Source organism: Furipterus horrens, unplaced genomic scaffold, assembly GCF_987537825.1.
Source record: "Furipterus horrens unplaced genomic scaffold, mFurHor1.1.pri manual_scaffold_9, whole genome shotgun sequence".
NCBI lineage: Eukaryota > Metazoa > Chordata > Mammalia > Chiroptera > Furipteridae > Furipterus > Furipterus horrens.
The window spans coordinates 90,776,245-90,828,677 of NW_028327179.1; the positions used below are offsets into that span (position 1 = coordinate 90,776,245).

Sequence of the window (52,433 nt, forward strand, 5' to 3'; positions counted from 1 at the left end):
AAACTCTACCCTCTGTCTACCTTTGATACATCGTGTTTAAAGGTAGAAAAAAAGAATAAATCAAGAAAAGTCTTTGACGCTGGAAATAGGAGATCCCTCACAGGATACGGGCAAAGGGGGTCCCAGGACGGTGGCAGTGATGTGAGATTCCCGGGGGGCAGCTGTGTGTCAGGCGGCACGGCCCTCAGCCCAGACCGGAGCAACCTTTCTCAGGAAGAGGTCAGAAACTATGCATACAAATTTCTTGAAAAAAAGATTTGATAAAGATTTGAGGTTTGGACTCGTGTTAAATACATTGAAAAGTCAAACAAACAAACAAATTAAGGCGCTTATCTCCAAGGAAGACAAAAAGTCATGCAGGAAAGAAAAAAGAAATCACACTTTTTTACATGGCTCAGGCCCTGTCCGTGGCATTTACATGGTTGCAGTATTGTAGACACTGAGCATTGATTTACGCAAAATTGTAACCAGTTTGGAAGGAGGAGGGAGATAGGACTAACGTGGAGGGAGGAAGAAGAAAGCTAAATCTTCGTCTTCTATAGTTGAGACTCAATGGATTATCTGAAACTTGAAAAATCAAGAAGTACCAATATAAGCACGTTATGTAGAGAATTAAGGTGAATACCTAAAGAATCCGCTAAAACGGGTGGAAGTGCTTGCCCCTGGAGACGCAGGGAGGCAGAGTGTGAGATGGCTTTTTTTCGTAACAAGTTTTGAAGACTGCTTGACTCTTGGAAAACTAATATGCGTAATAACTTGGAATAGTTTTAAAATAGACATTTCTATCTCTTCCGTTTTGTGTCTCTTCACTCAGCAGTATTCTGTTTGCAGAGTAACTAGTTTATATCAATGCCAGAATGTTCATGTTGTCTCTGCCTTGAAGACACAATTATTATGGAGGCTAACCTGGATATTTAGGAATTTTGCTTTTAATCATGACAGCTACCACTTCTATTGAAACCGGAAAAGCCGGTGCTCCTGCTGCCTGTCACCTACCAGACCCAATAAGCCAAGACAGATTGAATCTTTATGGGTGTTTTATTCAGAAGGTCATCGATCTGAGAAGACAGCAGGTTTGTGCCCTAATAGACTCTTAAATTCCAGTATAAAATGGGCCCTTTTATAAGAAGAAGAGTAGGTAAGGGGGTTGGAATTCAGGGAAAAGGTTAATTAGATAAAAGCTGCAGTGTTCTTTCATCTGTCCCCTGGGCAGTGGTCCCTGTGCCCTGGGCTATGATCTTTGTGCCCTGGGCAGTGGTCACCTTGCAGTCCTCCTGCGGCTCAAAGGTGGAACTGCTTATGGTCTCTCCTGGAGTCAGGTGGGTCCTACCTCCAGTTCCTGAAACCATGGCTTTTTACATACATTGATTACTAAGCTCATCAGCTGTTACTGGAAACTAAAATTTTCCATTTGAGCCCCCCATCAGTATGTGCCCAGTACTGGACTAAGCAGGCTCATTAGCTCCCATTTCCACAACAGCCACGCCAGGTATAGGTTTTGCTTTCACTTATCAGATGAGAAACTGTTGCTCAGAGAGGGTAATAATTTGCTGATCTCAGATGCCTTTCTCTTTGGTCGCAACACCTGTTTCTAGGGTTTGAGTTTAAAAGAACTGCAATGGGGGAATATGTAGCAGATTAGTGAACTCATCTGGGGAGAGGGGAAGAGAAACCCTGAAGGATTGAGCCACTTTCTCTGTAGCTGTCTACTGACGTACGCAAGCTTAACCGCAGCTCAGAATTTCCAGTTGGTCATGTGAGCAAAGTAAGCAGTTTTAAACTGTGGCGAGGAGACTCCGTGGTTACAAAAATAAAGCCTCGTTCGCTCATTTTGAAATGAGAGATGTTCCAGCTGCTCCGGATTGCGCCTAAACAACCTCATGAGAATGCAGCGTTCAGAGGGGTCGTTATCCTACAAAGCTGGTTTTTGAAAAGTAGGGAACACCCTGGCCCTGGAGCTTGGACCAAATAAACTGAAAGTTTCTTTCTGAGTAGAATTCTAGGTTGTGTTTACCTTGCAGTTTAAATCACAGGCAGGTTTGGGAGCCTCTTGGCCACCTTTTTGCCCGGCAATGTAGTGTTGTATAATCAAGACGCCTGGTTTTTCAACCGGTTGGCTGGTACGTGATCGGGTGCAGAACAACAATGTTTATAAGCCTGCTTTATCAGAAGTCTCCCCAGCACCAGGAAGAAACGAAAGTGAAATCAGCTGACCGGTGACCTCAGCAATAAATGCTGCAGAGTTCTGAGAGTTCTTTACTTTCACAGTAAGGCACATGCAGGCAGGTCGCACACGGCCTGGGTCTGCCATTCGCTTCTCCACCACCGTGTTTCTGCCACCTGACATCAGCCAGCCAGCGAGAAAGAACAATCAACCGGACCTGAGCTCCTGCTCCTCCTTTCTGTGAGTGTTTCTGTAGATTCTGCATCTTCCTTCTCCAGTAAGTAACCTGCTACACTGTTGCCCAAAGCCAGCCACTCCCTAAGAAGAGTTTGTTTTCTTTGGAGACCTTTGGCATTCCAGCAGTGAGCATGGGAAAATGATCAGTGGTTGGGGTCTGTGACCTTCCTCCCACTGTATCATCTCCACCCAACTCTCTGTCCTCCTTCCCTCCCCTCAGTTCCAAAGTGGTAAGAAGCGTCCAGGGTTAACGGTGGGCAGCAGGGTCTTGCAGAAGGTCTGCATGAACCTCAGTGGCTTGTGAGGTGGCTTGTTCATCACAAATAGACCAAAGCAGATCACCGACTCGCAGTCCTGTACCTCACAGGTAGCTACAGTAACACTGGAGATCCTAAAAATGCTCGCTGTGGACTCAGAGGGTCAGAAAGACCTGTGTTCTTGACTCAGAAAGAATATCAGAGGGGCTAAGAGATTTTCAGTGCAAATGTTATTAGACTTTATTGCTTCTCACACCCCGATAGAAATTCATGACAGGGTATCAGGTGTCGGTGCATATCTATAAAGGTTTTCTTTTTTCTAATACGGGCTGTCGCCCTGATAATTTTCAGTACGCTTCTTCACCTGTCAGAGCAAAGGCTTCTTTGAGAACGGAAGAAAAGTACACGCATATACGTGGCCCCTTCTTTCCTTCTTCCCTCATGACAACTGATGGCATTTGTTAGTCTTTTCTCCCTGTACCCCACCCCTCCTGAAGTCCTGGGTCTCAGGCATGCGTTGATGTGACATCCTCCTCTCAGTTTGCACGTATTCCCCTTTCTCAGCGTTCTTCCCAGCTTACTCCCTGCTTGATCTAATTGCTAAGGTTGTTTTATCACTTCACTTTTTCATAACTAGAACACATAATTTTGGAAATATTTGTAATGCAAAAAGTGGAGAACAATTGCCCATAATGATGCTATCCAGAGATACGAAGGCTGACATTAACGTTTTAGACTATTTCCTTAGCGTCTGTCTTGCAGTCCGTACGGGGCAGAGTGACTTCAGACCTGGTTTTGCTAAGGGCTGCATAGAGTTTCATCATCTCCATATGTCTTAATTTAATTCTGATGCAGGGCATTCAAGTTGCTTTCCATTTTTTTGTCAGAGAAATACCGTGTTGAACCTTCCCTGTATAGGAGTCATTGATCTCATTTCTGATTGCTGCCTTAAGATAAAATTACTTGGCCAAAAGATGTGACTGTTTTTAGGATTTTTAATGCATATTGCCACATTGCTTTCCAGAAAGTTTGTAAGAATTTTCACATCCACTGTTGGGAGTTTTGATGAAGCTCATAGGTTATTTTCTCTGGCGTATCTTTGATTTCATTACCTGAAGTATTAACTTTTTAATGTTAGTTAATGGGATACAGTGATTTCTAATAAATACATATTTGTTCTTTGTCCCCATTTCTGGTATAGAATTCCTAAAAACCTTTGGAATTTCCCAAGTGATAATGCAGACAAAAGTGTCTGGCTTACCCACAGCAAGCCCTTTTAAGCACATTTGAGTAAATGCAGAGACTTCGGGAAAGTCCCTAAGGTTGCCATGGAAAACACACACATGATTAGAAGGTTAGACCTTGGAGCCCCGCCCCCAACCTCTAGGGAGCTGCGAGTGACTGGAGATTGAGACCATCACCAATGGCCAATGATGTGACCAATCATACCTATGGAATGAAACCCTCATAAAAATCCCTGAAGTACAGGCGTCAAGAGCTCCTGGCTGGTGAACGCGTGGAGGTGCTGGGAGGGTGGGAAGCCATTGAGGCACGGAAGCTCTGTTCCCCTTTCGCCCCCTACTTCACCCTAGGCATCTTCTGCATGGGCTGGTCCTGAGTTGTGTCCTTATATAATAAACCAGTAATCTACTAAGTAATCTGTTTTCTGGAGTTCTCTGAGTCACTCAGCAAACTCATCAAACCCAAGGTGGGGGTCATGGGAGCCTCCAAATTAAAGTACAGGGGACGATCTAGACTTGAGCGTAACATCTGAAGTGGAAAATGGTTCTTGTGGAACTGAGTCCATAACTTGTGGGGTCTGCTACTATCGCCAGGTAGGTAGTGTCAGAATTAAGTTAAATTGTGGGACATCCAGAGAATTGCCCCCCGCTTTGGGTGGAGAGGACAGGGAAGGGAAAAGAGTTTTCTACAGTGAACTACTATTTCACATTCCTTCTGTTATGAAATATCTCTTCGTATCCCTTGTCTACTTTGATGGGGGCAAACGTCTTTATCTGTTTGCATGAACATTTTATATATTAGGTATATTAATCATTTCATATTTGTTGCAGATATTTTTCATGCTCATTGACTTTTACTTTTATTTATGTTGTTCTGTTGTATAGAAGTGTACTTTTTAAGTAGTTAAATCCATACAATTTTTCTTTGTGCTTTCAATTTGCTTTTAAGCTCAGAGTGTTCTTTCTCACTCATAAATCACATATTTACCTGTTTCTAGATTTTTTTTTGTCTGTTCACTACATTTTATTATTGGATCCATGTACAATTATTTTGGCATGTGGAGTGAGTGAGGCAAAGACCTAGAATAGTTTTGTTTCCAGTCAACTAATTGCTCCAGCAGTAATTAAAAAAAACAACAACAACCATTCTTCCACTAAATTATAATGCCATTTTTATCATGTATTAACTTCATATATATGGCTTTCTGAGACACTTGCTCTCTCGAGCAGTCTGCCCAGTACTCGTATCATTTGGTTTTATTTAACCCCAATTTCCCCTCCAGTTATTTAGAAATCCACCTGGGAGCTGGAGTCTGCCATTCAGTGACTCTAGCCTGCCATTGGCCTCCAGGTAATACATCTTCAAGTGAATTAATAAATACAGCAAGTGTTTTGGAAGCTTAGTCTTCAGATACATGGATAGTATGTTCTCATTAGCAAGCAAGCTTTTGCAGGGCTTGTACCCCTGGGCTCCCGCTGCCTTGGCTTTCCTCAGCCCTGTCAAATGACAAAACTAGAACAGTTTAGTAACCAGGTTACTCATCGCTTTATTCAAGGGAAAACAATGCATGAGTTGGGGGTACCCAGCGCCTCACAAGCAGCAGAGCGCCTCCCGGAGGTACTGTAGGCAGGAGCGAGCTTCATGGCATTAGAAGAGGTAACACAGAAGGAGCGCAGGATTGGCTGAGAGGTGGGGATTTTCTTACAAGGTCAGAGGACCTGTTTCCTAGGGTCAGGTAAGCGAGCTAAAGCTGGGTGGGAGGACTGTGATTTTGGTGTATGTGAGGTTTCTGTGACGGGTTTCCCATTCACGCAGGCTGGCCTCGGTTTAGGTTTGTGACACGGCCAGGCCACTGGGGCAGTCTCCCCTTTGTGGGTCCTGATAGATGAATTAACTCCATCAGCCCGAACCCAGACCTCAAAGGACTTTGGGAGGTGACCCCCAGGTTCCCAGCGCTTCTGTGGGGACAGATATGTTTTGTCCACTTGGCAGCAGTAGGGAGGCGGGGTACTAACAGCAAAGTCCTGGCACGGCAGAGGATAAGGAGGAACAGCCATCCTGCCCACCACAAAGCCAGTCCGGGGAGTAACCAGGGAAAGGAGCTTTCTGAGGTTCCCCAATGCTGGCATGTGGGATAGAGGGGGGATACTCCTTAGCACCTGCTACTGATGTGTCTGTGATTTTCTCACTTTGAGTTATTTTGCCATGTTTAAAAGTCATGTCACATGCATTAGAAGCTTGCACGTAAGAACCACACAACATTCTCTTTGGGGGTGGGGGTGGAGGTGACCTTCATGAAAAACTTAGCCTTCCTTCCAGCCAACTCTCACAAGGACCTTCTGCAAAACTTAAGGTGGAGATCTCAGTAACAGTCTATTCTTCTTTGCCTTTGTCTCTACTTTTCTTTGACTGATAGGTACAAAGTGCACGAACAGGCGTTGGGCTTCACCACAGGGCTGGTGGGCAGCCTGGTCCTGAATAATACCTGGCGTTGCTTCATGCCTCTCCCACTCGTCTGCCTCTGCACTTTCGGCTCCACCACCTGGGGACCTATCCCCTTATGCTGGATGATGGAGCATGCAGTTAGAAGGACACCCCCAAACCTCTCACCTTGGCCTACAGTGCCCTTGGGGATCTGGGTCCCAACTCACCTGTCCAGCTTCATCTCGTCCCCTCTTCTTAGTCACCAAGTTGCAGCCACTCTAGTCTTCCTCTCCCAATGGCTTGTTATAACCATTGTGTTCTCCTTCCAGAAGGCTCTTCCCTGGGCCCAGCCCAGAGATGGCCTTGCACACCCCTCGGGCCCCAAACCAAATGGCTCCTTCGCAGACAGGCCTTCCCTGACCCCCTGAACTAGACTCCCCACTGCCTCCTGCCAGCTTCTCTCCTCCACTTCATCCTGTTCATTTCCTTCTCAAGCTCTTTCCAAAGTTATAATTATCTTTTTACAAAATATATGTGTTCGGTGTTTGTCTCCCCAACTAGAGTACAAGCCCAATGAAGGCAGGTACCCGATTTGCTCAGGGTATTACTGATTTCCCCGGCCTGTGACTCAGGGAATCATCCAAAATGCGTCACTGATGGAGCCACCAGATGAAATCCTGGATCATCAGTAGAAGGGGGAATGGGAGTCTCCGTCGGGCTTGTAGGAGAGAGGGCTGGGGCAGCAGAACCGGGTTCACAGCCCAAGGGAATCCCTCGTTCCGAGGACCGTTTGTTTTCAACTCTGCTTTGCACCCTGTGAATCTTGGCCTCCCATAAACGTGACTGTGGAGTCCCACCAATAAGGACAAATGAGGATAATTTCAAGATACAGGCATTGTCTAATGTTTTAAGGATTTCTTTTTTTTGGTCCCTCTAAATTCTTTTTTATCTTTGTTGCTAGCTGGATCATGTGCTAGCCAAATGCTAATAAATAACAAACAAGTGAACAAAGAGCAAGTTAACATTAGTGGAATCATTGGAACAGCCTATGTTAGTAGCTTGTTGTATGTGTGTGTGGGCGGGGACCCATGCTGTAGTCTCATGGTGCCATGTTTCAGCTGGTAAAGCTGTTTTTATTTACATGGGAGAATGAAGTCAGTCCACACATCACAGCGTTTCATAAAGAGCTGGTGGAAGGCCTGGCCACTCAGTGCATTCTGGGAAACCCGGGGTGCTCTTCCCCCGAACACATTCGGGAAACTCTGCTGCGGCCCAGTTTTGCAAAAAGAATCCAGGCTCATATTTCTGCCAAAGGAAATAAGACACAGTTGTCTTTCTTCTTGCCTTCTTGCTTTTGTCAGAGCCACACACAGAGCACGAACACACTGCTCCTAAAGAGCCAGAGAGCCCCGAGTCAGAGCTGGTGGCCGCCTCTGACAAGTAAGCAGCGGGCCTTCAACTGAAGCGGGCCACCCCTAATGCCCCCGGCTCGGTGGAAACTCACTGTCCAGCTGTGGTCTCAGGATCGCAGATGAGAGACAATAAGTAACCCAAACACTGTATTTTGTCTGGGAGGAGGAAAGGTGGCTGATCTCTCTAGGGGAGAAGAGCCCTGATCATGCCTTCTAAGGGCCTTTTATTGAGGAGGGTACCAGGGGATACAGAGTCAGGATACACAAGTTATCAATCAATTTCAAATGCTTAACAATCACTGATTACCAATAACAATGTAAGAAACACAGGGAGCATTCTGGGTCACGGCCTGTTAAACAATCTGGCACTATGGGGACATCAGGTGCAAACCTTTATATGCCTTCTGGGTACTTGATGTCACACAAGGCCTATAGCTAACTTCAGAGACGAGAAGAACAGAGCAAGCTTCAAAGCACAATATGCACTCCTTATATCCAGTTCCCACGGGGGCCCCCTGAATGGGCTTTCTGGTCATGTCTGTCACCAGCCTTCCCAGTCTTCTGGTCAAGACTTATAGGCCTCCCAGAGGGGTCTAGCTTATGGCTGGGTTGTAATTCCCAAAACCATGCAGGGTGGTCCCGTACGCTCAACCTGGCCCGGCACCCTGTCAGATTCTATTTTTCTGGCTTTCTTCTGTTCATATTTTCTTCCTGGGCCTCGCTTCTCTCTCTGCTCATGGGACACTCGGGGCCCTTGCTCCTGCCCCAGTTCCCTTCGCTCTCCTGGGATCGCAGACTCCTCAGCCTCTTTCGAGTAGCTGCAGGTACCAGTCTGTTGGCGTGGCTAAAACTGACTCGCTTCAGTTGGACACAGCATGACGAGAGAGGGTGTAGGAACGGGACGCTACATGATATGGCCAAGGTCACGTAACCAGGGAGGGACAGAACAGCCTTAGGATCCCAGGTGGTCGAGCTCTAAGGTGCATGCTCTTTTTTTCATTTTTATTTTTTAAAAATTAATTTTAGAGAGAGAGGAAGGGAGACAGCAAGAGTGAGAAATATCAGTGTGAGAAAGAAACATCAATTGGTTACCTCCGGACAGGGATCAAATGCACAACCTAGGTATGTGCCTTGCCCAGGAGTTGAACCAGAAACCTTTTGCCATAAGGGCAGTGTTCCAGCCAACTGAGCCACGCTGGCCAGGGCTAAGGTCCATGCTCTTAACCACCGTGTTTCTATGTGACAGCTGTGTCCCAGCATCCTCGTCACCAAGCATCAGTGAGATCAGCTGCCTCTGCAGGCTCCTCCAGCGGAGCTCTGTTGAAGAACTCCAACACCATTTTCCTCCCTCTAGGATTTCACCCCTGACTGGCTGTGCGACCCCGGGCTTCACTTGCCTGAGCTTCCCTTTCCTCTCCTTGATAATTTAAGTAGTACTTACTAGGTAACGGTCCATGTGCTGTATTTAACTTACCTCATTGAATTTAATTTTGGTATAACATCTACCAAATAAGTTTTATTCTTCCACCCATTTTACATATGAGAACACTAGGCAGAGAGATGTTAACTAACTAAGGTCATATAGCTTGTAAGTGGCAGAGCTGAGATTTGAACCTAGGACACACAGCTTCAGAGCCTACGCCCAAACCATTACTCCACACTGTCTAATGATAATGGCAGTAATGCTCACCTCAGGAGGCTTATGCTCCGATAGAGGCAGGTTCTTACCCTGGTTATAACGATCCTGCCTGACTTCACCGTGCACTGGTTGCGAGAACTTGGGGAAGTTCCTGTTCCTCACTAAGCTTCAGTTTCTGCTCTGGAAAATGGAGATACTAATAGCAGATCTGCTCCCATAGGGTTGTTGAGAGAACATAAAAAAAGGTAGTACCCACTAAGTGCCTAGCACAGGGCCTGGCACAGAGTAAATGTTCCAGAGATATTGAGGTCTGTTTTTAATTATCTATCAGCCCTCCATCAAACTAGATTTCTTCTTCAACCCCTTCCACTGATCAAAGAGAATTCTCGAACAACATTTTTCCCTCTGTGGTCCCGTACAGCTTTCTCACATCATTAATGAAAAGAAAGGCCAGGAGATGAAACTGTGACTGATAACAATCCAATAACCTTTTTTTTTTTTTATCTTTCAAGTTTCTGTTCTGCAATATTTGCAAAATGTGTGACATCTTGCACACAAACTCTAGCAGGCCATCCTCAAGGCCACAGTGAGACTACTCCGGGGGGTGGCAGGTCACCCTTGACCTCGGCTGTCACCACATCACGTGTCTTTCCTCTCAAATGGTCTCAGTGTTCAACTCTTGAAGCCTCAGGCTTAGATGACATATCAGAGAAAGAGAGGAGAAATTTGTGGAAAACTTACTTTTAGAAAACGGGTAGAATAAAAAGATAAAGAGAGGAGGGCCAGAAGTAGAAGGACCGGGACAGAGAAGCAGATAAAAATTAAATCAATAAACGAAGAGAGGCACTTCGGAGAAGTGCTACGTGCCATTACTGACACTCATTCGGTCGCTTACATGGCATTCCGTAGATATTTATTGAGTGCCTGCTACGTACCAGGTAGTCCTGGGAGTTGGGTGGTATGACAGTGAAAAAAAGATGGATTGTTGACAGAGGAGAGGTAATAGATTGACAGACAGGTAGCCTGCCATAGATACATAAAAACGAGTAACAGACTATAAAGCCTTGTCCTCGTGGGGTTTCCACTCTGTTGGGGGGGGGGACTAAATAACATGGAGTGTTAGATGGCGAAAATGCTGTGAAGAGCAGAAGGGGACATGGGGATTGCCTGGGGGCTGCGGAGGGGCTGTTACAGTTTTAAAATGCTGACCAGGGGTGTCCTGACTGAGAAAGGGACCTTTGGGCAGAGACCCGAGGGAGGCGAGGGAGGGAAGGAGGTGTATAATTAATGGGAGAGCATTCCAGGGAGACAGAAGGACAGGCAGGAGAGCCCTGAGCTTGCCCAAAGCTTTTAGAAAATACTGAGGAAGCCGTTGTAGCAGAAGCTGAGGGCGGGGGGGGGAGAGCAAGAAGCAGAGCAGGAGAGGTCTGAGTGGGGACATAGCAGTAACAGCAGGAGGTGGCCTTGTCCCTAAGGAAGCAAAGCAGGGAAATCTCTAGGACTGTGTAAAAGACAATATGGAGAAATGCATGCTCCTTTTACATTGGTGGGTACCGGACAGCTAATAACACTGACAGCACATAGGGGTGGTACGTGGGGACCAAGGTAGCAATGAGGGGCTCTCTGGTCCGGTGGTTTGGTGCCCCCGTTGTGCCTTCGAGGGGTCAGGAAAAGAAAATTACTCTGACATTTCAAAGGCATGTTACTCTAGATGCATAAGAACAGTGTGCAGAGCTTAGCTTGACCTTTGCTTAAGGAAGCCATAGGCCTGGGACGTGACTAGACGCTCTGACCTGCTCAGTTAGGACTTTGTGATCAGACCCTCCTATGTGGTTACTTTGGGTCACTGTTTGTCAGGCCTGCCACGTCCCCCCCCCACACCCCCCAGCTTGTCAGACTTATAGCATAGCCCCTTTTTCGTTCACAAAGGATAAACTGATGGACAAACATACTCACGGTAGCATAATTTATATTATGAAGTAATGTCATAAAACATAATATATAAAAACTATAAACTGTGAAACTGCTATATACAGACGTTAAAAATATCATTTAGAAAACACTTCTAGTGAGGTAAGGAAATAGGCCATAAAGACGTTTACGAAGGGAGATATAGACATACATAATAACTATGTAAAACCACATTAAGAAGGAAATGTGTTGTTAAAAGTGGTTATTACGACACCGAACTTATAGACGATACTTAGTGTTTTCTCCATAGTTTCACATGTTTCTAGTTATCTACCATCAGCATGTATTTACTTCATCATAAACAGAAAAAGTTCAACTAAAAATGGCGACAATAACTCAGCAGTGTCCCTTCTGCCTGCTGAAGGAAGCGCAGGCTTATCATTAAAAGGAATTAAAAGACTCATTGTGGTGAGAACATGATCATTACAATTGTTAAAAGCCACCCCCCCCCCCCCACACACACACACAAAGAAAACCCAGGGTAGGCTCCCAGGACATCTTAGGACAGCAGAGGGAAAGACTGCCATGGGGTTTTCCAACCAAATGTCTACCGACTGTCACTGCGAAACATTTAGAAGCAGCAGCTAGGATGAGCCTCCAATCTCTCAGTCCACGAGTTCCTGAAGTCTGTCCATATCCTCAATAGGAAGTGCGTAGGAGCCATCTCAGCCCCATGGCATTTTCATTCATTCCAAAAAAACCTCAAAACAAACCAAAAAACAAAACACGAGTTCCTACTTTGTGTCAGACATCATTCTGGGGAGAAAATGGAAAGCAAAACAGATGAAAATTGTTCCTTGGAGAGATCACAGCTGGTGGGAGCGGAGCGTATATTCTATTGTAGCTTTCGGCTAAAGCAGAGCGCGGGCTGAGGTAACCCAGGGAAGCTGGGGGTAAATGAGTAGGATTTAGACAGAAAACAGGTTATGACTTTGGGAGTTGGGCAGACGGGAATGGCGACAGCCCGAGCAGATGCTGGGCTAAGCAAAGCAAGAGTGGAAGACCAAAGGGAGCACAGCCTCACCAGAGAATTTCAAGTTCAAGTTCAAGTTCAAAGTCACTCCAGATGGTGGAAAGTTCCAGGCACCAGGCATCAGAGTTGGGACTGAACTCTCCATGCATAGAAGTGAACAAGACAAGAGGAAACCAAGGCCTTTATCACTTTCTCACATACCTGATCAAGGGCTTCTTGGCCCCACTTTTACTCCTTTTTTCACTCTATTGAAAATCTCCTAAGGGTCAGTTGAGAGAAGAAGAGGAAGTTGAAAACAAAGGCCAGCCCTGCAGTGGAAGGTGGCTGATGCAATCTGCCTGAGAAGTCACGTGAATCTTTTCCAACCAAGCCCTGTATTCAAGTAAAAAATGCTTCATCATGATTTTTTTGAACCCAAATGTACAGGCTTGATATAGGAGAACTAAGAAGGAGCTTTTATACAAAGGCAACTCCCCACCTGTTGGTTTTTGCGCCACGGAGGCAAGTCAAACCGTATTTCCTACAGCTCAATCATAGGGGTTCTGGTCCTAGGAATCCACTTTCCACCCTGAAATACCCAACTCCACGAAAAATGCAGATAGAGGCTTATCCAAACATTTGTTACATATGCAAAACATGTCCCTATTGGGAATATTCCCCCTGCCGGGCCTGAAACTGGTTAAAACTTCTCATTATACCAGTCTAATAAATCAGGGACTAAAGACTCCACTTTCATTTCTGATAAATGTTTTTCTAGCCAGCATCCTAGCTCCAGGAATGTCCCAGCTACCTTCAGCCTCCAAGGACTCTGAAGATAATTGCCTGCAGGAGAGCTCCCAGGGCCTCTGCAGAGAGGGCCCCTCCCTCTTCCATCTCCCAGCTCCCCAGAGGGAGAAGCCGTGGCCAGAGCCGGGGATTCAAGCCCTCACTGTGTGCACAGGTTCATGCTTCTGTCCTAACAGGCATCTGCCTCACCCCAGGCAACATCCCTGGGTCTCTGCCAAAGGAGTCACTGATAAACCTTTACTTCCATTTCCTGCGTGCTCACTCAAACAGAGCCACCTGCCAGAGACTGAATGTCTGTGGCTCCCGCCTCCGCCCCAAATTCACATGTTGAAACCTAGCCCCCAAAGTGATGGCATGAGGGGGTGGGGCCTTTGGGAGGTGACTAGGTCATGAGGATGGAGCCTTCAGGAATGGAACTATGTTCTTGTAAAGACTTCAGGGAGCTCCCTTGCCTCTGTAACCACGTGGGGACACAACGGGAGTCCTCTGTGAACCAGGAAGTGCACCACACCAGACCTTGAATCTGTTGGCACCTTGATGTTGGACGTCCAGCTTCCAGAACTGTGAGGAATAAGTTTCTGTTTTTGTTTTTGTTTTAAATCCGCACCTGAGAGAGAAAGGGGCGAGGAGAGAGAGAGAGAGAGAGAGAGAAACAGAAACAGAAACGTCCACCAATTGCCTTCTGTACACGCCCCGACCAGGGATTAAACCCACGACCTATGTATGTGCCCTGACCAGAAATTGAACCCACAACCCTTCAGTGAATGGAACAATGCTCCAACGGAGCCACACAGCCAGGGCTAAATTCCTGTTCTTTATAAGATGCCCAGTCTCTGGCATTCTGTTATAGCAGCTGCATGGATGGAGACTCCGCCCTGCCCTCCGCCTGGCCCACATCCTGTTGCGTTATACTGTTTTTTTTTGTTTTTTTTTGGGGGGGGGGGTGTTCCATTTGGTCCCTTTCTGTTCCCAAGAAAAGATGTGAGGTGTGGTCAGCCCTAGGGAAGAAGAGGTGTCCATTCCTCCGACAGGGTCCCTTCAGAAGCTGACCTCCAGGGCTGTGTCTCAGGGCCACCCACAGCTACCACTCACTTCACTGCTGGACGCCACCTGGCACTCCGCGTTAAGTGACTGACAGTACCCCCTCTGCATTCTGGCCCCAACACTGGGTGCCTAGGCATTTCAGCATGTAATTGGCTATTTTGTTCCGTGGTGGAAAATGTATAAATGTGTAGTGTACAGACTATTTTTTTTAAATGCCAATTGGGAGAAGTCCTTCTGATTAAAAATGTAGTAAAATGATTCTTCAAAAATGTTGAGAGAGATACTGTATACTACAGTTAACGAGTTTTCTGTAGATCAACTTGGCAGCATGCAATAAAATCACTCGAGTATTAATATTTCTCCCCTTGACGCAATTGCAGTCACAGATCTAGCACTTTCCTTGACTACCAATTATAATGGTGAAAAATGGAAACAATTCGTCCAATGGGTAAATCTGTGCAACCATTGGCCATGTTTTGTTTGTTTTTAAATATTTTATTTATTTACTTTTAGAGAGAAGAAGGGAGGGAGAAAGGGAGAGAAACATCAGTGTGTGGTTGCCTCTTGCACGCCCCCAACTGGGGACCCGGCCTGCGACCCAGGCCTGTGCCCTGACTGGGAATAGAACACTGACCCTTTGGTTCGCAGGCTGGCACTCAATACACTGAGCCACACCAGCCAGGGTCCATTGACCATGTTTTTGAAGAATATTTAATAGCTTTGAAAAGTGTTTACAATATCCAGTGAGAAAAGCATTCTTTTCAGTGGTATGATTATTTAAAAATACACTAAGCACAACATTGGTAGATTAATACTGGTTCTACATATGTGGTGGGGGAAAAGTTTTTTTAATATATATTTTTTCTTTAAAAAAATATTTTCCAACATTTTTTATAATCAACATATATTATTGGTGTTGGGAAAAATTACTGTAGTCATTTTAAAAGTAGGGCTGGGATTTCTTCACCGGGCGGCATCTATCTGTCTTAGCCCAGTAGGGTAAGCTCTGGTGGCCTGGGGGCCCTCAGCCCTGCTCACCATAGAAGGAGCTGCAGAGCTTCTGAGCACACCAGTGCCTGGCCCCAACCCCAGAAGTTCTGGATTGACTGGTTTGTGGCCCAGTGATGGCATTCTTATGGCTCCAAGGGGGTCCCAAGGCTCCCCAGGACCCTCAGCACCTGGCTCTTCCTTCAGGTCCCCAATAGCAGCCTGGTCCCTCACCCTAGGCAAACCCACCCTCAACAGGATCTGAGACACCCCGTCCCAAATGTCTGCAGTGGCTTGTGGTGCCCACGCTTCACATCTGAGGAACCTGAAGGTGCCTGGGACAGCCTGTCCTCCTGACCTCAGCCCAGATAGGTGGCTGATGACTGGGTCCTGGCAATGTGTTGCCTCGGGTTCCTCGGGGGCGGGGGAGTGGGAGAGGTTGGGAGTTAGCCACGGGTTTTTGTGGAATTGCGGGAGAGTGTGAGCTTGTGAAGAAAGTGGAGGGAGAGCAGGACACTCACTGATGTGACTTCCCTCAGGTCCCCAGGAGGGCGGCCCTGCCAAAGCAAAGAGGATGCTCATCTCAAGGCGAAGGCGCAGCGACCAGCTGCTGTTCCTGGGCATCATGAACCTCGCCGTGGCAACCATCGGTCTGCTGTTCTACGCTCTCCTCTGTGAGGCCGGCAACCTCATCGACTTGCCCAACCTGAGACTCGGCTTCTACAACTTCTGCCTGTGGAACGAGACGGCCGGCTCCCTGCACTGCATCGGGTTCCCTGAGCTGGAGGCCCTGGGTGTATCCTTGGCTGGCCTGGCCCTGGCCAGGTTCAGTGTGTACACGGCCCTGGTCTTCACGCTCTTCACCCCCCTGCCTCTCCTGCAGGCCTACTGCAGCAACAGCAAGGGCGAGTGGCGCCTGGCAGTGGGCTTCCTGGTGGTGGCGTCTGTGCTGCTGGCCGGCGGCCTGGGCCTCTTCCTTACCTACATCTGGAAGTGGGTCGACCTGTCCCTCCTGGGGCCTGGGTCTCTGGCTCTGGGCCTTGCCCAGGCCTTACTCATCCTCTTGCTTGCAGCCACAGCTGTGTTCCCTTGGAGGGCAGCGGGCAAGAGCACGCTTGATTGCTGCTAGCCCCGTCGAAGGGCTCATGTAACTCATTGCAAGGGCTCAGTCTGAACGCTGCTCAGAGGCACCAGGGGTTTGTGGGTCGGTGCGCGTCCTCAGCCATGCTCTCTCATAGCTGACGCTGACCTCAAGCGCTAGCAGACAGGCCCCCCTGAGGAGGAGCACCAGGCGTCAGGGAGGCCAGGGCAGCAGGGACAGCTGCACCTGCGGCTTCTTGGTGTAGTGTTGGGTTGCTGTCTTTCAGGACCAACACCATGTAGGTCATTGTCATGAAAATTCTTGCCATAATTAAATGATTTGTGCAAGCCATTCTTACTTAATTCTAAGGATAGTGGGAAGGGGAGGGTTCCTATCACAGGGCCTTACTTCCAGGATGATCTGCCAACGGCCAAACGGAAACCCAGGGAAGGTTTATGGCAACAAATCGGAAACACTGAGAGAGAGCACTTTTGGGTCCTTGGGGCCCTCCCCCTCCCCCATCATACCACTCCCCAAGGCACAGGAGAGACCTGAGGGAGTCACTAAAGACAGCACACATGGACTTCCGGCCAAGACAAAGGCCTAGACAGATGCACTGCATCTCCCTCCACAACTAAGAAGGAAAACAACTACCTCAAAACTAGAGACAACCAGAAGTTCCAGAAAATCAAGCTGCATGGAAGTCCAACAAACAAAGATATAAAGAAGAAATACTCATCCAGACAGGTAGGACGGGTAGAGCCAAGGCGGAGAGGATGCAGGGTGACAACGGCGGTAGCAGCGGGCTGGTGGAAAATGCAGTCACATGTTTTAAAAAAAAGAGTCAGGAGGGACACCTGGGGAACACTCCCAGCACCAGACCCGGCCACGCAGCTCATGGTCCCAGCACCAGGGAAAATAAAGCCTCTTTACTCCTGACTGCAAACCAGTGGAGGCTGAGGTGGAGGCAGAAACTGCCAGTCTCTCAGTAGAGTCCGCTTGTTTAAAAGGCTCCCATGGTACTAGAACGTCTGCAGACCCACCCACTCTGGGAAGACGGCCAGGGCAGCAACTAGAGGGGCGCATACAGAAGTGGGAGAAGAGCCTGGAAAGGGGACGAGTGCTAAACAAGCAGCATTGTTCCCTCTCGGACCCCTCCCCCACATACAGTGCCACAACATGGTGAAACGGGTTGCCTGGTACTGACGAATCCCTAAGGCTCCGCCCCTTACAATGCAGCAGGAGCGACAGCTCTACCTAAGACACAGAGGCAAACACAGGAGCCTGTCAAGGTGAGGAGACAGAGAAGTATGGCACAAAAGAGGGAACAGATCAGGTTCCAGTGGGATAACTAAGCGACAAGGAGATAGCCAACCTAACAAATGAGGAGATAAGACAACCTAACAGACGCAGCGTTCAAAACACTGGTGATAAAGATGCTCACAGGCTTGACAGATATGCTTGATATGACAAATGCATAAGGGAAGAAGTGAAGACTATACTAAGTGAAATGAAGGAAAATCCACACAAAACCAATGGTGAAGGGAAGGAAACCAGGGTTCAAATCAATGATTTAGAACATAAGGAAGAAATAAACAGCCAACTGGTACAGAATGAGGAAACAAGAATTGAAAAAAAAAAAAACGAGAAGCTTAGGAACTTCTGGGACAACTTTAAACATGACAACATCCAAATCATAGGGGCGCCAGAAGGAGAAGAGCAAGAAATTGAAAGCTTATGTGAAAAAAATGAAGGAAGACTTCCCAAACTTGGCGAAGGAAATAGACATACAAGTCCAGGAAGCACAGAGTCCCAAACAAGCTAGACCCAAAGAGGACCACATCAAAACACATCATAATTAAAATGCCAAGGGTTCAAGATAAAGAGAGAATCTTAAAAGCAGCAAGAGAAAAGCACAGAGTTACCTTCAAAGGGGTGTCTATAAGACTATCAGCTGATTTCTCAAAAGAAACTTTGCAGGCAAGAAGGGACTGGCAAGAAGTATTCAATGTGATGAAAAGCAAGGACCTACAACCAAGATCACTCTATCCAGCAAAGCAATCATTTAGAATGGAAGGGCAGATAAAGTGCTTCCCAGACAAGGTAAAACTAAAGGAGTTCATTATCAAGCCATTATTATATGAAATGTTAAAGGGACTTATTTAAGAAAAAGATCAACACTATGAACATTAAAAGGGCAACAGACTATCAACAACTGAATCTAAAAAACAGAAACAAACTAAGCAAACAACCAGAGTAGGAACAGAATCATAGGTATGGGATCATTTGAAGGGTTATCAGCTGGGGGGGGGGGGGGGAGAGGAGGAGAAATGGGGATATGGTGCAGGGATTAAGAAGCATAATCGGCTGGTACAAAACAGATGGGGAATTTAAGAATAATATAGGGAAGGGTGAAGCCAAAGAACTCATATGCACAACCCATAGACATGAACTAAGGGGGGGGGGCAACTGGAGGGAGGGGCGTTTCTGGGTAGAGGGAAGCAAAGGGAAAAGAAATTGGGGCAACTGTAACAGCATAATCAATAAAGTATACTTAAAGAAGATTCTGATTATAATAATGAAATACATAAAATAGGAACAGTTTAAGTAAATGTGATTATTTGGTCATTTCAGGAGGTCTACTGGTCCAGCTACTGGTCTTTTCATTTTTTGATAGTTCTTCTGCTGTGCAAAACCTTCTTACTTTGATGTAGTCCCATTTGTTTATTTTTCCTTTTGTTTCAATTGAACCAGGAGACATACCCCCAAAAAATATTACCAAGAGCAATGTCAAAGCATTTACTGCCTATGCTTTCTTCTAGTTTTATGCTTTCAAGTCTTACATTTATGTCTTTAATCCTTTTGAGTTTATTTTTGCATAAGAAAGTAATAGTCATTCTTTTGCATGTATCTATCCAGTTTTCCCAACACCATTTATTAAAAGACTGTCTTCCCTTTAAAAAAAAACGACAGTACATGTGGCCGCAGCTTCCCTGGCCCTGAAGCCAGGCAGTGCAGGTGAGTCAGCTGGCAAGTCAGTGGAACCTGGGAATTTGGGTACAGAACACGCCAAATCCTGGGCAGAGGAAGGGGAACAGGACTGAATGGTTCCACAGATGCTGTGTCCCCTCACTGCTCAAACCAGACTTGGAAAGGGTCCGGGTACAACTTGTGTACTGGGAATGTTGTGTATTTTTCAGCACCTGTATATTGGAACACCGGTACAGCAATCGGTCACCTCATTGTATATCTATCATAAGCCACACTGAATAGAGGCAATATGGACTCTGCTGCGACCTCTTGTCCTTAGCATCACCTTTGGGGTCCTGTCCCACTCTAAGAGAGCCCAGGGATCAAGACCAAGGCCGCCAAGTAGGAGGAAGGGAGCAACTCAGGGGAGGAGGCCTGTCCATAGGAGTACGCCTGTCTCGGGGCTGATGGGGGGGTGGGGGGGGGCTCATGGATTGACTGGTTGCCTTGGGACGGAAACTACTTTAAAATTAGGCTTCCTCTTTAGAGAGACAGTAATGACTAAACTGGAGAATGCCTGTGTATTTAGCAGCCGTACTTTATTTTGTTTGAAAATTATTAACTTGATTCTTTGATGCCAGTAAGTTTGAGCACAACCTCATTTTCCCTGGCGCCTGGTAAATGAATACAACAGATGCCTGGGATTGCAGACCCCCGAGCTGGGAGAGGACACAGTGCAGAGAGGAACTCCAATGGCAGCTCCTTCCCAAGCCTGGGCTTCTCTGCTCCAAGGTCAGCCCCTGCAGCCCAAGGGTGTGGAGCTGGGAGCAGCCCCCAGGCAGAGCGCCAAAGCCCAGCTTCCTCTAGCTGCTCTGGACACAAAGTCCTGGGAACCTATCCCTTAGCTGAAGAATATCTCTCTGACGTATTTCAACACATCCTCTTCTTCCTCAGGCCTTCTACTGCAGGCAAGGCCAGAAGCTGGAAGTCCCTGAGAAGGGCCGAGGCCTGGCGGAAGGGCCCTTTTTCCATTGTCCTCGTCCTCACTCGTGCTCTCAGGAGAACCGGGTGACTCTGAGCAGGTTGGGGACAGCTCTGGCTTATCAGTGTTTGCCAGAGGCGGCTGCTCCAAGGCCTTTTCCTGTTTTCGGCTCTGAAGACAAGACACATGTAATTTATGACCCTAACGTGCTGGTCAGTGGTGGAAGCCAGGCCCAGAAGCCAGCATGTGACAAGGTCAGGCACTGCTCCCAAGTCAGTGGCTGCTCTACCCCCTTCGCCCCACTGCTGTCCTGCCCACCACCTCTCCACAGCTCTTGAAAAAAATCAAGACCAACTTGAAAGACAAGGGGGCAGGGCCTGAGGAATACCTGAATAGAAAAGGAAAATAAATAGAAACAATTGTCCGGGAGGGAAGGGTGCAATGGAAGGGGCACAGGATACCAAACTTGAGTGTGGGCCTACGCTCTGTCACTTAGGGGCCATGCAACGAAGGGAAAGCCCCTGAGCCTCTATTTCTTCATCTGTAAAATGGGAACGATAGTACCTGAAGTAATATATCGCCAGGTTATTGCAAAGATTAAATGAGATAGTAATATGTTAAAACACCTGCTCAACCCTAAGGTGATGTGATTAATATTGGCTTCAGGAAGCCAGGAGACCTCAGCATCGCTCTGCTGAGCAGTGCAGTAGCCAGAAGCCTTCTGGCCCCACTGAGACCCTTCAGAGAACACCAGCAGTTAACGGCTTCCTGTCTGTCCCTTCTGCGCTCAGCCCAGCACAGAGCCCCCCCCCCACCACCACCACACGGGGCTTCTCTCCCTCACCCAACCACCCACCCCTTCCTGGGCATCCAGCCCCAGATGTTCATTGGTGCACACCTCACAGGGGGGTGGGGGGAGGCCGAGAGAGATTCATGAGACAAGGAGCAGGTGGAAGAAGGCAGACAGGTGAGAGGGCTCCCCAAGGCTGCCTGAGAACGCAGGGCACCTGTTCTAATGACGTTAACCGAGGGCCGAGTCTAGTTTTGGACTGTAAAGAGTTTGCGGTCAGAAGAGTAAGAGCAGACACAGCTGACTTTACCTCAATTAGGACCCCCAGGGCGACATCAACCAGCTCCGCTTCACTCATGCAGTACACAGTCTTCACGGTGGGGAGTCTGAAAGAAAGGCGTGGCGCTTAGGACGGGACAGATGGCTCTCAGGTCTCATGAGGACAAAGGAGAGCAAGAGAGCCATCTCCTGGGCCTTCCCACCGGGGATGAGAGCAGCAGCCTCCTCAGGGCACCAACACGACATCCTCATCCTGTGACCAGTGACTGTCACAGGGGGATCATGGAGGCAACAGTGGGTGTTCCCCACCCTCTGCCAACTGCCCCGGGGATCTGGAAATAGGGCACGAGGGCCACTCCTGAGCGCCAAATGGACACACACATACTAGATGTGAGCAGCTAATCGGACCATCGGGCAGAAACCTGCCTGACACCTAGCTGAGTGCAGGAACACAGCACGGAAGAGATGTGACAATCAGAGAGGGAGGCTGGTCCGTTATGAAACCTTAGAGCCCTGGCTGCGTGGCTCAGCTGGTTGGAGCATCATCCCGTGCACCAAAGGGTTGCGGGTTTGATTCCCAGTAGGGGCACATACAGGAGGCATCCAATCAATGTTCCTCTCTCTCTCAAATCAATAAATATATCCTCAGGTAAGAATTTAAAAATTAAAAATAAAGAAAAGAGACCTTAGAGAAGAGCCAGAGGAGCAGCACTGAGCACCCGGTGCCCCATCAGGGGAGTTCAGGGACTCCCCTTGCTGGCAGCCTGAACACCCGACAGTTAGCGTCATTCAGCCAGCCCGCCCCCAGCCTCCGACTGCATGCTGGCCTGGGGGATCCCTGCCCCTTTGCCGGGAGGTCTGTGCACAGGAAGACTGGACAACCTGCCCGCTCATCCTGCCCACAATTATTGTTGCAAATGAAGAGAGCGGCATTTCAGACAACTGGCATTTGACAGCTTGGCTGATTGATGTGTGTACCCATGAGAAGGGGAGCTGCTGTCTGGGAGCTGGGGGGGGCCTGTCAGTGGAGATTCACCAAGAGGCAGAGGCATCTGTGTGGAGTGCTCACCTGGCCTCCCGCACGCAGCCTGTGTGCCTCAGAAGAGCTAAAGAGACATGGACTGAAACCGCACCCACCTCACTGTTCTGCCAACACTCGAGGACCCAGCCCCAGAAACTGAGAGGTCCCCAAGCCCTTCCCCTTCTCCCGATTCCCCAGGAGGGCCCTGGCCCGAAGTCATTCCACCTTGCCGCTGCCGTTCTCCCCTTCCAGGTCTTCACCAGCGTCTTTCTCTTCTCAGGCCCCGGGACTGTCATCCAGGTGGGAAGGACCCTCTTTTTATCCTCAGGATGTAAGGCTTCCATCTCTCTCATTGCTGAGGAACGGAGTCGGGGCCCGTGCTTACTGACTTGCTTTGCTACTCAGAACAGCAAATCCCACTTCCTCATCACACCAGAAACTGAAGGCTTGTTTGTGCGGGGAGTCAAGCTTCCATTCCTACAAAGAACAAAGTCCAGTGAATGCTAAGAAGCTAGAGTACTTGCAGCCATCAGCCATAACTACGGGTCAGGGGGGGTGGTGAGCAGGGCCCAGGAGACTCGGGCCATTCACAGGGCAGCCAGGGAGGGGTGGTAGTGGGCAGGCTGACGGGCTCAGGCAGGAGCAGTCCTGCCACCTGCCACAGCACCCCGGGCCCACACGGCAGGCACAGCAGAAAGGCCTCCCGTAGCCTCTGCACTGAGCCAGCGGACACAGAAGAGGAGGGATGAGCACCCTCCCAGGAGGAAGGAAGAAGGCGACCCCCCACTTCGCCTCGCCACCCCAGATGCTCACTCTGCCCAGGGTGCCCTGTCTATCCTACCCCAAAAAATCTCTCAATGGTCTTGCTCTCCAGACTTCTCATTCTATCTTGGTGTGCTTAAAAGAAACCTGAGGCCATTTAATTCACAATAAAGTTTCATTGACAACATCCCTCCCCTTAATCCAAAGATTTTTGGTCATGTTTTTAGCCAGCAGTAAGATTCAGGGACAACTGCCTGACTTCCAGATGTGGAATCCAGAAGGGCCCAGGCAGCATCTTCTCTAACTTGACCTGTCTTCTGCCTCCCTCCACTTCATCCCACCCTATGACTCAAAGGTGTCTCCTTAGCAGTCAGCTCTGACAGTAGCTTCGGGCTCCTGCCTAGGGAGGGTCTCCTCTGAGCACAGGTTTACCTAGAAAAGGGTTGGCAAACAAAAATAAGGGATTCCTCTGAATCACCACTTGAGCATTTATTCCTCCTCTAGAATGGCTGTTTACAATTTGAGAAAAAAAACTAGCCGGCCATCATCCTAATCTACCCCACAGAGGAAAGCCCTTTATCCATAGGCTCATTTCTGTCAAAATTCGGGCAGGGATCACTCGCCCCCACGGCTATGAGCGCGGCTAACGCCAGGCACAGCGCAGAGGTGGTGTTCATTTATTTGACCCTGAAGCAGACTGACAGGTAACACAATTAACAACCCAGAACAAAAATCAGGAAGGGACAGAAAAGAATAGAATGACCCAAGAACAAAAAAGAAAAGCAGTAAGGAAACATTGAGAACAGACAAAACATTCCAGGAGCAGAAACAAGACAGGGCAGGTGAATCGGGTGGTGAAACCCCCTAGCCAATAAGGAAACCACAACTCACTAACATATAAAAAATAATCAGTAGAAACTTATACAACACACACTTCCCCCTCGTGTGGTCTGTTGCTTTAAAAACCAGTATCCGAGCCCCTTTCGGGTGGGAGTTGGTCCTGATCTGACTAATTCCCCTCCTTCTGGAGAGTCTCCGCAATATATCAATTGCTTTGCTGTAAGTTCGCTGCCGTCTCCTGATTTCCTGGCGACTCCGGACTCACAGACACTCCTTAGCCCATTTTACAGCCGGGGAACTGAGACTTGGCAATTTCCACCAGGTCACCAAAATAGCTGGAAACTGCAGCCGGGACCCGTTACCAGGTGCTGCAGACTCCAAACCCGGAAGCACAGCAGCCGCGCTGGGCGAGCTGGGAAAATTCGGAGCGAGCACGTGATGTGCCCTGCACTCCCGACTCCGAGCCCGCCCTGCCCTCGGGGACACTGTGCCGCTGTGGCGGCGACCAGAAGAGAGCCAACCTGCAGGGCGCAGAGGCCGGGAGACCCGGGGACATCCACGCAGGGCCTCGCTGGCGACAGGATCCGCCCCGATCGCTTACTCCCGACCCGCGGGAGGCCGCCTACCGCGGCCCCAGAGCTCTGGGCAGGGCCGGGCCTCCGCCAGGCGCCAGGCCAAGCCCAGTCCCCGACCGCGCGCTCCTAGACGCCGGGTCCTGCCTCCCCGGCTTGCGCCCCCTTCTTGGCTTCGCGGGCCCCAGGGTGGTCCCCGTACTTCCGGGTCCCGGCTGCGAGCTCGCGCGGAGGCCCAGGCGCGCCCCCTGCAGGCAGCTCGCGATGCCCGCATCCTCCCGGCGGGCGGAAGCAGAAAGCCGACCCCCGCTGTCCTGGGTCCTGACAGAGTCTCTCTAACCAAACTCTGTGAACTGTTCTCCACTCGACCCTGACTTTTGGACTTCCGTGTTCATCTCCACATTGTCCAATGTTAGCAAGACTCTTGCTAAGATGGTTTAGCCAGAGTCCCCCACCCTCGATATTTGATCACCCTAGGATCTGATGGGGTTCGATAGTCTCCGCAACCTGCCCCCACCCCCAGGTGATGTCTGATCACCCAGGTTGCCTTGGCAAGAATCCTGTTAGGTCAGTTTAGCCAGAATCTCCCCTCACCACTGATGTTTCCTCTTATTAATTTTCCATCCACGGACCCCCAACTTACTTCTTGGCTATAAATCCCCACTTTTCTCTATTGCATTAGGTGAGCCCAATCTCTCCCCTCACTGTAGTAGCCCCCCTTGAATAAGGTTTGCCTTTCTGTTCTTTAACGTGTCATGAAAATTTTTTATTTAACAGAATATGTTCTCTTGTAACCGCCCCCAAATGTTGCTCCATGTGAGTTTTGCTGGTTGGTCTTTGTTAAAGGATGGATCCCTGGACCCCCTGAATCAGGAATTAGGGAGAGGGAGGGGTGTAAGGTGAGTTCCTAGAGTGCAGGAAGAAAAGTGAAAGCCACAGTTTATGTTTATCTTAAAATAAAATAGGTGTTACTAATATTTACTATTCAAGTTGGCAGCCAAGGTGTTCCCTCTGCAAACCAGGCAGCGTCACAGAGCTGCCCAGGTGTCATCGTTGCTTCTCCTCCAGCCTAATGCTGAGCACTGCACGTTACACAAGGAGGTCGCATCCAGCCTTAATTAAAATCACACCCGAAGCTTAAAGCAGCCTAAGAGGCCAGCAAAGAAACGCCCCGCCCCCCAGGTCGCAGAACTGAAAACCCAAACACAAGCGGTCACAGGCGAACCTTCTACTGATGATCAGAATGGACAATCTGTCCCCAAACCACGAGATTATCAAGATGGCCAATTGAAATGTGATTTACAACAAATCAGCTAATAATAGAACAATTATTCTCTGCATACAAGAGATGCTCAATAGGAGAGCTCAATGCAAAGTTTGGGGACCCAACTCCGGAGCCAGGAGCTCTCCCCTCCACCTGTGTGGTGTCTGTGGTTTCTCCAAAGCACGTCCTCCTCTCTTCCAGAATATTTGTTTCAACCCTAGGGAAGTAGGCTGGCAAAGTTTAAATAAATAAGGGCTTAAGGAGATAAATCAACTTACAAAGCCAATCTGCAGAGTACTGACTTAAACCTGAGCTCTGCCTCCAGCTTTTGGGGAGCGACTCCATTTCCCATTTCCGTGAAGATACTAGAGCCACGGACCCCTCTCAGATCTCCAGCTCTTGCAACTTGTGAGCCAGGACAAACCCAACTCTGATTGGTGGAGGAGATGCACTGTTTCATTTTGCTATTAGAACACCCCCACTCCACCAGCGCCATTTGTCCCCTTAAAACCTCCTCCTGCAGCCAGGTGAAAAATGAGGTCCGAGGAGCGGGGCAACCTGTGCATCCGCACAAAAAGCCTTCTGTTTGGAAGGCGAGAAACCAAGTAGAGGTAAACCTGAGCAGTGGGATTTGTTGTGTTGGAGTCAGCATCTGAGGTGTTCTGAATGCTGCGCTCGGGGAGCCTACCTAAGACCTTGGAGTGGAAGCGGGCAGGCACAGACAGGCCCCAGGACAGGGAGGGAAACGCCCCACACCCACAAGGCTCTCCCCAGAGCCAGGATCCACACCTGCACCAGGTATGCAGGCTCTGAGTCCTGAGGCTGGACTAGCGTGATGGTTTCTTCTACCTGCCTTTGCCCAAGATAACGGAAGAGTCTTGCTGGGGTCTTGGGAAGACGCTGAGTAGGTCCAAGTGTTGACAGGCTTTACTGAAGGATGACACCTTGTCCTGGAGAGGTCTGAGTGAGGCAGGGAGGACCACCAGGAAGACGGCACTCAGGAGAGTGAAGGTCGGGAAGAAAGGCCGGAAGGGAACATTGTGTCTGTAGTACACAGTACTGTATTTACTAATTTCAAAAGGTCAGAGGTTAATGGAGTGTTGGTTTTGTTGTTAAGCAAGGCTGTGGCTTGGTTTGGCGTTTTTAGGCAGTGCTGTGGCACCGTCCACCATCCCTCCTGGAGGATGCTCGGTCACATCCAGCTGTGGGCCAAGCTCCATGCAAGAGGGAGGTGGGTGTCCAGCCCAGAGCAGAAAGGAAATGAGAGAAGAGACAGCTTTTAAGTGTTCTCTGTTTCTCTGCAATCCTTAAAAACGTTTCAGCAAGCTGTGGGGACCCTATCGAGAAGAGAGAATGGGCAATCAGGCAGAAACTGAGAAAAAACTTTGAAGAAAAGTTAAACAATGAATTCTTTCACTCACACGAAACACATGACCATTTTAAAAATGACCTACAGAATCACTGGGGGAGATAAATAAGGCTGTTTCAATGCAGAAGGTGGGGAAAATTATAAATGGAAACATCTTGGTTTTCTTCATTCAAAGAGAGGATTACTAGGGTAGAAACCAGTAAAAATGTGGAACTAATTATTACTAAGTCTCCTGTGTTTTCTCATGACTGAACCACATACACACCTCCCCACTGTCCCTCCAAGCTCCCTGTGGAACGGAGCCAAGGCTTTGGACCAATTCACTTATGGTTTTCCAAAAGCAGGTAACTGGGAGTACCCTACTCCAGACCAGCACCCCATGACTGGGCTGGAGCCCAAAGCAGCTCTACAATAACCAGTCCTAGCAGCTTGGCAACAAGGCTGCCCCTGTCAAGTGTAGCAGCCTGAGGCATGGACCTGAGTCCCATCACGAGCATCATCAGCTGACTGTGCCTCCCTTCCTCAGAGGGAACAGGAGGTGGCAGAGGGGGAGCCGTTCTCACGTTGTTCCTTACCCTGCAAGAGCATCTGACTCTTCAAGGTGCCACCCCAGCCAAGGAGCAGAAGGCAGGCCACAGGCAGGGGGCTGTGGACACAGCGGGGGGGCACTTGGCCAACTTGATCCAGTCCTCTTACCACTCACCAGCAGAGGGTGCCGGCAGCGGGCTCCATCCAGCCTCAAGGATGTGAAGTTGAAAGTCAGGACCCATGACAGAAGTACTGGGAAACCACAGCCAACGGGTGGAGGGGGCAGCCAGGAGCTGAAGCCTCAGGCCCTGCCCTTGTCCAGAGAAGCTTCCATAACAGAAGCTACCAGCTCTCAGGGGAGAGAAGCAGTGCTATGGCCTCTGTGACTTTGGCCCATGGAAACAGGAACAGCACAGAGCTCAGTTAGCCAGTGGAGCGGAAGAGAGGGCAGTGTCCTACAGCGAAGCAACAAGACAGGGCTCAGCCCCACAGCCGCGAGTAAGAGCTGGCGCTGGGGACCTGAGCTCACAGCTGACCGTCGCAGGGCCAGGGGTGAAGAGAGGCGCTCGGTGCACATACACATTGCAGAAAGAGACACCACGTAACCATGAGAGCATTCTTTTTTTAAAAAAGAAGAAAACTGAGCAAATATATACAAAATACTGTCAATCTCTCCTGGGCCAACAGAGCAGCCATCCTGATGCTGTCTGGGGTGTGCTTCTGGCCCAGCCCAGCGTGCTGGTCTCGGGGGAACACGTGCCACTGTTCCATGGGGTTCCCGTTCCAGGCACAGCACTGGACAGCGTCCGAGCACCCTAACAGCCTTTCCCTGAAGATTCCTGGCCCCAGCAGGGAGCCATAAGCGGAGCGTCCTGCCTTCCTGTCTCATCTCTCCCCACCCCCAGGATAATACTGCTTTCGAGAACGTGCCCCAGGGTGGTCCCATCAGACTTTATGGGCCAGGAGGGTGGTCAGCTTGATCTTGCCGTCCATGGAGGCAGTGAGGCAGGTCCCGCAGTCCATCGCGGTGCTCCAGTCCACAGTGACCACCGGGGCTCGGTGGCCGCCCAGGCTCAAGCAGCTCTCCAGGACCTTCTCATCCCCGCCCAGCTGTAAGAGGACAGGAGAGCGGAAGGGGTATGAGCACACACCATTCACAAATACATCCTCTGTATCCCCCAAACCACCTCGAGCCTGGGGGCTGCCACCCCAGTCTGAGGACATGCCTGGGCACACACGTCCACCTTCCCAGAAAGCCTCTTTAATTTCTTGGACTAGGAAACACTTTCATTGTCCTGACTGCAGTCACTCCTTCACCTGAAGTGGACAAGTCTCTGATACGCTCTAGGATACAGAATTTTCCCTGCCGCCTGTAACTCACTGTAGGTCCTGCAACCCTCCCACTGCTCCCTTCTGCCTTCCCCACTGCCCCGGACGTTATATCACACGTCCACTTCTTAGCTCTGGGTCTGCTCCCCGCAGGGATCACAAACTGCAGGAGGGCGCATCTTGGTCAACTCCTGCCGCGTGGCCGGCCTGCAGCTCCCAGAGAGCGCAAGCACCAGCGGGCCCTCCGTTGATGGACAAGCACGCTCTCCTCCATCCCAGGGCACAAGCAGTCCCGAACTACTGTGAGGTGAGGAGTCAGAGGGCCACACGGAAAGCAAACTAGGACCGGACTGAATAATAAGCGATGCAGCCACACAGGCCATCCATGAGCAAAAGGCTGGAAGTATATGTTTGTGAAGAAAACATCTCTAAAAATCACAAATTGCTTACATACTGCAAAAATGGGATCTGAAGTTCATCATACGTCTTAAGAAATTAGACCCCATTATTAGCACCTTAAAACTTATACAGAGGAAAATCTTTTTACCCATTAATTGGTTACAAAGCAAATCTGACTGCAAAACATATGAACTGATCAGGACAAATGACAAAGGCTGCATGATTAAAAGTAAAATACATATATGTACACACAGCATATATACAACACATAAAAATCATATAGAGAGCAGAGATTAGTCTACCTGAAAACCCAATTTTTAAATAATAAAATAAAATTAGGCTTGCAAACAGACTACACTATTTCCCAATAACAATTACAAGACATTATGGAGCTGAAGAGGGCAAAAGTCGCCCAGAGCAGCATCGTCTGCGGAAAAGAGGAGCCGCGCTGAAAGTGAGCCCAGACTTCCCAGGGTCAAGCTCGAGGCCAACAGTCGGGAAGGCGCCTGACTTCTCTCCACACTCCCCTCCCCCCTCCCCCCTCCAAGGCCTGCCTTCCCTGCCTCCCGACAACTCTCCTCCTCCTCCTCCTGCTCCGCCACAGGCTGACCTCCTAGGGGTCTTCCCCCACGACCCATCTCCCCAACTCACCCCCTCAGCGCTGCACCCTCCTCACGGCTGGTGCGCGTGTCTCCTTCTAACCTGAGTGTGAGCGCGAGGGGAGCAGGGCCAGGCTTTCTGCGGCCTGTGTGCACGCTGCAGGCCTGGGCCACCGGCCCCACACAACTGCGGTCCGCAGACGGGGGAGCCGGGGCACGGAGACCACAGCAGCTCCAAGCAGAGGGCCTTCCGCCCTGTGACTCTCCGTACCTAAGGAGTAAGCGTCACCACCGGGCGGAGTTACACCGAGGCCACCAACTGAATTCCCCTGGCACCAGAAATACGTATGCGCTGGGGCTGCCAACGCCAAGCCTCGGCTCTTGTCCACATGATAACACTAGTCAAGTAGACGGCGTTTGTAATGTCATACGATTATATAAAGAAGGCACATGAACCACAGAAGCTCTGAAGTGAGAATTAAAACAAAGTGGACGACTTCCATCCCGGTCTGACAAAGCCCACCCCCGGATCTGTCTCGGTCAGGGGTTATAATGCCCTCGACCCATGGAACGCCCAATAATAAATGTGTACCAGGTCAGTGTAACTAAAACAGGCCATGTAAGCACCTACCTGTTTGGTGCACGCTCCTCCAAACCACTGCACTGCCCAACCCTCCCCCCGTCTTAGTTTTCTATAATAGTTATTTTGGAAAAGGGGGGCGGCAGAAAAGGGGCAGAGTCTCATCAAAGAACAGCGAATGGACCAGCAGAGAAAGACGGGCATGTGGCTCTCTGTCCCCACTCCTCTGTCCACGCTCTGCTCTGCCTGAGCTGAGAATCAGCCCAGCAGCAAGGGGGCTTCAGGAACTATCCATCCTGGGTCAAAGGCTCCTCCCCAGCCACATGGGGCAGGGGTGGGCACAGAGGCCCATGTTCCACCTGGCCCAGCCCACCAGGAAGGAAGCTCCCTACCCACCACGATACCCCTAGGTACCTTGTAGATGACGCCCCCGGTGGCAGAACACGTCAGCATGTAATTTCCCTCTGAGTCGAAAGCGAAGAGCCGGCCCCGGGGAACTTGAACCTGCTTGTAGCCGCTGTAACCAGACAGCACAAAGGGGCCCGTGGCGTCCGCAGGGAGCCCAAACTCAGACACCTTCTGGCCACTCTTGTGGATGTTCCACTGGATGAACTGTAACCACAGAGCACAGCCAAAGAGCACTCAGCAGCGGGCCGGCCCCCAGAGCAGAGGCCATGGGTCCACAAGCCACTAGGACAGGTAGTGGGATGACCCTCGGTCTCATTTCTTCCCAACACAATTGAAACATTTTTTCGGGAAGAAATTCTAGAAAAAGGGTCAGCAACCTCACATCAACGTCTGGCCTTCCTCTCTGTCCTGGCCCCCGGAGGAAAAGAGTAGGCGGCTGCTTCTGCATGGATTCCTGCCTCTCCAGCAGGGGGAGTACTTCAAGTGACTGTTATTATTGGTGTTGTTCTAGTTATCATTAGGGTCAGAACCCCACCAGATTTTTCTGACTTAGGAATTGCCGAAGCAGAGAAGATAGATTCCAAATATACTTCCAGTTTCTCAGCAGTACAATCAATTGAACACAAGCAACGTCATTATAAACTGAACTTCATGTATTGCAGTGTGTATAATTCTTTAGCCTCCCCCAGGGACAGGCCACCTGGGTGTGACCACCTCTTTAATTGAGACCCATACCCAAATAAATAGGAAGTCAGGTTTTAACTTAGAAATCCTCTTGACATAGTTTCCAAATGAAGCATTCATTTTCTAATTACTATTTTCAAATGGATAATACAGGTAGACAGGAAGAAGTCCAAAAGCTACACATGAAAAGCATGTATGCTTACCCGTCTCTGCTGATCACCCCCTCCCCCCATCTCCCTTTCGGAGGGTCCCAACATATCTGACCAGAGAGAAGCTGAAAGGGGCACTCATTTTCACTTTCCTTCCCGCCTTCCTTTTTACGTTCCTTAACTCTGCTCAGGCCCACATGCCCTGCTCCGGGAAGCTGCCCCCGACGCTGCAGCCGCCTGATGACCAAACTCACAAATCCCAGCTGCCACAGCTCCATGCACAGCGGGATGAGTCACTTGCTACAACCAGGAGGGGGACAAATCTCAGGCCAGGAGGGGCCCAAGGTCATGGAGCTAGGAGATTACACCAGCGCACCGTGCAGTTCGGCTGCTCTCTAGGTGCTCAGATGCCTGGGGCAGGGAAGGGGAGGTCTTGGCCTACGGCCTGCGCCCCCTACCTTCCCGTCCTCGCCGATGCTGTACACAGCGTTCTCGTCGTAGCTGAACTCCACGGAACACACCTCCCCGCAGTGGGCCTTCCAGCTCAGGGCGCACTCGTGCTGCTGCATGTCTGGGGCAACGGGACAGAGAGGGCGCTCGGGCTCCTGCCGGGCCCAGGGGAGCGTCGCCCAGTGGGTGGGAGCCGCTCTGGCGGCAGCGGAGCCCTGCTGAAGAGGGTCACTGGGTGCTTCAGCTTGCTAATCCTCTTCTCCGTGGTATCATATCTCCTATTTAACGGACCTTAAAGAGAAGCTTCTTTCCCTGGGGCTGGAGTGAGGTTCAGGAACCCCCCCCGGGTGGGGCCTGAGCTCGTCTGTAATTCTAGGAGGGCACACGGGTCCTTCCTAGGAGGTCTCTGCAATGTCCCACCAGGGAACCTGCTAAAGATGGTCCCTCGTGCCCCTTCCGGCTCCCCGACACTCCAGGCCTCCTTGGGACAGGCTGGCATGGCACCCTTGAAGCAGCATGCCAGGTGGCTCTGAAGCACACTGTTTTACCCCATTATGGGGACAGGGACCAGCCACGCTGAGGACAGGACGGCAGTACTCTCGCATGTCCTCCTGGGTCTCCCTGAGGCGTGAGGGCTAACATGGGAGAGCGCAAGGCTGAGGGCTGCTCCCCTGCACCCCGCCTCCCGCAGCCAGGAACACGGACCCTGTGCCAGGTGACTGTGGGGGTTCTGAAAACAGCAGATTCTGACCAAGAGTAAGTTCTATCATGAGCACCCTGAACTGGGGTTTGGCTTATAATCCAGCTGGCAAAAGTCCAACTCCCTTCCCTGGGACACTTCGGGGGGGGGGGGGGGGGCATAAGCATGCCTGCTTACCAAACAGCCGGATGACACCGTCGGCTGCCCCTGTGACCAGCAGGTTCCCATTGTGATTGAAGGCTGTGCAGTTGATGGCAATGGGCCCTGGGTCCAGGGAGAACTGGAGCTACAAAATAAAACAAAACTAAATTTTACAGCGTAAGAGAATAATAAACCAAAATCGAAGACAAGTTTTGTCTGAAAGGGGGAAGGAGACAGAGACTAGGGAGAGGCACCCTGGAGCAGGCAACGTCCTGGTGATGCTCCGTCTCTAAACTGGGGAGGCACACAGTGCTCACCTCACGGCTTCCTTCCCGTCCTCCCACGCTCCTGTGAGTTCAGTATTCTTTCGTGTGCATTCAATATTTAATTCAAAATTTTAAAACAAGTAAACATAACATTACAGGTCATGGTGAGTGCCTTAGAGGAAAATAACCAGATTAGGGGGACCTAATTACACTGGCTGTGTAAGAAAAAGCACCCAAGAGGCGCTGGTGGGCAGATCTTGCCAGAGAGAGTGGGAAAGACCCTTCTAGTGAGGGGACAGCATGCAGGAAGGACCGGCGCTGCAGAGTGAGGACAGAAGTCCAGCGGGCTGAGCAGTGGGGAGGGCCAGAGCACAGGGCCCCAGGGGATGTGGATGGGACACCTGGACGAGCAGGAAGGACACACTGCAGTGTCTCCCCATTCCGGGCAGTGCCAGGGGACAGGGGTGGGGAGCACCATGGTAGCAGAGTGCCTACAGCTGTCCAGCTGAGGGGCACCAGAGAGCAGGTCCCGGGTGTGTCCCTGGAAATGCAGAGAAGTTGTCAGACTGGAGAACAAACACGTTTTGGAGGTGGCACTGACAGTGTATGCTCATGGACCGATCGTGTAGGCGAGGGAGGACAAGCCCAGAAAGGCACCCCATTTCCAAGTCAGACACATCTGCCTAGATGAGGAAACCAGAGGAGGAGCACAGGGCAGGGCGTGGTGGCCGAGAATTCATGGGTGGCCCTGACAGGCTTCGGACACCTGTACGCCTTCCGAATTGGAACATGTCCCATTTCACAGGAAGGAGCAGTAAGACACAAACTGAACCCCTGGGACATGGCCCACGTATAAGACAGGGACCCTTCAATGTCCAGTAACATCGAGACACTGTTCAACATAAAGGCTACACCCCCTCTGAGCACCAAAACCAACTTGAAGAAGAAACATCATTGCCTTTTAAACAGGTGGGTTTAAACATCATTTAGCTTTGTGAGGGCAGGAGTCCCCAGCCCCCAGGCCACGGATCAGTACCATTGTGTCCTGTTAGGAACTGGGCCGCACAGCAGGAGGTGAGTGAGAGAAGCTTTGCTCCCATTACCGCCTAAGCTCCGCCTCCTGCCCCCCCTCTCTGCCCCCGACTCCTGCAGTCCCTGGTTCCAAAAGGCTGGGGACTGCTGCTTGAAGACTTAGGGTCATAGCTGTAAGCATCTATTACTGGTTGGGTGGGAACGGGTCCCCAGTTGCTGATCCTCATGAAATCATCGGCCTGTGTCCTGACCACCTCTAGCTGCTGCTGCTGTAATATTTTTTATGCAATTCTAAGTTAACAGGAAGGCAGAAGTGTACACTAGCTGTCTCCTAAAAACTAAAGCACTTGAGTGCATAATGAAAGAAACCAGTCTGAAAAGGCTGTATGATTTCAAGTATATGATATTCGGCAAGCAGCAAAATTATGAAGACGGTAAAAAGATCCTAGATTGCCAGGGCCAAGTTGGGGGGCGGGGGACGAGAAGCTGGAGCGCAGAGGGTGTTTAGGGCAGTGAAAATGCCCTGTTTGATTGTGGATACATGTATCAGACCGACACCGAACGCAGCGGACTAACCCTAAAGGAAACTGTGGGAGTCAGAGGATGATGTGGCCATGCAGGGGCGTCAATTGTAACGAATGCTCCACTGCGCTGGGGACGCAGAGGGTGGGTGGCCGGGGGTATATGGGAGATCGCTGTGCCTTCCTCTGACTTTGCCAAGAACCGACAGCTGCTCAAAAATAAAGTATTTAAATATAAAACAAATTTGAAATAAGCCACAAGGGCCCTTGAGGAGGCCATGCGTGACTTCTAACCTTGAGGCAGTTCTGAGTGACTTCAGCTGCCAGCAGTCTAGCCCACTGGAGTACCAGTCCTTTTCAATACTTAACCTGCGGCATTTCCTCACAATGCAGAGTCTGAGGTGACCAGAGAGAGGGAGCGACAGAAGCAGAGGGAGCGCAGGCTCAGTGCCCCCCAGGAGCGGGACCAGCCCCAAGACCCACGGGGCAGGCCCGCACCTGCTGCTTCATGGTTTTCGTGTCCCACAGCAGCAGCTTGCCGGGAACCTGGTGCGTGCCCTTGCCGCTCACGTCCGTTGTGGAGAAGTCCACCTGGGAAGTGAGGCTCGGAGCCGCAGCCGAACAGACGAAAGAGGCCCCGTTGGGGCTGCATGCCAGAGACAGGATTCTGCAACACACGTGGGGCAGGGTCAGCAGTCCTCGCAGACCGAGGAAGGATGAGATGGGGCAAAGTCTCAGCAAAGGACGGGGCCGCAGAGCACAGCTGGGGCAGTGGCCGCCAGCTCACCTGGGCATGTCGTCATCGATGTTGATTTCGCAGAGATTCTTCTTGGCTTCTGTGTCATAAAGGCGCACTGTCCCCACACCACTGCCCAGCAAGAGCTGGAATGACAAGGGGCGGGAAGAACCGCATGAGGTCAGAGGTCAGGCCCGCTGGGGAGGAGCGCCGTAGGTGGGCCGGCAACTCTCCTGTGAGGTCTGGGCAGGCTGCAGGGGCGAGGCCCCCTCCACTCATCCCCCTAGTTCAGGTGGAATCTGACTAAAACAGATGTCATTTAAAAATTAAACAAAGCCACGAGAGCTGACCTTGAACAGAAGTAAAATCACAAAAGGAATCTGGGGATGGGAGAGAGGGAGCACCCCACATTTACCTGGAAAGGTTCTGCATGATTAAATGAGCCCTCTGCTCTTTCCTCCTTTGCTTTCCATTTTAAATCCCAGCTGTTCCAGCCCATCCTTCTCCCTCCTGATCCACCCCCCACCACCTCCTTGGGTGCCGCCCCAGCTGGTCATGGGGCCATCTGTGTGCCTGAGGACAGCTCTGGCTCTGAGCCTGTAAAGGCCTCCAGGAAAAAATAGAGGAACCTTCCCCTGCCTTCAGGAACTTATGGTTTATTTGGTGAAAAGCTTCAAAGAAAATGATTATCACCAGAAGAGAGCACCAGCAGCAGGTCTGCAGGGTAACCCCTAGGAATACTACCTATGTTAAGATCTTGGCCTTCACTTGGCAAATTTACACTGGGTATGCTGAGGCCCTAGTGCCATAACTATAGTGCCCGCAGTCATCAAAATTACAAAAAAAAACATAAAAAGTCTCTCCCTTGGGTTGCCTTCTAGGATCCCCTCGAAATGAAATACAATGAAAGAAGAAACTACAAAGCAACTTTCCTTCCCTAAGCCTGTCTCAAACATTCAAGTTCAGAAGGAACAAGAACACTGTACTGTCCCTGCAGGCAATCAGGCCCATGGGAACTGCCAAATAGGGCACCATCCCCCACCAGCCTCAGCAGCTTCCCTTGGCCCTGACCCAGGAAGGGGACTTAAGCCGCAGGAGGGCGCCGCTGAGAACGCTCAGGTGGGTTGTTAGAAATGTGGACACATGACAAGACTGCTGGGAAGCACAGGAAGCAGCCCGTCTCTCCCCCCAGAGAAGAGAAAGGGAGCCAGACCACCACACACAGGAAGGCGCCCTCCACCGTCTTGACTGGGGAGGGTTCTCCAGGTTCGCATGTCAGCTCTAGTTAGCCCAGTAACCTCTCTGCTGCCTCCAAATAGGAGTCTGCAGGGCCAGTCCAGGATGGGTGCTCCCTCAGTTCCCACTGAGAGAGAGAGGGAGGGGTCTGGCCAGGCTGCCCTGGCTCCGCCTGCTGGCTGGGGGATGGCCCTGGGGAATTCCTCCCAGACACAGAGCAAGCCATGAGGCGCTTTACTCACCAGCCTGTCCCGCTTGGTGGCCCACTCTAAAGACAGCAGCGGTGACTTGGAAATGGAGGATGCTTTAGTCTGCATGATGGGGTTGAAGGACCACACTTTGATGACCCCGTCCACGTCTAAGCTGGCAACCCTCCTCCCCGAGCAGTCCACTCTGAGACAGAAGGAAGAAAGACACTGTAACACCCTCACCACAGTCCGTCACCCTCCTCGGCTAATTCAGATGATGGCTCTTCCTGACTTTCTGACTGTATTTAATTTTATTTGGCTTACGCAGTTACTCTACTTTTTATTGTTAGAGTGCATTCTCCCTACTTACTAAAAGGACAAGTCTGCTGTAAACAACATGGCCCGTTACCCTGGCAGCAGCTGCATCCATCTCAGTTACTGCAGCTCAATCGCATCATTTTCCTTCTGCTTTGATTTAACCTCATGTTGTTTTGCTCATCGCGGCCCCTAAGTGCCCAACACCCACTGCTAAGGTTGCCAGAAAGAGCCTACTGCGAGTGACTGACCAGTGAGCAGTGGGCCTCCAACAGCGGACCAAAGGAAACAATACCCGCCGACAGGTTGCCCGAGACTCGCTTCAAACCAAAAAATAGAGAAAAGCTCTCCGACTCTGGAAGGAGGCCGGACTCCTCTGTCTGGGCCGATGGGAAGATTTAGTCCCTTGAGAAGGCTGTTAGAGCAAAAAGCACACAGGAGTCCCTGTCCTGCCACTGACTGACTAGGTGACTTTGAGCTGACTTTGTTATAAAAGATATTCCTGAAATGCCTATACTCCAATGACGAGTGGACTACTTCTAGAAATATTTATACGTTTATTTGTCTAAGAACTACTTATGAAAGACCTACTATGTGCTGATCCCTGCAGTAAAAACTGGGCATAGGAGAGTGAGCAAGATGCACTTAGCTCTGACCTTGGGCACCCAGTGTCTGGAGACTGGGAGCCTCCTGCTCTCGGCTCCGAGGCCCAACAGGGCTGTCAAAGCGAGGGACCCACCCACCCTCTGAACAGTGCACTCTGTGAGGGTTTCTTCATGAAAGGTCATGTACTTACCACGTCCAAGTAAAAACTTGTAAATGGTAAATGCAGGGTGGGGCAAGAGTAGGTTGACAGTCGTTCGTATGGAAAATAATAAAGGAATAAACTCTGTGTTTTGTGTACTCAAAACTATAAACCTACTTTTGCCCCACCTTGTCTTTATCTAAAATTCCCAACAAAAAGCAAATTAAAAGCGAGTGCGCCTTCGAGCGTTCAGGTAAAAGGCAACTGTTCCTAAAACTCAGAGTTCCATGATTCGAAAGGACGGAGAGGCTGCCGGGGCCTACTGCAGCCCTGAGCAGGACGACCCACACCCGGGTGGCAGCTGTCCGGCCCTCCTCTGACGCTGAGGGGTGACCACGGTCCTGCAGGGACCAGCCCACTCTCCACACCTCCTGCCAGCCACGCCCACACACGCAGCCCCCGGGGGAGACCGCCCCCACCCGGACCCACCTGCAGTGCATGATGGAGGAGTGGTGCTCCCCGTACTCCTCCTGCCCCAGCACAATGAACGGCTGCTCGGGCCGGACCCCTCCGCCCTCCGGGCCGGCCGTGGCAGCCCGAGTCAGCGTCTCCAGCGCCTCCGCGGGGAGCTCCGGGTAGGGCTCCGGCTCCGGGCCGCAGGCTTCGGGCTTCTTCTCTGCACACTGGGCCAAGCAAAGTGGGGGAGTCGGCTGTGACAGGCGTGCGCCGGGTTGGCCCTTCGCTGCGCCCGGGCGCACACCGCGGGGCAGCCGCACGCCGGGCTGCAGCTCCCCATGCGCGGCTCCGTGGGCGGCGGGTCCAGGAGAAAGGGCTCGGAACTGCAAGAGCAGGGCCCGGCTCGCCCCGACGAGGCGGGGGCCTGCTCCCCTGACGCCCCCTCCTTCCGCACCTCGCTCTTTCACAGGCGCTGCTGAGAGGGTCAGGAGACACCACCGTGACAGACCAGGCCCCTAATGCCTTTAAAGGCAAGTGGCCCCAGTGAGCAGACAAATGGTCAACAAGGAGACAGGCCAGAGACTCAGGCGGCAAGTCCCTTGGACTTCAGTCCACAGTGTCTGGCAGAACTGGAGGCAGCCTACACTGCCAGGAGGAGCAGACCCGGACCCATGTTCCGCAGTGAGAGGTGTCCCAGGGCTCGGCATGGCAAGGCTGGGGTCGCAGAATGCCACTGTGTGGGCATGTGGCCCTCTGGGCAGTAACTCCAGCACACGGGCCGTGGGGTGTCAGAGAAAAGGATCCTGAGATTAAGCACATCTGGGGATTCGGGGTTGAACCAAGGGAAATAGATCTCTGTCCTGCCAAATCTGAGAGTCCATGACACGGTAATATTAATATGCACAACTAACCTAACAGAAAAATGTATGCAAGGGCGTCCCAAAATCAAGTTAATCACAGAGCTCATCCTGTGGGAACATTTTCTGCTGGCATTTGATGGCCCCTATTTAGAAAATGCTACATCACAAAGCGGGACCACTGAAGAGCCAGGCAAACTATGAACAAAACAACTGAATGCAAGCAGTTAAACCCAGTTCAGCAGAACCACACTCTTACACAAGAGCAGAAATCACGAGAGACAAAGGTGGGCCCTGCACCACGCCGCCATTTTCCACGGCCCTCCTGTGGGTGTGCACGGGATGCTGAGGACAAGCCATACCTGCAGAGTCATAGACAAGAGCTCCTTCCTTTCCTTGCCGTGATCCTGCAGGCGCCGCTGACGGTGCTGTGACCAGCTGGATTCCCCAGCGGCCAGCCCGCTGAAGAGGCTCTTCCCATCCTTGGGCCCGCACGCTGGGTCCTTTGCCTTAGGGGTCTGGAAGGTGAGACACCAGGCTGTGAAAAGTCTCTTCCTGTCTGTGCCCACACCATGACACCTGGGCTGGGAGGGGAGCAGAAGCCAGGGAGTGGCTTCTCTGCGGAACAGCTCCAGGGTAAGTTTCCTCCCTGGCCATGCTGAGCAGGTAAAATGTTGCTATCTCACTGGTGGGCAAAGTCAAGGGTGAAACATAGGCAGTCTGGATCCCTTCCTTTTTGTTCTCTACTCCTGTCCCGAGAGGACAGGTTGCCAGCACTCCCCAGCCTGCCTTATCTCTAACACCTGGAAGGAGGTATACATGTATCTCCTTGATCTGATTGGAACAATTAACTTCAGTCAAGGGGGAAGAGATCAGTGCTCACTAAACAATGATTATGAGGCCGGTCAGGCCAGACACTAGGTGTTCTAAACATTTACAAGCAACAAGATGTTTGGGCAATACAAAAAAGGATTATGCAACACACAGTCACCTCTCTGGAGGGAGAAAGGAATGCACTGCCCTTTTGGGTCAAGTGTATGACTAAGCCAGCGAATGTGAATAAATATTCAGGTATTTGGAAATGACTACTAGGTAACCAGAAATTCTTCATAAAAATTATGAAAACTCAAGGACCTCTGAGCCAGATGAATTATGCAGGAAGGAAACTGGCATCTTGTGACTCCTTTTCCTTACAAGAGTAGTAGTGTCAACCAAGGTCAGAGCAAATAAATTCAGTGATCCTCACTCCATTCCCATGGAGAGAACATTCTTAATCAAGAGCCTTTTTATTTATTCATTTATTTAAAAAATATATTTATTGATTTTGGAAGAGAAAGAAACATTAATCGGTTGCCTCCCATATATGCCTTGACCAGGGATTGAACCTGCAACCTAGGCATGTGCCCTGACCAAGGATTAAACCTGAAACCTCTTGGTGTACGGGATGATGCTCCAACCAACTGAGCCACTAGTCAGGGCAATCAAGAACCTTTTTAAAACGAGTTGCCACCTCATCTCTTTTCCAGATTATCTGGCCAGGATCTGTTTTTCCAACCTTATTCCCACACACTGTGATGGTAAAAATATCCCTGTCTTTTTAACAGGATAGGGATGCAAAGAGCCACTCAGGTTGAGACCAACCTCCTGCCAGCCATTTATACACAAGACCTAAGTCCAGAGAAGAAACTTCCCCAAAGTCTCCTGTCCTCTCTAGTTCTGCTACTTGCTATTTCTTATGTTAACAATATTTCTTATGTTACGTTAACACTATTTAACACTATTTCTTACGTTAAAACCACTTAAGATGATTAACATAGATTCCTTGAGACCCTGGAGCCATGTGAACCATTAAGAACAAAAATTTTAAAGGACTGGAGCCTACTGTGGCTGACCTGCAAGGTATTTGTTAATTTTTGTTTTTCTGACTGAAGCAACCTCCAGTGATATCTACTCATGCTTGTGACAGATGTTTCTTCTAGAGAAAGTACTTGATTCTCCGAATTTTGGGAGAAGGAGGGTTCTTAGTCAAGACAAAAGAAACAACCTACAAAGAAAACCAACAGCAATAACAATAATAGCACTGGCATATTTTATTTGCTGAATGCTTACCACACACAAGGCACCATGCTAAAAACTTTACAAACATTCCCTTAAGGATGAAGGTGTTTTGTTAATGAAAAACTGAGGCTTAGAGAGGGTGAGTTACTTGCTCTCCACAGGTACAACTTGAAAGAGCTGAAATTCACACCAAGATCCGACAGCAACTCCTTGCTCTGAGAAACATGAAGAAAGCGATACCATGAAGGGAACATGTGGAAGAAAGTGACACTGAATAGAAAAGATAAGAAACGTCATAATCCTGACACTAAATAACATAACCAAGACAAGGCACTTCTCTCAGCACTCTGGCCATCGTTGGGAAGGACCCCATGGGCCACGGAACACTGGACAGGTTCCCCAGTTTTAGAAAGTGAAAGACTTTTCTTACTTCCCAGAAGCAAAGGGTAGTCAAGACAACTGATAACAGAGGGGTCCCGAGGGAACCACGGCATTCCTCACATGGTCCCAGGTGGGTGTACTCCCTGGGAGGTGATCCAAGGGCGTCAACCTCCAATCGCAGATCCATTGATTCCTTCCTATACCTAATGATCCAGAGAGCAAACAGCTCAGACCGAAGAATTCCACAGGGGTAGCTATACCTATATCAGATAAAACAGACTTAAGCCAAAGATCGTGATAAAAGACAAAAAAAGTCATTACGCAGGATAAAAAGGTGAATTTATCAAGAAGATATAACAACTGTAAATACATACACACCCAACATTGGAGCACCTATATGTAAATCGAATATTAACAGACCTAACGAGAGAAATAGGCAGCAATACAGTAATAGTAGGGAACTTTAATACCCCACTTTCAACAAAGGCTGGATCATCCATATAGAAAAGTAATAAGGAAACATTGAACATAAACCACACATTAGACCAGAAGGACTTAACGGACATTTACAGAACATTCCATCCAAAAGCAGCAGAATACATATTCTTCTCAAGTGCACACGGAACATTCTCCAGGACCACAGTCATGTGTTAGGCCACAAAGCAAGTCTTAATAAACTTAAGAAGACTGAAATCATATCAAGGATCACAATATAGAACTAGAAATCAATTACAAGAAAACTGAAATATTCACAAATGTGTGGAGATGAAACAACATGCCACTGAACAACCAATGGTTCAGGAAGAAATCAGAAGAGAAACAAAACATCCTGAGACAAATGAAAATGGAAACACAACAAACCAAAACTGATGGGATGTAACAAAAGTAGTTCTGAGAGGGAAGTTCACAGCAATAAACACCTACATTCAGAAAAAAGAAAGATTTCAAATAAACAACTTACACCTCAAGAAACTAGAGAAAGAACAAACAAATCTCAAAGTTAGCTGAAGGAAGGAAATAACAGAGATGAGAGAGGAAATAAATAAAATAGAGACTAAAAAGACAATAGAAAGGATAAATGAAACTAAGAGCTGGTTGTATTTTTTTGAAGAGAGGCACAAAATAGACAAACCTTTAGCGAGACTTACCAAGAAAAAAAAAAGAGGCCTCAAGTTAATAAAATTAGAAATGAAGAATTCCAAACATCTCTCCAAAAGCCTAACATTTTGGTAGAAGAGACAAAAGAACTGGCTGTAGAGGCCATGTTTTCTGAACCCAAAAGCGCCCATGGGAACTGCACAGCCAGCTATGCACACAGGGCTGAGAAGGAAGGTCAGTGTCCTGGGCTGACAGTTGTTTTCTACAGCGGTGGGATCCTGAAAAGAGAAGTCTCAACCACCCCGGAACCTACAGGTCTGACAGACTGATCAACCTGACCAAGAGATCTTTAAACTGGGTATTTGAGAAGAAGAGGGAAAGAACTCATATAAAACTGCATCCATGCCCAGGGAAAGTACACAGACCACAGGGGGATCCTCCCTTGGAGCCAGAGGTGGGAAAGGCTAGAGAAGGAAGACAGACACTATCTTCTCTCCTTATTTACCCACCGCACGTGATAAATGTCCTTTTTCAATGCTTGGTATTAAGAGTGCTCAATTCAACTGGCCCATACTGACGGGACAGGGCTTAGGATGGACTTCAAATTCCTCTAGCTGATACAAAAGCCACTTTTAACACTTCCCCAGCATGGACAGAAAATACATTAAGAAGTACAAGGTGGAGCTTCCCTCACAAGTCAAGATGGCAAGGAAGTTGTCCAGCACATTACCAGGTTGATGGACAGTATTCCAAAATGGAAGTGAACACTCAAACAGGCACTACCAAGAGGCACTACAATAAATTAACAAGAACTGCCTTTATAATGACAGCGCTGTTTATACCAAGAGAGCCATGAACCTAAGTGTGACCTGTCACAGTCTACTCAAAAGAGAACTTTTCCTTAGACTGTACCTAAGTTATTTACTAAACAAGGGTGAACAATAACTGAAAATGTGCTAAAAGTTGATAATAGCAGCTGTCCACAGAACACTTCAATAAGTAGGCTAAGGTAAACTTGTGTCTAGCTACAAATGTATATAACTTAAATAAGTGTTCACTGTGACATAACCAAGAATTCCAAGTTTTACCTTAAGAGCAAACTTTATAAAATTCTCAACTACTGGATTCATATAACACTGCAATGGCCCAAACTGTATTCAGTCATATTTCATCATAATCAACCTGTCTCCTACAGTTCAGGAGAGAGATTTTTTAACTGATGTTTTACCACCTGACGTCCGCGCTTGTCACTCTGAAGAAGGCTACAGAATACAGCTTATCAGGCAGTCACCCAAATGGGACAGGAAATAAGTCCCTGTAATCTGATCTCCCCAAAAGACAGACCCTTGAAACACAGAGGTTAACAGAATGATGGATGGGCAAGAAGGCTCCCTTTCACCATCCTGCTAAGAACCGCGGCGACAGCCCCAAGGGCAGCTGGACTTATCCACTGATGTCTCAGCGATGAGGTAACTGGAGAATACAGATGTTTGTGGACACTCTGTTTTCTTTACATGACAGCCAATTAGAGGTTATCTCTGTAATAAGTGATCCCCACGTGCAGTCCCACAGCTTACTATGTGGGTGTGGAAGGAGTGGAATTAGGGCTGGAGGGGAGGAGGGAGGAAAACTGCAGCTGAGGTGCCCTCAGGGGCTGCTGGCCTAAGGATCCCCCAGAGCCTGGGAACCGCAGTTTTACAGCTACTTCCATTGAGTGTTTAAATTTTGCCTTGAGACTCAGATTAAAAGCACAGAGAGTGTTTCACCATCTATTTTGCCACCAACAATGCTATGAACATTTCAGTAATAATGACAACAGTTACAACAACCAATTAACCACAAGTGGGCAAAAGACTGATGTGACAGAAATGTATACTGATATGTACAAATAATATTTAAAATAGGAAAGCTTAATCATTTTATGTGCTGCTAATGTAATAACATGGCTTATGGTGTTTTGTTCACTTATTTGTTACTAGTTTTAAAAAAAGAAGAAGTTCTAGCTTGGTAATGGTGAGAAAAAGACTATATGCTTAACATGTGCTAACTAATCAGTGTGTCTTAAAAAAAAACCAACATCATTTTCTACTGAGTTAAAAGCAATATATCATTAAAATCATAGGAATTGATCATACAACCTACTATATTTGGTATTAGTAAGAAAGCATACCAAATTGTACACTTAACTTTGGCCACCCATTGTAATAGAGGAATTAAAAAATCAGAATGCCCCCCTTAGAGGAGGGGGACCAGGATGGTGAGGGGTCTAGAAAACAAACGAGAAGTATAAACAGTTGTGGGGAGAGAGAGGAATGAACTGAGTGCTTAGCATGGAAAAGACAGTCAGGGTTGTCCTAAGAGAGGCCCTGGTCTGTGTAGCTCCAGAAAGCAAAGCTGAGATCAGTGAGTATAAATTATAGAGGTTTCTACTGACAGCTTTATAATGGGTGTTTTACTAAACTAGAGAAACACGGAGCTGAGCAAATTAAATTATATCTGGGTTGTAAACAATACAGGTGTGGATATATGTGGAAAGGGACTGGGGGTAGGTACGAAATAGAACCTGAATGCATATATAATTGTTTCCCTCTTAAAAGGTCCTCAGCTCCTCCACTACACTCTACCTGCAGAGCTGCCACTTGCCTATGGGGGGAGAGGCAGGGAAGGAGATGTGAATTTCACATCTCACCAGCACACCCAAGAAATCAGTCTTAGCGGTAAGGCAAACACAGCTCCACATGAGCAGTAGGTCTGAAAGTACGGTCAGGAGTTAGAGGCCTTTTGGCCAGGGCTAGAAAAGCGGGACTTGTGCTTACCGGACCACTGACGGGCTCTTTCTTAGCTGAGCTCTGAGCCTGAGGGGGGCCCTGGGCAGGTGACAACCTGGAGGGGCTCTTCTTGCTCTGAGGCAGCAGCGAGGACAGGAAGCCCACACGAGGTGACTGAGAGAGGGAAATGTTCCTCTGGCTACACATCATGGCTCTGGACAGGCACACACAACACAAGGTCACGGGGCTGGAGGGGGGCATGGGAGAAGCTGGAGCACAGAGTCGCAGGGCCGTGGACAGGGCCAGTGCCCGGGCCGTAACCGGGCTCACACGCCCAGGCTGCCATGGGGCGTTACCCTCAGCACTACTGCATGTACCAGAGCGGGCCGGCCACCTGCGGGCCTCTTCCGAGGGCCTGGTAAAGCTCAGCTGCTCTGCTTATATTCATTTCAGGTTTGAAGTCATAATCCGGACATGCTGGCCTAAATAAAATATGTCATTAAAATTAACTTCACCTGTTTCTTTGTACTTTTTTTTTTTTTTTTAACAGAGCTTCTAAACAATTTTTAATGACATTTCTCGGCTTGCGTTTTCTTCCCGTCAGATGGTGCTAGCTCAGAAACTAGAGCGTTTCACCCAGCGTGGGACTTGGCCAGGGGTGGGTTTGGAATCTGAGTGGGTCTGCATCCTGACGCACCCTCACTCACCGCTCGCTGTGACCTCTCTGTGCCTACATCTCTTCAGCTGCTGCTATTGTTATTACTATCAACCGGGTCTTCCGTGTAGCTGGCTGCCTGTTTAATGTCATTCAAATGCCTCTCGCCTATCTGCCTACCTCCTCAAACGCTCACAGGGAGCAGGTTTCTACAGTGGAACGCGTCCAACCTGTGGCTGCCAATCTTTCCAGCCACGGAGCAAGCAGCGCTTTCTATGCACAAAGACTTCCCAAGCCTTTAGGGCAGTGATTGTGTTTATTTATCCAGGCTGCACACACACACCTGGGTGTGCAGGCCCCTGGCAGGGCTGGGCAGCCTCAGAGGACCTCAAAGGCCAGGGGAGCTTACTCAGAAAGCTGGGAAGCAAGGACAGTGAGCGCAGGGGTCTCTTGGGCAACCCTGCACCTCCAGGAGCAGCAGGGGGGCCACGGCGAGGTGCTCCCCAGGTACGCGCACAGGGGCCAGAGGAGAGGAGGGGGCTAGGCACACACTCACAGTTCCGAGTCCCCCAGGCGGTCCATGTTGGAGACATAAGGAGGCAACTTGTGTTGAACCAAGGTCTCTTCCTCTTCCGGTTGCTGCTCTTCTTTCTTTAGCCGGTGGATTTCGGCTTGCAATGCAAAAAGCTACACAGAGATGGGGCCGAGTGAATGAATGACATCACCTAGCCACGGAAGACTAGACACAGCACAGCCAACACCCAGCCTCAACGGCCCCAAAGGCCACGGGCCCTCAGTCTCAGGGCGCCTGTCCCGCTTTCTGCTCACTGCAGGTTGGGAAAATGGGAGAGTCCAGCTGCTACTTGACTACAGTGAGGTGAGAAACTACAAGCTGTCAGCAATACAAAACCCACTATTTTTTCTCTTTTTATCATTTGACCCGCTTCCCGTTTATCAGTTGACTTGCTTCCTCCTGAATTCACTGAGAAAAACAGCTCCACCCAATTCTGCTTTGCCCTTGGGAATCTACAAAATCAGACTTTGGAACTCTTGTGGAAAAATTTTTTTAAGTCAGGTTCAGAAGTTTTGACCATTTGCCTGAAGAACATTATACACACACACCCCAAACCCACGCATCTTAAACTCCCAAATCTAAACAGTTTATAACTTTTCTTGTTCTGAAAATCTTCCTTTTTCTAAAGACATCTTAATTTCAAGGACCGATAAATGCTCCTCAGGCAAAACGTAAAGGCAAATGTGGGTTCCCTAGGCTCTAGCATTTTATTAAACTAGAGAAACACAGAGCTGAACAGAACAATTAAATTATATCTGGGTTGTAAACAATACAGGTGTGGATATATGTGGAAAAGGAGTGGGGGTAGGTACGAAATAGTACCTGAATGCATATATAATTGTTTCCCTCTTAAAAGGTCCTTACCATTACTATGTCATGCGATACACATGACTTAAAATATGAACCTTGCCTCCAGTTTTCAAAGACTGTCATAGCCCCCGAGGTACCAACACTGATTTTCTGGTGACTCACTCTCTTGAGGTCAGTGCTTTCCTATACTTAATCAGCCCTCCACTGCCACTACCTCATTTCAAACATGAAAGCAGAAGTACTTCCCAAGAAGCAAGTGTGCCCAGAACCCACCTTCTGACGCAGAACTTCATTTTCTTCTTGCACCTGGTTGGTTCTCTGGCACTCCGCGTCAAAGTTCAGGATCACGGGAACTGGTGCACAAGGTTAAAGAATAAGCCTGCCTGTGAAACGATTCAGAGACCTTCCCAAACTCCTGACACGGCAGCGTCACCCCTGAACACAAGATGTGGGGAATGAAGCACAGACTGAGGGCTGTGTGCTCTTCTCAGCTTTATGAAGTAGACAGACACACGACGATCTGCCCGGCCAGCCCACGGAGAGGACATAAACCCAAACCTAAGAGCTCTCTCCCCGGGCCAGCTAAAACAGCCGGACCAGTGGGCTTCGCAGCCAGCCTGAGCTTCAGCGACACTCAGCTAAGAGCCAGCGCAGGGGCCACTGGCTCTGCGGGCAGGCTGCCAGCTGCTCCACCAGCTGGGCAGGAGGACCAGCCCCTCGGCTTCCCCCGCCCAGACTGCGCTTCTCCCTGGCAAAGGTTCAGGCTGGGGAGAAAGCTTCCTGCAGACTGTGCGGCCACATGCCACCACGGGAGCACCCACACTGTAGGTCAGGGTGTCAGCCTTTCCCAGCCACCGCAAGCAGCCTCAGTCGGGAGGAGCAGAAAGCAGGCAGGGCCTCAGTGCCGAGGGAGTGAACAGGGCCTCTCAGGGGCTCTGGCTAGCACTGACAAGACCTGGAATGACATTTTCAATTTCCCCAGAGGGCCCGTGTGGTTGTGCCATCACCGCCTCTGGCCTGAGCCCCCTCTGGTTTCCCCTGAAGGCCCCCCGGGAAGAAGAGCAGTCGCAGGGCCAGAAGAAAGGCAAAGCTGGCAAGAGCGGAATTCACAGCAGCCACAACACGAAAGGAAAGGGCCCCCCTCCTACCTCCACCAGCAGATGTTCCTCCCAGGGGCCAAAACGGCCACCGTGGGTGGGCCTCCACAACGCTCCACTTATCAGTGACGCACCAGGCAGCCCCATCAACCCAGGCTCCCTTCTCCTTCCTGAGAATTCCAGCCTAAAGCGCATAAGCAATGGATGACGGTCCCAGGCCACAGGATCGCAGGCATTTCGTGACAAAATGGTCAATGCGGTAGTCTGTAAATGATTTATATTCTCTCTTTCTCAGATCACCACACATATGTTCTTATAGCTGCTCTGTTCTCTGGCAAGTTGAGGAACAGAGGTCACTGGCAGAGAAAGCGACCCAGACACTACCCAAGAAATGTTCTCACGTGCTACCTAATCCTGACAAAGGCAAGTGACAGCCCAGCAGGACACAGAGAGCGTGCTCTCAAGGATGGCTCATTTCACTAAGCAGCAGCTGCCTGCCAACCCCCGCATCTGCTGAGAGAGGCCCTCAGCCAGCTCGAGCACCCACTACCCCTACAGGCCCCACCCACCCACGCCTGCCGGCTATCACTTCAGCAGCAGAGTGTGAGACCAAGACTCAGGATTCCCTGGCTGAATGACAAAAACAACCACAATCTGTCCAGCCCCGCCTCCCATGACACATGACAATGATCTTTGGGCATCGTGTAGAAGAAATGGTTGCATCAAGAGCGATGACCACGGATCACATTGTCTGGATGCATCAGGTGACGCCCACAGCCCCAGGCAGCTGAAAGGATATGCATGCACTGAAACAGGACACTCAGGAAGTTGTGCAGGGACACAATGAAGGTGTCGGCCCACTGTCGAGAAAAGTAGGGGGCAAAGGTGGGGTTGGTGTCTGGGGACGGCAGGAAGGGCAGGACAAACCAATCCTTCCACTCGGCCTGGTTCTGGAGCTCCGTGGCCTGCTTTGCAAAGAACTCCTGAGCCTTGTCATTTCTGTTTGTCTGCCAAGACACAGAGGAGGTAGCAAGGAGGGGGAGGAGACAGAAGTCCAGAGGTAAGATTCCTCATCACTGCACAACACAGAGCCTCTGGGCATCAGCTAGGTAAGTGGCCAAACATGATCTGCGAACTGGATAAATAAAGGAAATCATCACTCTTTTCTCAAGTTCCTCGTAATTTCAAAGAAGCTGATTTAAACTGAAGTCCTGATAATAAATGCCACCCTAAAATTAATTCCTAGTTGATTTTTAAATAATCTAGCTATTTCCCCAGGTCAGCTTATAATCTTTATTACTCAAACTTTAACCCAGCTACTTAAGTCTTTAAAACACCAGCCAGGCTTACAACAAGAGTAGAAACAAGAATGAGGAAGACAAGTCAGATGAGCTACAGATAAGAAGGGGGAAAAGATTAAGAAAACAGTCAAAAATAACTCGCACTGTGACACCTTCCACCCTTTCCCAGACTGAGAGAGAGAGAGAGAGAGAGAGAGAGTCCTCCCTTGGGGCGAAAAGAAAATCTGTCTCTGGATCAAATAACTCTTTCCACCAACAAATCTCTGAACCAACAAGCACCTGAATTGTGTAGACGAGATAAAAGCGAAACAGGCTGGTTTTCAGCTTGTTGATGGTGGGTCTGTATATATCCTCCAGGCGGCTGAAGAGTCGGCGCTCCAGGTAGCTCCAATAATCCCGCAGAGCAGCCAAGTCGTACACCTGCATTAACTGTTGCAGCTGGTCCACAATCTTGTCCACCTGGCGAGAGAAGGCGGTGAAGGACGGAAGAGAATTCTACCCTCACTTCACTGAGTTAAGACAGCTTTTTCCTCTTGCTATGGCCTCTGGATGTTAAAAACAAAATGTATGTTGGCAATCTATAAAACTTTAAGAGCTTAGTAATGTCATAGCTTTTAAGTTATTTTCTGATGTTAGATATATGGCTTGACCTTCTAGTAAGCGTGGAAATTTCAGGTATAAAAACACTGACTCAGGAAGCAGGACACATGGGTCTTGGTCTTCTTGGAAGAGAGAGAGGGAGACAGTCTCCATGCCCCTCGTCCCAGCTCCACCACTCCGGGAGGTGCACTGCCTGACTCCTTCAAGTCATCCCAGCACCCCCAAAGCCCTTGCAGCTGCTCAGAGTGTCAGCCAAAGAAGTCACCCCCTTGGTAGGCACCATCACACCAGAGTACACAATCTAGAAAAGGTTTACGGCTACCAAACCCAATGCAACACCCCCACTTTACAGATCGCGACACTGAGGCCTGGAGAGCTCATATGCTTTGCTTTTGCCACTAAGTAGCCACTAACTTCCCAAGACAAGCCCCGCCTCTCCTCGCTCTCTTGCAGCTAGCTCCCTGCCTCGCTCTCCATTCACCTGTCAACATTAATTGAAGTCAGCAAACATACACGTATAAATTCCAAGAACTTCTCAATGGGAAATCAGGTCTCAGCAAGGGAAATATAAAGTATTAAAATGTGCAACGAGGTCTTCCTTAACTGCTGAAGCAAAATTGCCAGTGAGTCACCTACAAGGACATTTTAAACAAACACCGCAGACACTTGAACCCAGCTATCATTTCGGGCTGCAGACCCTTTGCTCCCAATGCCATCGGGAGGCAACTACAGAATATTTGTGTTGCCCACATTCAACCATCTACCCAGCCTTGGCTCGGAAAGCCTCATCTCCATCCCGGCCAACGTCGGGCCAGCACCTGCTGGAAAGCTGGGGTGGAGCACGGAGCCCTGAACCCGGAGTTAGGGGACATGGGCTCCAGCCTCCGCGACGCTCCCGACTCGCTGGGCAACTTCAGGCAAGTCATGTACCCTATCGAGGCCTCAGTTCCTCATCTGTCAAGCGAGGGCCAGACGCGCTGAAGTCGAAGGTCCCCTAGCCCGGTGACAGCGCCGCTCCCGCCCCAAAGGACAGTGCTGGGGAAGAGCCCGCTCCAAGCTCCCTCGGGGCCGCCTCGGCCCGCGCCGCGCCCGCCGGCCTCTCACCCGGAACCCCTTCTCCTTGTCCGCCTTGATCTCGGCGTCCAGCTGCCGCAGTGTGTACGTGAAGCCCCGGAAGAGCAGATACTCGCGAACCAGTTCGTCTGTGCGCTCCACGGCCTCCGCCATCGCTGCGCGAGCGCCGTGATGGTCCGCGGGACGCAAGGCACGGAGGGGCGGGGCCTCGGCCGCACAGGGCGGGGCCAGGCATGGGCGCCAGTTACGTCACGCTGCGACCGACCTACCAGCCCGCACGCACTCCGCGCCGCGCGCCTGTGGCCCCGCCCAGCTGTTTCGAAGCGCCACCCAACCTGACGAGTGACTGAAAGATGCAATACTCTCCCGAGCCTCCAGGCCCAGTAGCGGCGGCTTTGTGGTCTGAGTTCTTGAAAGTGGAGCTGCCATTCAAGTCATTTAGGGCTGGATCTCGGAGAACGTCCCAGATAATCTCGAGACGGGCAGGGCGCTGAGGTCCCCCTGCACATTGACATTACATCACGGAATCCCCTAAGCTCTACTCCCATTTTGCAAATGGGGAATCTGGAGTCCCCAGAGGTGAAAGGACTTCTGTTAAGTCACACGACCAAGTGTGCCATTAGAGAGTTCTA

General features: G+C 49.8%; 3 protein-coding genes across 7 annotated transcripts; 1 reads left to right on the top strand and 2 right to left on the bottom strand.

Annotated features, from left to right (window-relative positions):
• The first annotated feature begins 1,773 nt into the window (after positions 1-1,773).
• Positions 1,774-17,536, top strand: TMEM140 (transmembrane protein 140). The gene is made up of 2 exons (XM_090286809.1): positions 1,774-2,404; positions 15,676-17,536. The coding sequence occupies exon 2, from the start codon at positions 15,711-15,713 to the stop codon at positions 16,263-16,265; it is 555 nt and encodes a 184-aa protein (XP_090142935.1). The 5' UTR covers positions 1,774-2,404; positions 15,676-15,710; the 3' UTR covers positions 16,266-17,536.
• A 2,231-nt stretch (positions 17,537-19,767) lies between these two features.
• Positions 19,768-24,665, bottom strand: CYREN (cell cycle regulator of NHEJ). Of its 4 annotated transcripts, none has more exons than XM_090287539.1 (4): positions 24,581-24,665; positions 22,485-22,736; positions 21,270-21,345; positions 19,768-20,340 (listed from the first exon to the last, which is right to left on the bottom strand). In XM_090287539.1, exons 2-4 carry the CDS (start codon positions 22,610-22,612, stop codon positions 20,089-20,091), a joined length of 456 nt encoding a protein of 151 aa, XP_090143665.1. In that variant the 5' UTR covers positions 22,613-22,736; positions 24,581-24,665; the 3' UTR covers positions 19,768-20,088. The 4 variants fall into 4 exon arrangements, with proteins under 4 accessions (XP_090143665.1, XP_090143666.1, XP_090143667.1 ...); XM_090287540.1 differs by lacking the exon at positions 24,581-24,665 and adding an exon at positions 24,383-24,572; XM_090287541.1 differs by lacking the exon at positions 24,581-24,665 and adding an exon at positions 24,127-24,251.
• A 3,561-nt stretch (positions 24,666-28,226) lies between these two features.
• WDR91 (WD repeat domain 91) lies at positions 28,227-52,003 on the bottom strand. Of its 2 annotated transcripts, none has more exons than XM_090287544.1 (15): positions 51,832-52,003; positions 50,407-50,586; positions 49,626-49,686; positions 48,003-48,085; positions 46,902-47,032; positions 45,739-45,904; positions 39,748-39,903; positions 38,562-38,755; positions 37,067-37,217; positions 35,640-35,734; positions 35,351-35,519; positions 33,070-33,178; positions 32,201-32,313; positions 30,916-31,113; positions 28,227-28,704 (listed from the first exon to the last, which is right to left on the bottom strand). In XM_090287544.1, the coding sequence occupies exons 1-15, from the start codon at positions 51,952-51,954 to the stop codon at positions 28,540-28,542; spliced, it is 2,094 nt and encodes a 697-aa protein (XP_090143670.1). In that variant the 5' UTR covers positions 51,955-52,003; the 3' UTR covers positions 28,227-28,539. The 2 variants fall into 2 exon arrangements, with proteins under 2 accessions (XP_090143670.1, XP_090143669.1); XM_090287543.1 differs by having other exon boundaries at positions 49,626-49,833.
• Positions 52,004-52,433: the final 430 nt, after the last annotated feature.

Coding starts and splice junctions, on each gene's coding strand:
- TMEM140 (XM_090286809.1), top strand. CDS start 15,711: ATGCTCATCTCAAGGCGAAGGCGCAGCGACCAGCTGCTGTTCCTGGGC.
- CYREN (XM_090287539.1), bottom strand. CDS start 22,612: ATGAGAGAGATGGAAGCCTTACATCCTGAGGATAAAAAGAGGGTCCTT. Junction 21,346..22,484: donor GGGAGAACGGCAGCGGCAAG/GTGGAATGACTT, acceptor CCTTTCTTTCAG/ACTCCCCACCGTGAAGACTG. Junction 20,341..21,269: donor CCCTGGGGGTCCTAATTGAG/GTAAAGTCAGCT, acceptor TCTTGTCTTCAG/AGCCGAAAACAGGAAAAGGC.
- WDR91 (XM_090287543.1), bottom strand. CDS start 51,954: ATGGCGGAGGCCGTGGAGCGCACAGACGAACTGGTTCGCGAGTATCTG. Junction 39,904..45,738: donor AAGAGCCCGTCAGTGGTCCG/GTAAGCACAAGT, acceptor CTCACCTTCCAG/ACCCCTAAGGCAAAGGACCC. Junction 28,705..30,915: donor CCGGGGGCGTCATCTACAAG/GTACCTAGGGGT, acceptor GTCCTCTTACAG/CTGGGCGGGGATGAGAAGGT.